The sequence below is a fragment of the Cyclopterus lumpus genome, chromosome 5 (assembly GCF_009769545.1).
Source record: "Cyclopterus lumpus isolate fCycLum1 chromosome 5, fCycLum1.pri, whole genome shotgun sequence".
In the NCBI taxonomy this organism is placed as follows: Eukaryota; Metazoa; Chordata; class Actinopteri; order Perciformes; family Cyclopteridae; genus Cyclopterus; species Cyclopterus lumpus.
The window spans coordinates 24,426,285-24,483,784 of record NC_046970.1 but is presented as its reverse complement, the minus strand read 5'-3'; the positions used below and the strand labels follow the sequence as shown (position 1 = coordinate 24,483,784).

Here is a 57,500-nt window from a genome sequence, read left to right as displayed (position 1 = left end):
AAATGTAAAAGTCACATTGCACGTAGATCAATGACAAAAACAATGTTGCACATGAAATGTAAAAGTCACATTGCACGTAGATCAATGACAAAAACAATGTTGCACATGAAATGTAAAAGTCACATTGCACGTAGATCAATGACAAAAACAATGTTGCACATGAAATGTAAAAGTCACATTGCACGTAGATCAATGACAAAAACAATGTTGCCTATGAAATGTAAAAGTCACATTGCACATAGATCAATGACAAAAACAATGTATGAAATGTAAAAGTCACATTGCACGTAGATCAATGACAAAAACAATGTTGCCTATGAAATGTAAAAGTCACATTGCACATAGATCAATGACAAAAACAATGTATGAAATGTAAAAGTCACATTGCACGTAGATCAATGACAAAAACAATGTTGCCCATGAAATGTATGTTAAAGATCCTTTACGACCGCCAACTGTTGCGCAACCGAGCTAACACGGTTCACAAGAACACAGAGCTAGAGGCGTTATGTAACACCCCCCCCCCCCCCTCCCCCCCCCCCCCCCCCCCCCCACACCTTCTGGCGCAGCATTGAATTGAGTGCACGAGGTCGAGTCCAGGCTCACATCCGCCCGCTCAGCATTTCAAAGCATGACGACAGGGAAACAAGAAGAGAAACAGTCCCCCAGAAAAAAGTGATAATTAGATTAAGTAGATTAGACTAAGGAGATTAAGTTCGATGCGTCTGCTGCTGCGTCTAAAAGAGTTTTTCTATAATGTCGTGCGTACAACTACATACAAAACACCGCGAATGATGTAACCCCCGCACCTGAACGGTGGAGCGACCCCCTCCTCGGATGTGTTCGCATCTCGACTCGTTTATTTTGTGATGTTTAAGCCACGAAACAGCTTTTGGTTTCAAGCGGGACACGAACGGAGGTCACCGGGGTGAAAGTCCTGTGTTTGTTTGACCCTGCAGCTCCTAATTAGAGTCCGTCTCTATGAGCGTCCGTAATAATAATAATAATAATAATAATGATAATTCTTATTATACTTATAATATTCTTATTATACTTGTAATAATAATAATTATTATTATTATTTTGTTTATTATTATAATAGTTATAATATTATTATTATACTTATAATTATAATTATAATTTTCTTTATTATTATTATACTTATAATAATAATAATTATTATTATTATTTTCTTTATTATTATTACTATTATTGTCATTGTTATTATTATTACTTCTTACATATGAGGGAGTGAGACCATGCTGTCATGAAATAAAAAAATAATAAATAATAATAAGATTGTTATTATTAGTAATAATTGTATTATTATTATATTATTATAAAATATATATTACATATTTTATTCATAAGCTTTTTTAATACTTTGAAACTTATAAAATACCAGAATACTTTTACAGAATACACACTTTAATCATTGTACAAAATAAAATGGGGAAGTACAGTTTGAACAATCTGTTCTTCCTCTGCATCATTTGTTACTAATTTTCATAATTGTATCACAATTATTCTTCAGACAAAGAAATAAATGACTTTTAGCTGAGTTTCTAATACAAAAGAGGAGATATAATACAGCGCCTTTTAATCTGACACCGTCCGGGTCATCAGAAGTACTACGATAAATACAGCTGCAATTAATCCTGCTAATTATAAAACTAAATCTACTAATAACGTAATCGACTGCACCTCTCAGAGCTTCTACCTCAACAGGCTAAACGTGTTCATCGTCCTTTTAACTGCTACACACACACACACACACACACGCACACACACACTCATTCCCCCGGCTGACCTTTGACCTCACAGGTCGAGCCCCCGCCTGTCAGCCAATAGAAATGAGCCCGGCCACCGCGCTGCCCGTGTCACGCCCGAACCCGACGCCGTCGCACGCCGAGCGTACATGAATTTGTAATGTGGGTCAAAGGTCAACAGCAGCAAAGAGGAGGTTTCCACTCCGGGAGAGAGATGGAAATAATTAATATCGCACGGCGGTTTTGTCAGATTGAGCTGAAAGACGACAAACAATTTAAAGAAGTTTCTTTTTAAAGTAATGGAATCGACGAGGGACAATGAATGGGGTGTCAAAACGTTTTGCTGATACGGCGGAAAAAAACATGCTTATTTTTACTATATATATTATATATATAATATAATAATAATAACAAGGGAAGTTCTGAACGCATCACAAGTGTTGATTTTATATTTATATATATATGTATATATATATATATACATATATATATATATAACAAATATATATATTTATATTTATATATATATATATATATATATATATAACAAATATATATAAATATATATATTTATATTTTTATATATATATATATATATATATTTATTTATTTATTTATTTGGGATTTTTATTGCAGTTCTGGATTCATCCAGGTAGCGTGGGAAATTTACTTAACTTAAAAAAAAGAAAGAAACGGAAGCAAGCTTCTGAAAGTTAAAAAACAACAACAAACTATACAAACACACAAACACGTGATCGACCCCCGGCTTTTCCCTTTCAAGAGAGAGAGAGAGAGAGAGAGAGAGAGAGAGAGAGAGAGGACAACACTGTCTCTGGGACCTGAGCCCAGCTATCAGGCCTGAGCCGGGCCGGAGGGAACCGGTTACCTGAATACAACGTCTCGCTGCTGATTAGTGATTGGCTGGCGGCCTATGACGCAGTGTTCTTTTCTGTCCAGCAGGGAACAACAGGTTCATGCATACAGCAAAGAGGACGATCCTCCCCTTCCTCCCTCCTCCTCCTCCTCCTCCTCCTCCCACCTCTTGTGGGACATCCCAGGGTATAAAAAGAACAAACCCTCCTCGCAGCAGATACAACTGACCAAGAAGGAGAAGCAGTCCTCAAAAAACGCTCCTGAAAACAGCCGATGAGGCCAAGCTGAAGACTCCCTGCTCCAACAAAACCACTGAAGGTAACCTGAAGCTCTGTTCTCTTGTGTGTGACGTGAGGAAGAGGATGAGTGAAGAGGGATCTGTTGCATCAGTCCGAGTCCGTCTGCACTTCTTTGACATTTTATGTAGTGTTTTGTGTGCAGAATAGTATAAATATAACAGCTTTAAAACAGTACTAAAGGAAACCTTCTTTAATTTAAAAAGGGAAAAAAAGAAAATTCAGTGCTAAACTTTCTTCTCCTTGTTCTCTCTTTTTACCCCTCCTTCATCCTTCATCCTTCATCCTTCATCCTTCATCGCTTTCCTCCCCCCCCCCCCCCCCTCCCCTCGATACCTTTTTTTTTCTCCTCACCCTTATGATGCAGTTCTCGTGGCCACACTCTCCTCGACTCCCTCTCGTCTCTCTCCGGACTCCCTCTCTCCGAAATCTCCGCCACTCCTCCGGCGCCATGCCTCCCCAGCTCCCGTCCCAGAACCAGAAAGGCCCCCGGGTCCTGCAGGGCGACCTCGGCGCCCTCAGCCCGGCCGTCAAGGAGTTTGTGGACGCCAACGTGAGCCTCTGCCAGCCCGACTTCCTCCACATCTGCGACGGCTCCGACGAGGAGAACAAGGCCGTCCTGACCCAGCTGGAGGAGCAAGGGGTGATCAAGAAGCTCAACAAATACGAGAACTGGTAGGTTTTGCAAACAGTTTGAAATGTAGGTGAGATGAAAGAAGTGTTTACTCCCGACAGCCTGATTCCCTATCTGGCTTGTGGAACCCTGATTTGCGGATCAGCTGTGTGTTTGTTTGTTTGTTTGTTAAACCGAGACAGTGGTAAACCAATCGGCACGTTGCCCCGTCGTTGCATCAGTATGTCGTCAGCAGCTGTTGAAATTAACAACACACAAAGTACAAAAGGTACAAAAGGTCCACATTCTGACAAACCAGTAAGTCCAGCTCGTTTAGTCCCGTGACGTCAAACTAGCAGCAGACGCCAAACAGACGTTGCGTAAGATCGATATATTTTTTGGACGTTCATCCTTCGGCGGAACACGCGGAATGTGTCCCTCTGTTTTTCTAAAATGTTATTAAAATTTTCGCGTCCCCTCCCTCCTCTTCCTGTTTCCTCCCCCACCTTCCTCCCCTTCCTTCCCCACCTCCTGCAGCTGGTTGGCCCGGACCGACCCGATGGACGTGGCCCGCGTGGAGAGCAAGACCGTGATCGTGACCCGGGACCAGAGGGACACGGTGCCCACGCCGCTGGAGGGTGGAGTCAGCCAGCTGGGCCGCTGGATGTCGCCGGAAGAGTTCGACAAATCGATGGCTCAGCGGTTCCCCGGCTGCATGAAAGGTACCCGCGGGAGAACAATGCCGGCCTTCGATTTCAAACCAAACCTTTCTGGATCGAAAGTCGCAGCAGTCTCAGCAATAATCCGTTATTATGTGGCATTATTCTATACATCTTATGTAAGCATTGAGTCCCGAGACGCCGTTATTTAAGGTTATATATATGTATATTTATTTTAGAAACTAAGTGAGAAGTAGTAGTAGTTTTCTCATGGACTTTTATACAATTCCTGCAACCAGAGGAGTCGCCCCCTGCTGGCCAGTAGGGAGAATGCAGGTTAAAGGCTGCACCCTGGTAATCCCTCTTATATTAACACATTAAATGTTGCTCTCCTCAGGTCGCACCATGTATGTGATTCCCTTCAGCATGGGCCCGGTCGGTTCCCCCCTCTCTAAGATCGGAGTGGAGCTGACGGACTCTCCCTACGTGGTGGCCAGTATGAGGGTGATGACCCGGATGGGGAAGGCCGTGCTGTCCGCTCTGGGCACGGGCGAGTTCGTCCGCTGTCTGCACTCCGTCGGCTGTCCCCTGCCGCTTAAAAGTACGTCAAAAAACATCGTCCGTAACCGATATTGCCGCGTAATAAATGAAAGCTACAACTACTGTTACTAATCCTGTAATAACTGCTCTCACCACTAAAGCCTCATACCAAAAAAAAACCTTCCTCTGTCCTCCAAACGTTCCACTGATTCCAATAATTTGTCTCCCAGAGCCGTTGGTGAACAACTGGCCGTGTAACCCCGAGCAGACGTTAATCGCCCACATCCCGGATCGCAGGCAGATCGTCTCGTTCGGTAGCGGCTACGGAGGAAACTCCCTGCTGGGCAAGAAGTGCTTCGCTCTGCGCATCGCTTCGCGTATCGCCAAGGAGGAGGGCTGGCTGGCGGAGCACATGCTGGTGAGGAATGAAAGGATATCGCGCGTGCAACATATGTAACATATAACATATATGCGATGTAGAGGGACTCCCCACGAGGATCTGACCTCAAAGCGGATTGTCTCTCCCGCTCAGATCCTGGGCGTCACCAACCCCGCCGGGGAGAAGAAGTACATGGCGGCGGCGTTCCCCAGCGCCTGCGGGAAGACCAACCTGGCCATGCTCAGCCCCACGCTGCCCGGCTGGAAGGTCGAGTGTGTGGGAGACGACATCGCCTGGATGAAGTTTGACGACCAAGGTGAGGGAATGAAGACTTTGAGGGAAGTTAAGATTACAACAATAATACAAATAGTAACAAAAACTAACTTTAACACATCCTTTCCCCCCTGGCTAGGCAACCTGCGAGCAATCAACCCCGAGAATGGCTTTTTCGGAGTCGCGCCCGGCACCTCCGCCAAAACCAACCCCAACGCCATGGAGACCATTGTCAAGAACACCGTCTTCACCAATGTTGCAGAGACCAGCGACGGCGGCGTGTACTGGGAGGGCATGGACCAGTCCCTGCCCGAGGGGGTCACCATCACGTCCTGGAAGAACCAGCCCTGGAGCGCAGAGGATGGTAAGAGTTGGCTTCAACGCCTGATGAATGGAGGATCACGATTCACCAGTAGAAGTGCCATCCGTGTCAACCAAAAGTCTAAGACTAGGTTTTCAGTCTGCGTTTTTTAACCTAGTCGTCCCTCGAGAGAAGGGATTCTTTTTGTTTGTCAATCGATACAGAAATGGAGCACTTTTACCGAATTGTAACTGTTAATTTGTCAACTTTTCAACAAGATATTGTGAAATAAAGTGTCCTGTCTCTTTCTCTCTCCAGGTGAACCCTGCGCTCACCCTAACTCTCGTTTCTGCACTCCGGCTGGGCAGTGTCCCATCATCGACCCGCTTTGGGAATCCCCAGAGGGAGTCCCCATCGAGGCCATCATCTTCGGAGGGCGCCGGCCAGAAGGTGAGCAGGAACTTGAGAGGGGAGGATAGAGATGCAGTGGGGGTCCAACAAGAGGAAAGCAGAGAAGAGCATGTTGGGGAAAAACAATGGGATGATACGAATCAAACTCATGACTTCATTTTGCAGGCGTACCGTTGGTATACGAGGCGTTCAACTGGCAGCACGGAGTGTTTGTCGGAGCGGCCATGAGGTCAGAGGCCACCGCTGCTGCCGAATACAAAGGTCAGTGTCTTATCTTTCTAATGACGTTTTTACTCTGACCCACCATTCCATGGATTTCAAAGAGTTCGCTCACTCTGAGGATAAGAAGAGGACATTGATTATCCCTCAAACCACACTATGATCCTCACATGTGTATTAGTCGATCTATGCGGTGTGTACATGCAAAGATAAAAGAGGTACTGACCCATTCTCTCCCTTCTTTGTCCCCCTTTTTCTTTACTCCAGGCAAGATGATCATGCACGACCCCTTCGCCATGCGCCCCTTCTTCGGCTACAACTTCGGCCAGTACCTCTCCCACTGGCTGAGCATGGCCGACCGCCCCGGCGCCAAGCTCCCCAAGATCTTTCACGTCAACTGGTTTCGCAAGAGCCCCGCCGCCGGATTCCTCTGGCCCGGCTTCGGCGACAACATCCGCGTGCTGGACTGGATGTTCCGGCGGGTGAGCGGCGAGGCCATCGCCGTGCCCTCCGCCGTGGGCTACCTGCCCTGCCACGAATCCCTGAACCTCCAGGGCCTGAAGGAGGACGTGGACCTCAACGAGCTGTTCTCCCTGGATCGGGAGTTCTGGCAGAAGGAGGTGGAGGAGGTGAGGAAGTACTTCACCACGCAGGTGAATGACGATCTGCCCAAAGAGGTGGCCCAGGAGCTGGACTTCCTGCAGCAGAGAGTGAAGCGCATGTAAAATGGAAGGAGCTTATTGCTAAATCTAGAACATCTTGTCTGTTTTGGTGATTCCAAAACACAATCTTTTAAAAAAAATTCTACTTTTTTAATTGGCTGGAAATCCCCCCATTCTTGTCAGATTATTAATCTGAAAATGTTTCCGTGAGAAATTGTGCTCGGGATGTTTCCGAGGAATTGTGTGAACGTGTAGAATTCGTTAAAGAGTTAACAAACATTCGTCGCTTGTAGTAAAAATGAAAGAGGAAATGTTTATCCTGTGATAACACTGATACGACATGCTGTCGTATCAGTGTTAGGTTTTCAACTGCTCCAATGTATTATCCTACTGAACGTCTGAATTCTACTATTTAATAGTAACTTATTATGAACACATCACACTGTCACTGCTGTAGCTCCAGTGTTGTTTGAGCCCCCTGAACACGGGGGAAATGTTTCTGTTCCTGTCTTTATTTAGTTGTCTTAATTTATTTTTATACGCTGTCTGTATCTCTTGGTTCTTGTTTTGATGAGAGAGAACAATAAAAGGTATTTTCATGGATCCGGTCTTGTTGTTGTTGTTTTATTAGTGTGGAACCAGGCGGCAACCTCTGGTTCTGAAAAGTGAAGCCAATGCTGAAGTGCCTTAAACCTGCATTCTCTCTACTGACCAGCAGGGGGCGACTCCTTTGGTTGTATAGAAGTCTATCCTTTATGTGTTAAAGCTGCATTCTCTCTACTGTCCACCAGGGGGCGACTCCTCTGGTTGTATAGAAGTCTATGCTTCATGTGTTAAAGCTGCATTCTCTCTCCTGACCACCAGGGGGCGACTCCTCTGGTTGTATAGAAGTCTATGCTTCATGTGTTAAAGCTGCATTCTCTCTCCTGACCACCAGGGAGTTTGGTTGGTTGGCGTTCGAGGACGTGGGTTGAGCAGTGTGCGTCCTCGTTCTGATTCATTCACTTAAACGGAGATGAATCGTGACCATTAACTAATAAACCACTAATAAGATAATTAAATAACACAATTTGTGAAGGGGCAATTAAAAATAAAGACTTTGAGCAAGTGGAGCAAGAGGAAAGAATAAAACTACGGGATCCATTGAATGTCATATCACGCTTGAGGTAACACACACTGCCATGTGGTTAAGGAACGACTGGTTAGGTTTATGCAACACAACTACTCGGCTATGGTTAGAAAAAAAAACATCATCAATAATAAAGTAATGACATAACAACGTAACATAAGTACCAAGAATAAATGACAAATAAGAAGACTTTCATAACGTAACAACAATAACAGCGTTAATAACCATAAAATATACTTTTTTGGGGGGTTATTCAGATTCACAGGCGCAACTCACTTCATATTTTTTTGGGGGCGTTGCGTTTTATGCTGATGACACTGCTGTAACACCGTAATTAGATAATGCTAACTTTTGATGAATTTAGGAGAACCATCTACAGATTAAAATAGACAAAGTAGTAAAATAAACATGTGTGTTCCCTGCAGCTGTGATGTAAGACGTGGAGATAATGAAGTTAATCATCTTGTGTTCGTAGTATACCGCGTACTAATACTACTCCCATGTGCCGTATGGCTGATGTGTTATTTTATTATTATCGGAGGCTTGTGAATAACACAAACATCACAGAGAGCTGATCTCAATTTAAAGTCATTAGAAAATCTTCGCTTACCCAATTTTTTGAGCCATCAACACATTGTTTTCTGTCAGATTGTGGAAATAAAGTTTTATTCAAATGCAGACAAATTGCATTTAGTGAAGCTGCAGCTTGATTTAACTGCACAGTTGTGTCTTCATGCGCCGCAAAATACCTAAGGTCGTTTTAGCCTAAAATGTCTTTCACATAATAATAATAATAATAATAATAATAATAATAATAATAATAATAATATTAATGCATTTAATTTATATAGTGCTTTTCGTGGTACTCAAAGACACTTTACAAAGAAAATAATCTGCTATTGTAGAAAGTATATTTCCATCTGTTTCTAGAAATAAAACATGTTGTCCCGGCAAGGTTTTATTATTTTTATTGTTATTATTATTACTATTATTATTATCTTTACTATTTTTATTATTTTTTATTATTTTTATTATTTTTATTACTTTAAACTAATTTAAGAAAACTCCAAGAATTTATTTCATATTGGATAAAAAATGTGTTGTTTAATCATGTTTAAAAAAAAGATTTCTCCAATAGAAGTCCCAGTGATGCTGCAGGAATCATGGGAAGTGAAGTCCTTAGAATGAAAACTCCTCTGTAAATATAGCATAGACAGATATAATATATATATATATATATATTTATTGTTTTGGTGAGCGAGAGGACGTCCTGTGCCCTGCGTGTTGACCTCGTCTGTCTGAACGCTGCAACTCTGTGGACGTAACTTCAACAGAGAAGAACTCCGACAGCTGATTGTGTCGATAGAAATTATTCTTCTTTCTGCAATGATTTACTCTCCGTGTCCTCGTTTCTGAGCGGCCGAGGCCGAGGAAATAATTACCCCGCGAGCACGCAGGGCCACGCTTTTACCGCGTGTCTCAAACTGCACATTTCTTATCTCGTTTTTTTTTTTTAACAGGTTATTTGTTCCTCCATAAAGACGCTACAGTGCTACACCTTATCCCCTTTATCTTCCTTTGTATTTTCCCAAGTGATTTTGATTTAGTTTTTACGACTCTGTTTTGTTCCACGCGAGGGATATTTGTGATATTTTTCATAAAAATGTGACGTGCGTTAATAAAACAAGCAAGATTACAACAACAAAAAAAGAAACATAACAGCTCAGTGTGCACGTGTCTGAGAGGCGTGGGCACTTTAGGGAAATGTCATAACTTTGCTGTAATCGAGCCCTTTGTTTCTAGATTAAAGCTGCATATTGAAATTTAAGCTGCAGGGAGCATTAATTTGGTAATTTGTGTACATGGACACAAAACACCAATAGGAAGTCACGTATGAGCCGTAAAGTGTGTATGTATTCATAGACTGATGCCTCGATGACCTTATCTTGAGTGTGGATGGACCAGCTACTACGTTAGCATTTAGCTTAGCACGGATCGGCCCAAACCCCATTGAGAAAACAAGCTGTTTGTTTGACGTCCTGCAAACAAACGAAGCATGAAGTCAAGTAAACAGAACAGAATCTCAATTAAATGAAGCATAATCTCTTTATTTGGGTTCATACCGCTGATATTATCGAACCATTTCGGTTTCCTCCATATTTGGGAACACAATAAGTAAAAAGCAGCAGAAGCGGTTATTTCCCGCCGTGGTCGATGTTGTTGTTGTTGTTGTTTACTTAGACGCGAGTCTCCGTGCTCTGTGATGCGAGCGATGCAACCGTAGCTGGTTATGAACAGGACGCCATCTTTGAACAAAGGATTGGCCTTCTCGCTCTGCAGGTCGTCCAACTTGTTCCTGGTTGTTTGTGTGTTCAGTCAATGCACAGAGGTCAAAACAACAACAACAACAACAACAACAACCACAACAACAACCACATTGTCTCACTTGTCTGACGTCTGTGCCGATGCCGGCTCCGGATTGTTCATCGGTTGTATTGATAAAGTGCCAATACGCTGATATCGGCTTATAGGTGTCACTTAAACAGTAAATAACTGAATAGATAACAAACGTTTTATTGTCTCCATTTACAGAAGAAAAGAAAGAGTTTAGTTTTTCCCATCTTATCTTTTCTCTTGTTTTTCTCTCATCCATCTACCTTTTCCTTTCTTCCTTCCTTGCCCCCCCGCTCCCTTCTACCCCCCCCCCCCCCCCCCCACAATCCCTTGCTTCCTTAATTGTTAATGAAGCCCGGCTCTGAACGACCTTTGGCTCCATCTCACTGTTCAGCCGTTCCACCGACATTCTTCCTTCACCTCAATCTTCATTTGAACTTTATTAGATCTTAAATCTTTGTAAGCTAGGTTTACGCCTTCACTAAGAACCAATGTGCTTGAAGAGCAACAGAAGGTTTGTGTACAGTCTTCTACTCAACTGGAAATGTCTCTTAGTGGAGTTTAAAAGTCCCTTTTGCCCTGAAATGCATCACATGGAAAAAAAAGAGTGAGCCAAAGAGATTACGAGCATGAAGAGAAGTTGTGCAACGGACGGGCAGTAGCATCAAGGTTGAGGGCTTATCAGCCTTGTGTGTGTGTGTGTGTGTGTTCTTGCATCGTGGACTACGCAACTGCGAGAGGTGGCACCCAGTGACATCACGAAGGGTTCCAGTCGCACGCTCACCCGTCATTTAACGTCAGCGGTGGTGCTGACCGGAGCCGGCCTGTGATTGGTCGGGAGCCCCGGGTGACGGACAGAGGAACGTCCTCCGTGTCTGACATCAGTCCTCACGTCACGTGTCGTCCCTCCACATTCTAACGTCTATTAGTGCCTTCAAAAAAAATGTCATGCACGCTAATTGACGATAATAAGTGTCTCGGTTTACGGTTCACTATGTCGAGCAAACTATTGGATGTTTAGTAATCGTGGCACCGTGATATAAATCACAGACTTTTCCAGCGATCAAAACAATCCGTCCACATTAAAAACCCTTTAAAGAAACACCTGAACATCTGTTTAGGTTTTTGGGGTTATAATCAAGTGCACCGACCGAGTTCAAGGAGACACCTGACAAACAACCTCCCTCCATGCCTGCTACTGAATATTCATAATTGCTGTGATATTCATGTAATGTGTTTATGTAACTCTGTAACGCTGTTCATCTGGTCACATGACATCTATTCATCCGTCCATCCGGGGAGAGGGATCCTCCTCTGTTGCTCTCCTGAAGGTTTCTTCCCTTTTTTCCCTGTCAAAGGTTATTTTTGGGGAGTTTTTCCTGATCCGATGTGAGGTCAAAGGTCAGGGATGTCGTATGTGTACAGATTGTAAAGCCCTCTGAGGATAATTTGTAATTTGTGATATCGGGCTATACAAAATAAACTGAATTGAATTGAATTAACTGTGGGGCAAGCTAGAAAGATAGTGGAGAGAGAGAGACAGGTAGATAGAAGAGAGAGAGACAGGTAGATAGAAGAGACAGAGACAGGTAGATAGAAGAGACAGAGACAGGTAGATAGAAGAGAGAGAGACAGGTAGATAGAAGAGAGAGAGACAGGTAGATAGAAGAGACAGAAAGAGAGAACCAGTCAGATCGAAAATAGAGAGAGAGATAGGTAGATAGTAGAAAGACAGATAGAGAGATATACAGGTAGATAGAAGAGAGAGATAGGTAGATAGTAGAAAGACAGATAGAGAGATATACAGGTAGATAGAAGAGAGAGATAGGTAGATAGTAGAAAGACAGATAGAGAGATATACAGGTAGATAGAAGAGAGAGATAGGTAGATAGTAGAAAGACAGAGAGAGAGATATACAGGTAGATAGTTGAGACAGAAAGAGAAAGAAAGAAACAGTCAGATCTATAATAGAGAGACAGACAGATAGTAGAAATAAGAGAGAAAGACAGGTAGTTAACGAATCTAATCAATCGCCCTGGATGGGAATCAATCGCCCTGGATGGGGATCAATCGCCCTGGATGGGAATCAATCGCCCTGGATGGGAATCAATCGTCCTGGATGGGAATCAATCGTCCTGTGATCAGAAGCCAGCTGACGCACGCTGACCCGCCGGTCACACCTGCAGCTCACCTGCTGAGAGCAGAGTTTAAGTCAAGTCCTCTGAGGTCCTTTTCAATGTCAAAGTGCAGGTGAAGTATCTGAGGCCAAGTCACAAGTCCTTAAAGAGAAGTTCAAGTTATTCTGAATCATGTTATTCGGCCTTCAGGAAACACAGACGTCATAATTACAGCTGCGATCTGGCTTCATCGCGTCGGACCGGTTTGTTCGGTGCAACTATTTGATTATCGTCCCCCATGAAGCAGAACGATGATGTCATAACGTCAAAATGTCATAACGTCAAAATGTGCAGAAAACAGCTGAAATTCAAGATTTTACAAGTACGTCCTATGCAAACAGTTTTATGTCATATTATTTATAATATATTTAACTTGTACATCTTACTTGTAACTGTAAATGTAAATGTACTTTGGTGCAGTAAAATAAATATAGAACCTAACTGGACATTTTAATGGTGATATCATGAAAAACCAACGAATTATGGGTAAAAAAAGAGACATCAAACAGGAAGTAGGAAAAAACACAGTTGTGAATTCAAAAAAATAGAATGATGGATGGATTTTATTCACCTTAAAAACAAATGTAAGTGAAGTGCGCCACCTGCTGGATGCTGGCTGAATACAGGTTGATCCTCAAGTATTCATGTACTCTAGTAAAAGTACTAATACCACACTGTTAACATACTCTGTTCCAAGTACAATAATGTACTCAAGGTGTTACTTAAGTTATTTATTCAGGACATAAAAGTACTCGATGCATAAAACAATGTCCCTTAAGACTGTATACTAGTATATATTATTACTACATTATATTAAACATGCATTGTTGTTGCAGATTCAGCCTTAAACTCTTATTTGCTGTCTCAACTCTTCTGGCTGAAGGGTGATTGAATATTATATATTTAATAATAATAATAATAATAATAACATATCAAAAGAACACGTTTCTGCTCGCTTCTTCTGGTTTTAGCTCTCCGGCTAAAACCAGAAGATAACTTTTTATTAAAATTATTGTTATAGCTTTTTATAGTTCAAGTCTGATGAGCAAATGTACGACTGCGTATTAAGAGAATTATTTGAGATTAAAAGGCAGAATTTAAATAGAAGAAATTGGATATTCTCTGAGATTCAATTTGCAACCAATTTGCGCAATTATGAAGTCATAAATGTACAAGAAAAAAACTTCCTTGAGACTAAAGTTTATCTTCTAGGAATATTATCCTTCCCCAGATCTGTAATTATAATTTATTTGACTTACAATGACCCTAAAACGCCGTCGTAATAAATGTGAGTTTTCTTTAATAACAAACAAAGTATTATTATTATTATTAAAAAATTAATACTTCTAATCACAGCTGGAAGAAGAAGAAAATGTGTTGAATTCAAGTTTCAAAAGTTAAACAATAAAACAAAAGGAAGTAAATGTAAAAATAAATAACCAGAGGAGACGTCGCCATATTTATAAAACTTTTTTATTCATTTTGTATTTATTATTTTAAATCGTATAGGCTAACCGAAATGTGTCCGTTTTGTACCGCGTTGCCGCGACGACAACGACAAACCGATCCAAAGTCTTCGGCTCGTAAAACAAAACGGGAGGAAAAATAACATTGCGACACGTAGACCATCCATTATAAATTAAAAACAAAGGTTTTTCTTTTTTTAATACACAAACAAGCAAATCGTTATTCATCATGGAGGATAAGTAGGCCTCTATATAAGTATGTGAGCCATGCGGTGAACAGAGAGAAGACCCTGAAACCCTGAAACATCTTCGGCTTCGTCTTCGTCGTCGAAGACGCCTCTGAAGACGAACTCGGGGGGGAAAAAAACCCACGTTTTATTACAAAGTCCCACATATATATTTCAGATGCGTGTGCAGGATAAAACTCAACAACAGGTGGAAGACTTCTACAACAGTCACCAGGAGGCTTGTTTTTTTTTTTTAAATATGCACACATACGTACTGCAACCAAGAGAGAGAAAGTCTGTCTGTCGGCCTTTTTTTATAATATTTATTTAAATGTCGTACATTGTTTTTCTTTAACATTGTCAGAGGAAAGGCGCCGACGAGGCCGAATGAGTACAAGTACGCGTTATTACTTCAGATACTTGTCTACGGGTCAACGGCAGAGTTACTGCGATAAGAAGAACAAAAATGGCATCGATTAAAAGCAAAAAAAAAAAAAAGGTTTTTAAAAATAAGAAAAGTTCAAGTCAGGCGCGACTCCAAAAAGAGTCTCGTTTCGGTGGATTTCTTCTTTGGAAATGATAAACGTGGACGGAATATCTGTTGTGTGTTTCTGTTTGTGTGTATTTGGAGGTCAGAGGGCTTCGTTTTCCTTTGTTTTTGTGTTTTTCAAGGCGGCCATCTTGTTCTGCCGTCTCTCATGAATGAAACTGGCTTTGATCACGCGATGCGTTCGAGCCCCTGGAGCAAAAGTGCGTAACTTTTAGCATCTTTTTTTAAATTTGTCATCATCATGTATGGAAGTCCATATTTGCCAGGAGAAGAAAAAAAAAAGTTACAAAATATGACTAGGCAAGATAATAAATAAACAACAGAAGTTTTTTATGAACAAGAACAACAATTCAAGAGTAAACCTTTTTTTAAATGTATATAACATATATTATGTATACATAATATAACATACATATAACATACATTAGTTATATACATACAAAAAAAGGTTTACTCTTGAATTGTTCTTATTTTTTAACAAGTTGTTGGTATTTATTTAATTTAAATAATGTAAATTTACATCTATGTATTGATTTGATTGAGTCATAAATTCGATCGAGAGAATCTTCCTTTTTAATCTTTTTTATTTTGTTCATTTCCCCTTTTCGCGGCGCCACTGGGCTTCCATACTCACGACCGCGTAATGAGAAGTATATTTTATTTGATGGGTTCCTCGGTCTTCAAGTGTCAAAAGGTCTAAAACGTGTCTCCGCCGAGCCCGGACCCCAGAAGGCACACATGTCGACGCTGGGCCGGGACCCGGAGCGCCACGACGACCGCGACGACCACGACGACCACGTCGACCACGTCGTCCGCGACGTCCACGACGACCACGACGACCACGACGACCACGACGACCACGTCGACCACGACGACCACCACGTTGTCCACTTGTAACTTAGATTTAATTAAATTTTTTTAATTCGTCGCTTTCATAATTCTGACAAAACATTTTTGCTCTTTGAACTTATAAACGGCACTTAGCTCTCAAAGTTGGTTTTACAAAAAAAAAAAAAAAAAAATGTGATTGATGGATTGAAGTAAAATTACATTTTGTTTTCAAGTGAATAAACAACAACAACACATTAAAAATAAAATAAAACATACATTTAGCACACTAAGTTAAAATAGGACTAATATTATCAAAAAGGCAAATAGTAGGTGTATTGCAACGCTCTCTGCGGCATCACTATCAAAAACATCAATCTTCATCATCATCATCATCATCATCCAATCATCTTCATCTGAGACAGTAAGGAGGCGTGGCCCGGGATGATTGACAGCCCGAACTAGCCACACTCACGTTTTGCCCGTCTCAGCGCAGGCAGGCACACTTGTATACGACATAGCAACAATAACAACAACAACAACAACAACAACAACAGCGGAGGGCCCGGTCTGAGAGGAGCTCTGTCATTGGACAAGCAGGCATCTCTAGGGAACAGGAAGAGCTCGTCCAGACAGGAAGAAGAGGAAGGGGGGGGGGGGGGGGTGAGCCAGGTATGTGTGTGTTAGATAAATGTTCTCACTATCTTGTGTGGTCCACAATAAGAACACACATGTACGTGGATGTATGAAAGTGCACCTGTGTGTGTGTGTGTGTGTGGAAGGTCTGGTTCTTAGGTTAGTTTGTTTAGTCTGCTCTGCGTGTGTGTGTGTTTAGCTTCTGTCTAGACGGCTGGAGTCTTTCCCAGGGCAAGTCAGTGTACACACACACACACACACACACACACATACACATACACACGCACACACACACACACTCTTTGCTCTGGGAGAAAGACATAGTCCGCTGACTTCACAAAAAGGGAAATGTGTGCCCAGTTCAACCAGTTGCAGATTATTTCTGACATTTTAGGAGACAGAAACCTGATTGGCTTCATAAAGTGAACGGAGCGGCTCTTAAAGGGACAGTTCACCCCAAAATATACGTGAAAGAAAAACATGTTTTTACAGCTTTAATATTTTTGGGGTGAACCGTCCCTTTAAGAGGTGTCTCAGTTGACGTGCTTTACCGCCACTTAAAGGAACAGAAAGCTGAAGGGATGTAAAGTGTGTGTGTGTGTGTGTGTGTGTGTGTGATGACTTCACCTGTGTGAGTAAATGTGTGATTTGTCCTCCTCCCTCTCTCTCTCTCTCTTTCTCTTCCTCCTGTCTTTTTTCTTTTGTCTAGTTTCTACTCTCTTAGTACCGTCAGCCAGCGCAGGTTCTTTTTTTTCGATTGACACACGTTTTTTTTCAAAAAACTATCAGAACTATGGTCTGTTTTCCCAACCGGCGCCGGTCCAGCCTTCTCGTACCCGCTGCGAACCCTCGAGAGGGAACCGAACCACTTTCATTAAACAAAACAAAAAATAAAATAAAAAAAGGGAGCAGCCCAGTTCACACACAAGTAAAGCACTGAAAAGAAAAAGGTTATAAGTTATAAGCTGTCTGAACGTGTGCTGTTACTGGGCTCACTTCAAGGTCAAAGGTCAAAGGTGATTCACGCTTTGATTGATTCACTCGTCTCTCCAGAAGCTGCTTTGGGGTCAAGAGATTGATTTCTTTATATCGTGATTTTGTATATATATATATATATATATATATATATATATATATATATATATATTTTGTGTGTGCTTGTCATTAAATACAATGGAAGCAAAAGGAGAAAGTGAACAGCGAGGAGGCGAATCACCAAGAAAACGACTGACTGATTATTTGTCATTTTCTCGTGTGTGTGAGAGAAGTTAAAGGATTTTAATCTGAGAGAAGTTCTGTGAGTTTGTTCCCACGTCCCTTAAAAAAAGTTTCTCTCTTAAGTTTTCTCTCTTAAGTTAAACAACTGAGAATGTTGGAGGGAAAAACGGCCGCACCTGTATTTTAAAGATATTTAATTTTTTTTTTTTTTTACAGAATCCTCAAAGGCGCCTCAATCCGGTCTGTTGCGCAATAGAAAGAAAAAAGACACCCGTTATCCACGGGGGCCGCGACACTCTTTGAGTTTAAAAAAAAAGAAAATGTAAGTAACTTCAAACCGTCTTTTTAAAGGGCCGCTCGGCTCGGTGACCCCGATGTGACAAGAAAAGGGACGTGAGGATTCACCGTGTTGTAGAACGTCTTTCTCTTTCTTTTTCCTTCTCTTTTCTCTCTTCTCCTCGGGTGGGGGGGGGGACAAAGTAAAAAACGACTCGGAGGGGGGGTTTTGGTTCGGCCCCTGTGGAGGGCGCTGTTGCATAAAGGCTGGACACTAGAGGGCGCCGTCGAGTCGACTGGAGAACCTCAGACCAGCCGGTTACCAGAGGTTCCCAAACACTTTTCACACAAAGAAGCAACAAAAAAGACAAAACATTTTTTTAAAAACTAGCTAATATTCTACGTTCGCGAGCTGAACTTTGACCTTCGGGTCTTCCAGAGACACGACAAAGAGGACGAGTTGCTGTCAACACTCGTGTCACTTTTCAACACTTCTGTGTGTCTTAACTTGCGACAACTCGCCTCGTAAGAGTTCTGCTCCAGAAGTCAAAAACATCCACCACAGAAGAAGAAGAAGAAGAAGAAGAAGAAGAAGAGTACAAATGAAACCTTTGATATGTTTCTGCTTTTGCCCATTTTTTTGGGGACTGTATATTAATTGAGCCAAAGTTCTGCTTCAATAAAGAACATTTAAAGCAATTTGAAAGACGAAGAAAAAAAAAAATGTCGGTAATAAAAAACACCAGCCGGTGATTCCAGGTGGTGGGTTATAATTAGCCCCCCCCCCCTCCCCACCCCCCACCCCCTTTGAAGGATGTTTAAAGTTTTGGAGCACAACTCTTGTTTTCTGTGCGGCCTCTGAAGGTTCTGTTCTGTTCTGGAATATTAAATAAAGGGTTCTGCCGCTGGCTGACGGAGGATTGTTGTCTCTTTCCTGGTGCAGTAAAGTGCTCAGAGATGCCTGCGACAGCGGTGAACTCACCAGAGGGCGTGTGTGTGTGTGTGTGTGTGTGTGTGTGTGTGTGTGTGTGTGTGTGTGTGTGTGTGTGCCAGACACAGCGGTGCACAGTCAGCATATCACTCATATAGGGGCCTCCCTCCTTCTGCAGAGCTCCACAAAGGGAGGATCTGTCTCTCTCTCTCTCTCTCTCTCTCTCTCTCTCTCTCTCTCTCGTCACCAGATGGAACCATAAAAAAATTTAAAAATAAATAAAAATCTGACGTTCAACACGACCCACTGCTCACGTCTCACGTTGTCGTGATTAGCTCGGACTTTTGTTTCGACGGGACAAAGTCCGATGGACTCGTGCGTGGAGGTGGTGACCGCCAGATTTTGGGATTGGCTCACGATTCGGGCCAATGGGACGAGAGAGAGAGAGAGAGAGAGAGAGAGAGAGAGAAGCAGAGTTTCTGATTGGGCCCCCCCCCCCCCCCGGGTGAGCCGCTGTGTTTTCTCGCTCTCTTTACGCGTCGACGGGACAGAGCTCCTTCACAATAAAAGTCTCTCCCACACGTTTCCATCTGCGCATACTAAAAAAATAGTGCAATTCTTTTCAGCAATTATATAAATAACTCGCAAATTCGTGCTTTTGAGTTTGCGTACGTGTGTGTGTGTGTGTGTGTGTGTGTGTGTGTGTGTGTGTGTACGCGTGTACTCAAAAAACTGTAACACACACCGACACGTAGGCAGCAAAAATGTTCAGCGTGAAAGTCGGCACCCCAACAGATTAATGATGTTTTTCTTCTTTCTCTAAAACTAGACTCAAACATATAAAAACAGAAGAAGAAGAAGAAGAAGAAGAAGAAAAAACAAGTACTAACTTTACTCTTACGAATCTATCGAGTTTAGAAAAATACCCCTTTACGTTCTGTTTCACTCTCTCGTCAATCATATTGCGGTCTTGAACTTTGTGCAAACCTTCTTCAGGAAACGACAAAATAAAATACAAAATAAAAGAAAGAAAAAGTTTCGGTCGTCGTGATCTGAAGACGCAGGCCGAAAGGATCATCGCTAGGAAAACTAAACCTGGAAGAGCCAAGAAGGTTGAAACGCTTCGCCGTTCGCACCCCGAAAAAAAGCGAAAGACGAAAAAACTACCGAAAAATGTTCTATAGGAACAAACAGAACGAGTAAATATTTATAACGCGTGAAGTTCGATCAGTCTGACGGAGGAGGAGACGAGGGGGAGAAGGATGCTTCTGGTATGCATCCTTCTCCCCTTCTTTATGCACCCTCTGCCCCTTCCTCCTTCGGACATCTTCGTCATCTTCGTCATCGTCATCGTCTGAAATGAGAAGCCGCGGAACGGGAAGTGTCAAGATTTTATCTCCCGTGTCCGTGCTCTGCAGGAGTGATCCGGTTTCCAGGAGTTCTGCTGCTTCCCGGTTTCCCAGGTTCCCAGTCCTGGTCCCGGGTCTCCAGTCCTGGTCCCGGTCCCCAGTCCTGGTCCCGGTCCCCAGTCCTGGTCCCGGTCCCCAGTCCTGGTCCCGGTCCCCAGTCCTGGTCCCGGGTCTCCAGTCCTGGTCCCGGTCCCCAGTCCTGGTCCCGGCGCGTTGGAGTGAGGAAACTGTGAAACTGACCTCAAGTCAGCTACGACGACAACTAACGCGAACCAGCTCTTAAACCATCTCACCATTCGACAAGGTAGTTTCCTCATTGGCTGCTGGACACAAAATCCTGCCCCCTGCCCCCCCCCCCACACACACACACACCTCCACCTCCTCCTCCCCCCTCCCTCCGTGGGCGAGGGAGGGGGGAAGCATTACTGTCACACCCGCTGGGGCTTCTGGGATTTCTCCTTCGCGTTCCTGGCGTTCCTGTTGTCCACGCTCCCCCGCTGCTGGGGCGGCGGTCGGAGCAGGCCGTGGATGAGCGAGGACGAGGACGGGGGCGGGGCCGAGACGGTCCGGTGGGCGGGGCTCAGGGACGCCGGGTGGTAGTAGTGGCCGATCACCTCGCTGTAGGTCGGGGGGGCGCCCTCTGCTCGAGGGCCCTGCTTCTGGTGCCGGGACAGGGCCTCCTGGGCTTCGAGCACGCTGACGCCCGAATGGACGCTCGGAGGCGGGGCCTGCAGACTGGAACAACAACAACAACAACGACAACAAAGGGGCCGTCAGTAAAAAACAGAGGAACAAGAGGACGACATAGAGAACAGTCGGGCTGAGGGAAAGGACGTAGGAACAACTGGACCAACAGTCGCTCCTACGTCCTTTTTCAGTCTCTGACGAGGCCCCATTTAGACCACAGGAACCTCATGTTTAGCCCCCGTTCCTTTACCTGGCCTGCAGACAGGAGCTGGACGGGTGGATGGGGTGCGAGTCGAACACGGTCCGGTTGGGCGGCGCTCTGACCGACTCGCGGTTCAGCTCCATCTGCTGCTCGGGGTCGCGGAGCTGCAGGGTGCAGGGCCCCTGGTAGGGGGGGGGCTCCTCCCCGTCCGAGAGGCAGATGGTGGGGGGGAGGTCGATGAGGCTCTGGGGCAGGTAGGGGTACGTCGGCTGGAAGCGACTCGGCGCGTACGTGTGCTGGAAGCGCTGGGACTGGAGCGGAGGCAGGGACTGGGACTGGGACTGGGACTGGGACTGGGACTGGGACTGGGACTGGGACTCGGACTGGACGTGCTGGGGCTCCCGCTGCAGGTAGGACGAGTGGGCGGCGCCGCGGTCCGGAGGCCGTGGGTTGTACACCTGGTGCTGTTGAGAGGCAAAGACACCGGATTGAAGCCGCGTCGACGCCGCGAAACGACCACTTCCTGTTCCGACGACGCTCGGCGCTACTTCACTCACCTCGTTTAGACCGCTGTTCGTCGCCGTGGCAACGGACGACCACAGACTCCCCTCCTGAGAGAGAGAGAGAGAGAGAGAGAGAGAGGGTTTCACTTTGATTTAAACCCATTTACCAAACAGTATATCACATGTGCATTTATTATCAGTTCATACCTGTTATCATTAGAGTGCTTTGGCAGCAAAATATTGTTTTTTATTTCACGTCAATAAAGCTGATTTATTTAAAACGGATAAAGTGAAACTCATGTGACAAAGTCGTGACACGTGTGTGTGCGTCTGTGTGTGCGTCTCTGTGTGTGTCTGTGTGCGTGCGTATCGTCTGCTTAACGTTTTGACCACTAGAGGGCTCCGCTGGTGCACGACAAACACTCAGTTCTCAAATGTCAAATGAGTCGTTTCTGTTTAATTCATCAGAGCGACTTTGTCACGACTTTGTCACGTCTTTGTCACGTCTTGGTCACGTCTTTGTCACGTCTTGGTCACGACTTGGTCACGACTTGGTCACGACTTTGTCACGACTTGGTCACGTCTTGGTCACGTCTTTGTCACGTCTTGGTCACGACTTGGTCACGACTTTGTCACGACTTGGTCACGTCTTGGTCACGACTTGGTCACGACTTTGTCACGACTTTGTCACGACTTTGTCACGTCTTTGTCACGACTTGGTCACGTCTTGGTCACGACTTGGTCACGACTTTGTCACGACTTTGTCACGACTTTGTCACGACTTTGTCACGACTTTGTCACGTCTTTGTCACGACTTGGTCACGTCTTGGTCACGTCTTGGTCACGACTTGGTCACGACTTTGTCACGTCTTGGTCACGTCTTGGTCACGTCTTTGTCACGACTTTGTCACGACTTTGTCACGACTTTGTCACGTCTTTGTCACGTCTTTGTCACGACTTGGTCACGTCTTGGTCACGTCTTTGTCACGTGTTTGTCACGTGTTTGTCACGTCTTTGTCACGTCTTTGTCACGTCTTTGTCACGTCTTTGTCACGTCTTGGTCACGTCTTGGTCACGTCTTGGTCACGTCTTGGTCACGTCTTTGTCACGACTTTGTCACGTCTTTGTCACGTCTTGGTCACGTCTTTGTCACGACTTGGTCACGTCTTTGTCACGTCTTGGTCACGTCTTGGTCACGTCTTTGTCACGACTTTGTCACGTCTTTGTCACGTCTTGGTCACGACTTTGTCACGTCTTGGTCACGTCTTGGTCACGTCTTGGTCACGTCTTGGTCACGTCTTTGTCACGACTTTGTCACGTCTTTGTCACGTCTTGGTCACGTCTTGGTCACGTCTTTGTCACGTCTTGGTCACGTCTTGGTCACGTCTTGGTCACGTCTTGGTCACGTCTTTGTCACGACTTGGTCACGTCTTGGTCACGACTTTGTCACGACTTTGTCACGACTTTGTCACGTCTTTGTCACGTCTTTGTCACGACTTGGTCACGACTTGGTCACGTCTTTGTCACGTCTTTGTCACGACTTTGTCACGTCTTTGTCACGACTTTGTCACGTCTTGGTCACGTCTTTGTCACGTCTTTGTCACGTCTTTGTCACGTCTTTGTCACGACTTTGTCACGTCTTTGTCACGACTTGGTCACGTCTTGGTCACGTCTTTGTCACGACTTGGTCACGTCTTGGTCACGACTTTGTCACGACTTTGTCACGTCTTTGTCACGTCTTTGTCACGACTTGGTCACGACTTGGTCACGTCTTTGTCACGTCTTTGTCACGTCTTTGTCACGTCTTGGTCACGTCTTGGTCACGTCTTTGTCACGACTTTGTCACGTCTTTGTCACGACTTTGTCACGTCTTGGTCACGTCTTTGTCACGTCTTTGTCACGTCTTTGTCACGTCTTTGTCACGACTTTGTCACGTCTTTGTCACGACTTTCTCCAAAAGTCTCAGAACGTCGCAGAAGCAGCTGGAAGCTTCTTTGCTTCTTTAAACACGTCTGGAGGGACCTTTTCAAAACTTCTTTTTACTTTTATTTTATTTGTTCTCCGGCTGTTTTTTTTTTTTTTTGCTGCCTGTCTGCATGTGTGTCAGTGTGTCTGTCTGCTAATCCAAAATTAACTGGGACAATGACTCCCCTGAGCTTATCCTGAGCGTGTGTGTGTGTGTGTGTGTGTGTGTGCAGGATTATGACTCATCCTTTACTCATGTCTTACTTGCAGACGGGAGCCACACACACATCAATGATTCAGCAGCAGGTGATTCAGGGAGCGCAAGTGAAGTCGTATGTTTGTAGAGGCCTCAGGTGTGTGTGTGTGTGTGTGTGTGTGTGTGTGTGTGTGTGTGTGTGTGTGTGGGTCTGTGCGTGTGTTTCCTGAAATAGTCGCTGTGGCCCCTTAAGCAAGAAATTAGTCAGTGTCAACGCTCGCCTACGGCGGCGTTTATTCACTCAAGGAAAAAACACCCCGAATACACAATCGTGGTGTTTATTTTTCACTTCTTTGTCTGTTTGCGTCAGTTGATTTCCACCCTGAAATCACCATGGTTACCGTTAGACGACGCCTTCGTTATAATAGTCTTAACGTCGGTACTTTTCCAACAGGAGGCGTTCATGCGAAGGCGTAAAAAAACGTTTTTTCCGACTTACGTTGGCCAATGGCAGGTGTCTCCTGCGGGCGGGGGCGTGTCTGGAGAGGAGGGAGCGTGCCGATAGGCGGTAGTGGTTCAGCAGACAGGTGATGACCACCACCATCACCATCATCACCACCACGATCACCAGGATCTGGACGAACTCCAGCTGGGCTGCAGGGGGGCGACACGGAGACACGGGGTTCGTTAGTTAGTCTGCGGGCTTCTGAGAGAAAAATGACCCCGGCGATGAGGTCACGGTGATGTCACGGTGATGTCACGGTGTTGTCACGGTGATGTTACGGTGACGTCATCGAGGGTCGAATCAACTACGGGTTCTTCTGGCTGGAACATGGTGAAAAGACTCTATGCTGTTGCATGATGGGAAGTGTAGGATGTAGTTTATTGACTAGAAGTCAGGAAGTCTTGTACAAAGCAAAACACTTTATTTAACCGCTCACTGCTTAATAGAAAAATAAATAAAAATAAATGGACGTAACTTTTCTTTCTTACCCCGAAGACAATAAACTTTACTTTTATTTTTACAGCATTATATATATATATATATATATATATATATATATATATATATATATATATATATATATATATATATATATATATAACACAATGCTTCATCCAACAGATTAGGAGGAAATAAAGAGAATACGTGAAGTAAAAGTCAAGAACATAATAGCAGAATAGTAAAAAAAAGAATAGTTAAAGAAAAAAATAAAGAAAACATGGACAATGTAAGAGTTTTAGAATGATAATTAATATATAAAGAAAAGGAAAAATGCAATCTGCAATTGCAGATAAATGAAAAATGTGTCCTATTCACTCAAAGATATTAAATTAAGACTCATACTAAACCAACAACAGCGATGGACCTTTATTTTATAGAATTATTTAAATTTATCCTTAAAAACCGACCCGACAACAAGGTGTGTGTGTTTCTGTGAAAAAAGGTTTTCAGACACAGTCCAGACAGAGATGTAGTCCTTATGTAGATGTCAGGGTGTCACACACACACACACACACACACACACACACACACACACACACACACACACACACACACACACACACACACACACACACACAGCCAGACCAGACCAGACAGACAGACAGGGCTAGCTTTGTTTAGAGGCAGCCTACTCCAAAACCCCCTCTTCCTGCATCCACCACCCCCACTTTCACACACACACACACACACACACACACACACACACACACACACACACACACACAAACGGGGCACTTTCTCACACAATTTTTTTCACTTTGAGCAGGCGGAGGTCAGGGCCGAAAAACATTAAGTAGCCTGTAGACACCACGCACACACATGCACACACACACACACACACACACACGCACACACGCACACACACACACACACACTGCAGACTGGTTTCCAGACGGTTCACACCAGTTGTGACAGTTCTTCTGATCAGCTGACTGTCACACAGCGGGCAGACAGTCTGTTTCCGACCCCTTGAGACCATTTCATGACCTCTGAGTGAATCCATTCACACGGTTGGATTCTCTCTGAAATCCCTAAAAAAAATAATAATCGCTTATAAAAACCAGATTGAGACTCCTGCAAAGCGTTTTTTTCGATCGATAAAAGATCGAGAGGCCCGAAACACGATCCACGAGTTCAACGACTCGAGCACCAAACAGTCGGCGACTGAAAACGTGACCTCTGACCCGGGGAGCAACTCGAGGGCTTCTACTTGCGGACGGTGGGGGAATCGAACCTCCGACCTCGCGGTTACCCGGCGTGAACGGCAGAAGCATTCAGGGGTTAAATCCTCAGGAACCTGCGGCGCTTTGCAGGCTTGACTCGTCGATCGGCCCCATTTTGATTAAAACAACTCACAGCTTCTGTCAATAAACTAATCGATGAATGAAACATCGTTTAAAAGAAGTCCCGTTTGACGAAACTCACCGCACAGCTGCGTCTGAACGCAGTCGTCATGGTTGTGGCGGCCCGACGACGGCTGCATAGTCCCTCCGCTCACACTTTGTATTCCTGGGCCGATTATAACCGGATTTAGCTGTTGTTGTTGTTGTTGTTGTTAAAATAAAAATAAACTTTTTTAAAAAAAAGGGCCAAACGTCGCCCCAGTTAAACTCCGAGCTACGTGTCCCCGACACGACGTGCGTCCTCGCCGGGTGACGCTCTCACTCTGAGGTCCGACCCGGCTTTGTCTGCTGCTTTTCTCTCACTGCACATTCCCACACTGTCCACACACACACACACACACACACATTGAGGAACCAGCTGACCGGACCCCCCCCCCGCCCCCCTACCACCACCCAATAGCTGTGAACAAAAGGGGTCAATGTGAGGGAGGAGGGGAGGAGGAGACAGGGAGAGAGGGGGAGTGGTGGGAGCGTCTGGGAGACACAGATGGGTCAGAGGGCCGGACGGAATAATGATGAGAGGGGGGGAGGGGGGGGTTAAGGAATTTAAAACTTTGTATTTAATAAATATTTAGGTTTCGATTACTTTTTTGATTTAAGGGCCAAAGATATTTGTAGTCGTATTTATTTTGATGTAATATTTAATTTCACACTTGCAGACGCGTTTCGTCCCCTCGTCCTTAAATATAAAAACTTTTATTTAAAATGAAATCGAGAGAGCGTCTCGCTTTAAAACAAAAGTTTGCTGGCAAAATAAAATTCAAGCACCTAAAATAAGTTTTGTCTTAAAAAACACACACACACACACACACACACACCAAAAGGATGCACTGAAGGAAGCAAGGGAAGACGCTGAGCGACAGGAGAGACAGTGAAAAATAACACACACACACACACACACACACACACGCATACAGACGCACACACACACACACACAAGGGAACATAAACAGACAAAAATAATGAAACATAAACAGATCACATTCCTCTGCTTGTTATAGAGAAGTGTTATTGTAAAAGGCGAAAGGGAACAGACACTTAAACACACCGTGGTGCCAGCCTCGCCATCTGTGTGTGTGTGTGTGTGTGTGTGCGTGTGTGTGTGTGTGTGTGTGTGTGTGTGTGTGTGTGTGTGTGGGCACACTGCCTGCTGACAGCTTGTCCGTCTCTCTGTTCCGTCAGCTGGTGCTGAAGTTCGTCTTTCAGCCAAAACACTCCGACAACTCCTTTCCTTTCCATCTGCCACTCCTCTGGTTGTATAGAAGTCTATGCTTCATGTGTTGAAGCTGCATTCTCTCTCCTGACCACCAGGGGGCGACTCCTCTGGTTGTATAGAAGTCTATGCTTCATGTGTTGAAGCTGCATTCTCTCTCCTGACCACCAGGGGGCGACTCCTCTGGTTGTATAGAAGTCTATGCTTCATGTGTTAAAGCTGCATTCTCTCTCCTGACCACCAGGGGGCGACTCCTCTGGTTGTATAGAAGTCTATGCTTCATGTGTTAAAGCTGCATTCTCTCTCCTGACCGCCAGGGGGCGACTCCTCTGGTTGTATAGAAGTCTATGCTTCATGTGTTAAAGATGCATTCTCTCTCACCCCCCCCCTTCCTATTTTTCATGCTCTCCCTTTTCCCTCTACTGCTTCTTCCTTCTTTCATTTCCTACGTCCTCCCCTTCCTCCCTTACCTCACTCCTTCCATGCTGCACCCTAGCAGACATCGTCTTTACGTTCACGTCCAGATGTTCCTCCATTTTTTTTAAATAACGCTTCTTTCGTGACTGCAGAGGTTACGAGGTCTTTTATTTGAACGGATTCTTTTTATTTGTTCTGCAAACATTGTATTAATGTAAAAACAGCTGCGTGTTCCAGAGTCTCTCTACTTGAAGGCCAAAACATTATGTTGTTTAACCCTTTTTTCAATTGAGATTTTGGGTTTAAAACTATAAAAAGTAATAATAGAACTGTGTTGCCAGGCAACGACTTGGTCAATGTTCACCCATCGGCTGTTTTGAAGCTTCGAGTTCGTCATTTTGTCCGTCGCCATCTTGGATTTTCTTTGCAACAGTAAACAGGAAGTGACCGTACGGCTCTGGTAGCGACCTGTCAATCACCTCGTAGCCCCGCCCTAAAGCATCCCCTGCTTTATGGTCTGTTTGACTCTAAATGACCATAATTTACTAAATGAACATCACGCTGTATTGAAGAAGACTTGAAACTAGAGATTGAGACCAACAACTAATGTTTACAATGTTTACTGAGGGAATAAATCAAGAGAAGTAGAGTCATTTATATAGACTTCTATACAACCAGAGGAGTCGCCCCCTGGTGGTCAGGAGAGAGAATGCAGCTTTAACACATGAAGCATAGACTTCTATACAACCAGAGGAGTCACCCCTGGTGGTCAGTAGAGAGAATGCAGCTTTATCACATGAAGCATAGACTTCTATACAACCAGAGGAGTCGCCCCCTGGTGGTCAGTAGAGAGAATGCAGCTTTATCACATGAAGCATAGACTTCTATACAACCAGAGGAGTCGCCCCCTGGTGGTCAGGAGAGAGAATGCAGCTTTAACACATGAAGCAAAGACTTCTATACAACCAGAGCAGTCGCCCCCTGGTGGTCAGGAGAGAGAATGCAGCTTTAACACATGAAGCATAGACTTCTATACAACCAGAGGAGTCGCCCCCTGGTGTTCAGGAGAGAGAATGCAGCTTTAACACATGAAGCATAGACTTCTATACAACCAGAGGAGTCACCCCCTGGTGGTCAGGAGAGAGAATGCAGCTTTAACACATGAAGCATGGACTTCTATACAACCAGAGGAGTCGCCCCCTGGTGGTCAGGAGAGAGAATGCAGCTTTAACACATGAAGCATAGACTTCTATACAACCAGAGGAGTCTGTATAAAACAAAGTTACTAACAGGTGTTGTGGACTTGAAGAAAACCCCTGAATGTTGCATTATGGGAAGTGCGGGAGTTTTGGAGCTTGATAGGAACTAACGGTCAGGATATCTCGGCCTGTTTTTCTCCAAAGTCTGCTCCTGCTGTGGGTGAGTTACTGACCTCATCTGACATGATTTACAGTGGTTTTCACTTTGCCCAGTGAAACTTAAAAGCAGACCAAACTGTATTATTATTATTATTATTATTATTTTAAAACGTTCAAAACGTTTTCACTTCTCGGCCATGTTGCACGAGAGAGACTTCAGGTCCGCTCCCTCCCTCTGTGGCGGCGTCTAGACAGGACGAGGCTGGCGAGCAGGCAGACTCTCCACGGTTAATCTGAAGCAATTAGCTCATTTGTCATCCGCCGCAGCCTTCTCTCCTCCTCCTCCTCCTCCGCATCCTCGTCGTCCTCCTCGTCCTCCTCCTCCATTCAGCTAAAGGTCACCGGCGGTCATTGCCGAGTCAGATGGCTCGGAGAGAGCAGACAGACAGAGAGAGAGAGTGAGGGGGGTGGGGTGGGTTGGCAGGAGGCAGGAGGCAGGAGGCAGGAGTGGAAAGGAGGCGAGGGTAGGAGAGAGGGAGAAAGGAACGAGTGGAGGGAGAGGAATGGAAAGAAGTAAGGGAGGATGCGTGCGTAGGAAGGAGTGGAAGGAGGGATGCTGGAAGTCAATCAGAATTAGGGGTGCTGAGAGAGTCGAGTGTGTATAATCGGGCTAAATGCCTCAAGGCGGTCATGTTTTTTTATGTTTTTTTTTTTTTTAGCCATTAATTTTTAATCCGGCTCATCGCACAGAAGTTTATAACGACGATGACTCGAGACGAACCTCTCGTTGCCGGGTTCTGCGTGACCGGATACCCGTAGACCCTGTTTCAGTACGGCGTGGCTGATTACGGTCCAATCACAGAGCTCTCCACAGGAGTCTTGTCTGTCTTTGGGGTATTTTTTATTCTTCTTTATTCACTCCAACGTGTCCGCGAGCTGAAGTAAAAGAACGTTTTCCTCACATGACATCTCGCGACCTCCGATCGAGTTTGCCGCGTACTTCACCATCACGCAAGGATTTGGATGTGTATGAATTATATCCAGCGAGAGCCTTCATGTTGATGATTAACAGACAGGAAATCTGAGTAAATACTTTTTAAATTGGCCTTTTTTATCATGCCTGGTTTTAAAGAGGGGGGGGGCTCTCATCCCTCCTTCTTCCTGCACCAAATGGAAGGAGAGGATGAAGGAAACGAAGAGAGAAAATAAAAAGTTCTCGAAGGACGGATGCAAAGACGAGAGAAACGATACGGGGGAGGCTGCAAGAGAGGAGAGGAAACGAGGGGGGAGGCTGCAAGAGAGGAGAGGAAACGAGGGGGGAGGCTGCAAGAGAGTGAGGAAAAGAGGGGGGAGGCTGCAAGAGAGGAGAGGAAAAGAGGGGGGAGGCTGCAAGAGAGGAGAGGAAAAGAAAGAGAGGAGAGGAAAAGAGGGGGGAGGCTGCAAGAGAGAGAGGAAAAGAGGGGGGAGGCTGCAAGAGAGGAGAGGAAAAGAGGGGGGAGGCTGCAAGAGAGAGAGGAAAAGAGAGGGGGAGGCTGCAAGAGAGAGAGGAAAAGAGGGGGGAGGCTGCAAGAGAGAGAGGAAAAGAGGGGGGAGGCTGCAAGAGAGAGAGGAAAAGAGGGGGGAGGCTGCAAGAGAGGAGAGGAAAAGAGGGGGGAGGCTGCAAGAGAGGAGAGGAAAAGAGGGGGGAGGCTGCAAGAGAGAGAGGAAAAGAGGGGGGAGGCTGCAAGAGAGGAGAGGAAAAGAGGGGGGAGGCTGCAAGAGAGAGAGGAAAAGAGGGGGGAGGCTGCAAGAGAGAGAGGAAAAGAGGGGGGAGGCTGCAAGAGAGGAGAGGAAAAGAGGGGGGAGGCTGCAAGAGAGGAGAGGAAAAGAGGGGGGAGGCTGCAAGAGAGGAGAGGAAAAGAGGGGGGAGGCTGCAAGAGAGGAGAGGAAAAGAGGGGGGAGGCTGCAAGAGAGGAGAGGAAAAGAGGGGGGAGGCTGCAAGAGAGAGAGGAAAAGAGGGGGGAGGCTGCAAGAGAGAGAGGAAAAGAGGGGGGAGGCTGCAAGAGAGGAGGAAAGAGGGGGAGGCTGCAAGAGAGAGAGGAAAGAGGGGGGAGGCTGCAAGAGAGAGAGGAAAAGAGGGGGGAGGCTGCAAGAGAGGAGAGGAAAAGAGGGGGGAGGCTGCAAGAGAGAGAGGAAAAGAGGGGGGAGGCTGCAAGAGAGGAGAGGAAAAGAGGGGGGAGGCTGCAAGAGAGAGAGGAAAAGAGGGGGGAGGCTGCAAGAGAGAGAGGAAAAGAGGGGGGAGGCTGCAAGAGAGGAGAGGAAAAGAGGGGGGAGGCTGCAAGAGAGAGAGGAAAAGAGGGGGGAGGCTGCAAGAGAGGAGAGGAAAAGAGGGGGGAGGCTGCAAGAGAGAGAGGAAAAGAGGGGGAGGCTGCAAGAGAGGAGAGGAAAAGAGGGGGGAGGCTGCAAGAGAGAGAGGAAAAGAGGGGGGAGGCTGCAAGAGAGGAGAGGAAAAGAGGGGGGAGGCTGCAAGAGAGGAGGAAAAGAGGGGGGAGGCTGCAAGAGAGAGAGGAAAAGAGGGGGGAGGCTGCAAGAGAGGAGAGGAAAAGAGGGGGGAGGCTGCAAGAGAGAGAGGAAAAAGGAGGCTGCAAGAGAGAGAGGAAAAGAGGGGGGAGGCTGCAAGAGAGGAGAGGAAAAGAGGGGGGAGGCTGCAAGAGAGAGAGGAAAAGAGGGGGGAGGCTGCAAGAGAGGAGAGGAAAAGAGGGGGGAGGCTGCAAGAGAGAGAGGAAAAGAGGGGGGAGGCTGCAAGAGAGGAGAGGAAAAGAGGGGGGAGGCTGCAAGAGAGGAGAGGAAAAGAGGGGGGAGGCTGCAAGAGAGAGAGGAAAAGAGGGGGGAGGCTGCAAGAGAGGAGAGGAAAAGAGGGGGGAGGCTGCAAGAGAGAGAGGAAAAAGGAGGCTGCAAGAGAGAGAGGAAAAGAGGGGGGAGGCTGCAAGAGAGAGAGGAAAAGAGAGGGGGAGGCTGCAAGAGAGAGAGGAAAAGAGGGGGGAGGCTGCAAGAGAGAGAGGAAAAGAGGGGGGAGGCTGCAAGAGAGAGAGGAAAAGAGGGGGGAGGCTGCAAGAGAGGAGAGGAAAAGAGGGGGGAGGCTGCAAGAGAGGAGAGGAAAAGAGGGGGGAGGCTGCAAGAGAGAGAGGAAAAGAGGGGGGAGGCTGCAAGAGAGGAGAGGAAAAGAGGGGGGGGGCTGCAAGAGGGGAGAGGAAAAGAGGGGGGAGGCTGCAAGAGAGAGAGGAAAAGAGGGGGGAGGCTGCAAGAGAGGAGAGGAAAAGAGGGGGGAGGCTGCAAGAGAGGAGAGGAAAAGAGGGGGGAGGCTGCAAGAGAGGAGAGGAAAAGAGGGGGGAGGCTGCAAGAGAGAGAGGAAAAGAGGGGGGAGGCTGCAAGAGAGGAGAGGAAAAGAGGGGGGAGGCTGCAAGAGAGAGAGGAAAAGAGGGGGGAGGCTGCAAGAGAGAGAGGAAAAGAGGGGGGAGGCTGCAAGAGAGGAGAGGAAAAGAGGGGGGAGGCTGCAAGAGAGAGAGGAAAAGAGGGGGGAGGCTGCAAGAGAGGAGAGGAAAAGAGGGGGGAGGCTGCAAGAGAGAGAGGAAAAGAGGGGGGAGGCTGCAAGAGAGGAGAGGAAAAGAGGGGGGAGGCTGCAAGAGAGAGAGGAAAAGAGGGGGGGAGGCTGCAAGAGAGAGAGGAAAAGAGGGGGGAGGCTGCAAGAGAGGAGAGGAAAAGAGGGGGAGGCTGCAGAGAGAGAGGAAAAGAGGGGGGAGGCTGCAAGAGAGGAGGAAAAGAGGGGGGAGGCTGCAAGAGAGAGAGGAAAAGAGGGGGGAGGCTGCAAGAGAGGAGAGGAAAAGAGGGGGGAGGCTGCAAGAGAGAGAGGAAAAAGGGAGGCTGCAAGAGAGAGAGGAAAAGAGGGGGGAGGCTGCAAGAGAGGAGAGGAAAAGAGGGGGGAGGCTGCAAGAGAGGAGAGGAAAAGAGGGGGGAGGCTGCAAGAGAGGAGAGGAAAAGAGGGGGGAGGCTGCAAGAGAGAGAGGAAAAGAGGGGGGAGGCTGCAAGAGAGGAGAGGAAAAGAGGGGGGAGGCTGCAAGAGAGGAGAGGAAAAGAGGGGGGAGGCTGCAAGAGAGAGAGGAAAAGAGGGGGAGGCTGCAAGAGAGGAGAGGAAAAGAGGGGGGAGGCTGCAAGAGAGAGAGGAAAAAGGAGGCTGCAAGAGAGAGAGGAAAAGAGGGGGGAGGCTGCAAGAGAGGAGAGGAAAAGAGGGGGGGAGAGAAAGGGTTGAAAAAATGAATGACGGGGAGCGAAGGAAGAGAGGAAAGGGAAAGAGAGAAGAGGGCAGGAAGGGAGAGAGAAGCTTGCTAATTCCTCCCCCTCTTCCCCCCTCCACCTCCACCCTCCCCTCCTTTTTCTGCTTTCTCAGTCCTGGGATGACTCGACAGTCTGGGTAGTCAGAAATAGCACAGACAGCTGTGTGTGTGTGCGTGTGTGTGTGTGTGTGTGTGTGTGTGTGTGTGTGTGTGTGTGTGTGTGTGTGTGTGTGTGTGAGAGAGAGAGTTATAGGTCATAGGTGCACACAATTTGCTTGCTTGCCAATTTCCATGAGAAAGGCTATAGGGGGTGGAAGACGGGGGGGGCACACACAAACACAAACACACACACACACACACACACACACACACACACACCATTGACTTTGGAAGCCACGGTCATGGTGCAGCCAACAAGTGTGGGAACTTTGGTCCACAAAACTCCCACTATTGGTTTCAACAGTGGGAAAACGGAGATGGAGGCATGTGTGTGTGTGTGCGCACGTGTGTGTGTGTGTGTGTGTGTGTGTGTGTGCGTGTGTGTGTGTAGTTGTGTGTGATTTATCATCCCTTCCTCATGTTTCTATCCCGTCTCTTTCATGTCAGTATGTGACATATTAATGTGCCATATCACAGATTTTTTTAAAACATTGTACATGTACTACATGTAGTACAGCAGAGTACTACAGCAGAGTAGTACATGGAAGTATTCGAGGCGCAGTAACAGAGTACTGGGTGAGTAGAGTCGAAGGGAAGAGGCTGGATTGCATTGGTCTAAATTTAGCATGCTAATCCAGGGAACTCCCATGGTAAACGCTCTGAGAGGAACTTCAGTTCCCCCCCCGTTAAGCGCACTGCGCCTCGTGCTTTTATTGTGAAAGGTTATTTAAAAAAAAAAAAAAAAAACAGGAAGTGAGCTCCGCTCTGTTACTCTCACGCCACAACTCGTGGATTCGTCCCGACCGCTCTGCTCCGTGTCTCTCCCCCTCTCTCGTCCATCCGAACATTTTATTTTTCCTTCGGCGCAATGCATGATGGGAGATGGAGTTCGGCACGCCGGCCATCAGTTGTACATATAAACCGCTTTTGAAAAACACGTTTTTTTTTTTAAAGCTCAAACTTCAGCGTCATCACAGGGTGGTTGTTTTGAGCCATCGTCGGAAATGTAGGATGCTAACTAGCGACGCGTTAGCTTAAGTTAGCTCAAGAGCTACGCTGTTAGCATCACAAACAAAAATTACAAATGCCTAAATGTGTGGCCAAGTAACGGTTCTATCCGGCCCAAATTTCAGATAAATGACAAGAGGGCATTATGGGACTAATTATATTCATAGTAAGCTTTGTTTTCTACACAAGTTCCACATGTCTGCGTTTAAAGTATCACACTTTTTGAAAAGACGTGCATATCCGAAAAATGAAATAGAACATTAAAAAAAAGTAAAAAACAACAACATCAAATGCATAAAACAGACACAAAGAAACCGGTGAGAGAACGTTTGAATGTTTTTTTTGAAGTCACACGACAATGAGATGGAAGTGCGGTCGTGTTGACTCCACAAACACCGGTAACGTGGAGACACAACACACACACACAGTCATTAATGTTTACAATGGAAAGAGTGAGAGTGTGTAAAGTCCAACACACACACACACACACACACACACACACACACTGATCCTCTGTGTACGAGCTGACCTGCAGAGCATTCTGTCTGAAACATATGAAAATCAAACCTCATTATCAGGTGCTTGTCTGGCTCGCTCTATGTGTGTGTGTGTGTGTGTGTGTGTGTGTGTCTGTGTGTGTGTGCGTGTGTCTGTGTGTGTGTGATGCTCATTAGAATTCTAGCCAGAAGGAGCTAGACTACCCCTGTCGTCTCGCACCCCCGCACACACACACACCGACACACACACATACACACACACGGTCCTCCGCACACACACACACACCGACACACACACACAGACGCACACTGTTCATTTGAATGTGAAAGAAAAGAAGGAAGCCAGTCGTGCAGGGCAAGTCACATGCAGACAGTTTACTAGACAAAACAATAATCATTAACTATCTGCAGTGGTGGGTGTCTAGCACATCAGAGAAGTAATTTGGTTGAATCCCCGCATCAATAGTGCCAAATACTGCCAAAGTGCCCTTGAGCCAAAGCGTTTAAATCTAAAAAAATCCATATAAAAATATACATCGATATTTTTTACATTCATCTCGATAACACAAAAAAAAAATTAAATTGTATTTAATCTGCTTATTATTTTTAATCCAATTATCTAAGAAAAAAGCAGCACGTTCTCCTTCCTGGAGTAGTTTTAGTTTTAGTTGAAGACTCTGGACTTTGACTGACCTGTTGTACCTAAACTCAGTTAAAATATTAATATACTTATACTTAATATAGTTAAGTCAAAAACCATCCTCCCGAAAGCTTCACAGAAAGCAGAGAGAGACGTTCTCTAAACGTTGGTGAAAACCTTCTTGCATTTTTGTTTTATGTTCTCCGGGGAGCTTTTAAAGGAGCTTCAGTGGTTACGACCGCTGAGATGACAAGAATCAGAAAAACATGTTCAAGGACAAATCTGTCTGTTAAATAGAGTGTGAGATCAAGCCTGCAGGGGAAGGGAATGTGTGTGTGTGTGTGTGTGTGTGTGTGTGTGTGTGTGTGTGTGTGTCAGACATGATGTTCCTGTCCAAATAAGAGTTTTTTCTAGAAAACCAAAACCGGCTCTGCCGGTCCTTACACACACAAACACACGCAAACACACGCAAACACACGCAAACACACGCACACACACGCACACACACACACACACACACACACACACACACACACACACACCTGGCTAGACCCAACAATGTCTGAATGCTTTGAATGTCTGACCCTGTGTGTGTGTGTGTGTGTTTGGGGGGGGTCGTGTGTGTCTGGGAAAGTCAATTCCACATTAATAAACAATGGTAATGAATTGAAAGCATGTCTCACTGTGGTTACAGTTTACGTGAATGTGTGTGTGCGGAAAAACTGAATAATGCTAATGGATGTGTTTGTGTGTGTGTGCGTGTGTGTGTCTCGGGCTGTGGTCTCAGAGCTCTTATCAACCACCTCGTATCGAGCTGCAGTCGGTCCGCCGGCTCCGATGAACCCCTCAGCGAGACGTCGAGTGAGAGCTCGTGTAAAATAAAATATAAAAAAGTAGTGACCGAATTATTTAATTAAAGGTTATTCCGGGAGGTCTCTTTCCCATGCAAGTCTATAGGAAAACTTCTCTTTTTGGCGTCTTCGGGAACCTACGGGTGATGTCACCGCGACCACGTCCACGCCTTACACAGTCTACGGGTGTCACAAGTGGACATCGCTTCACTTTAAAAGGACACAAGGCCAATTTAAATGATTTAATTTGTCCATTGGACTCTCCGTCCGCCACCGCTTCCTCCGCTTCAACTGTCCGGTATGCCGTTGAGCAAGGCACCTCCGGGAGCTTCACCGGCATCTCACCAGGAGCGTCCGACAGTGGAAACACCTGGTACCTGAATAGAGCTTCCCTTTCACGCGTGAATCAACTTGCCCTCTCTTGTGTGTGTGTGTGTGTGTGTGTGTGTGTGTGTGTGTGTGTGTGTGTGTGTGTGTGTGTGAGAAAGATAACCACAGCTTCAGACGAAACAAAAAATGTCTGCAGACCTCTAAACGAGATCACTGTGACAAAGCCGCTGAAAACAAAGTGTAGCGAGGAGAGTTTCTAAAAAAAAAAGGGTAAAAAGACTGAGAGAAAGTTGGGGAGGGGGGGGTGGGCTAAAACACATTTAACCGTCTGGGTATTTCTTGTCGGAATTTTTCGGCGGTTTTGACAGAATTCCTGCTGGCCAACAAAAAAACAACAAAAAAACCCGAAAAGGCCTCTGGAGTCGACGTTTATCACATGTGACGTCTGGCAGGGGAGGAAAAAAACACACACACACACACACAAAAAACACACAACGCACACCTGGAAAAGTCTGTTTCTCGGCCGCGGACGACATTACCACGAACTCGACTTCACGGCTGACGGCGACTTGAAGTCGTCTACGTTTCTTTCCAGCGTCGGTGTCAGAGATGTTTACCGTGAGCGGATCCGCCGGTTGAGTAATGAAGGCGTAATGGACGGACGGTAAACAAGCTAGGAAACCGGCTCCGGGCCCTCAAAAACTATACGGGCCTCATATATACATATATACGAGTGTGTGTGTGTGTCTGTGTGTGTGTGCCAGCTGGCAGGGCCTAGCCGCTCTCCACTGGACGAGGTGTGGGAGGCGTTGAGGGCAGCGATCCGTCGGCTCAGGTGTGAAGAGAAGTTTTATCGTTTATTTATTCATTCAACTCGTTGGCTCACAGTTCACTTCCTGTAGAGGAGGAGGAAGAGGAGGAGGAGGAGGAGAAGGAGGAGGAGGAGGAGGAGGAGGAGAAGAAGGAGGAGGAGGAGAAGAAGAAGAAGGAGGAGGAGGAGGAGGAGGAGAAGAAGAAGAGAAGGAGAAGAAGAAGAAGAAGAAGAAGAAGAAGAAGAAGAAGAAGAAGAAGGAGGAGGAGGAGGAGGAGGAGGAGGAGAAGAAGAAGAGAAAGAGAAGAAGAAGAAAGAAGAAGAAGGAGGAGGAGGAGGAGAAGAGAAGGAGAAGAAGAAGAAGAAGAAGAAGAAGAAGAAAGAAGAAGAAGAAGAAGGAGGAGTAGGAGGAGGAGGAGGAGAAGAAAGAAGAAGAAGGAGAAGAAGAAGAAGAACTCAACCCTTTAAGAAGTGCGTTAAACTCTAGAAGGTGAAACTAAATGTTTCCTTCGTCTCTTAAGACTCAAAGAAAAGAAGACCTCTTTGAGGTTGTGCGGTTGAATCGCTTTGAAAGCTAATTTGTTAGGAGGCGGAGCCTAACCCGATGATGACGCAACAGGAGCGCTCTTCAAGGTGCGGACCTTGATCCCACACCTGAATGAATCACGTCTACAATCCTCATACATCTTCGCTCTTTTTTTGGCCGATCATCATCATCATCATCATCATCATCATCATCATCTTCATCATCTTCATCATCCGTTCTCACGTTGAAGGTCATCTCAAAGACTTTAATAGAGTCAGACACAGATGCTCAAAGCTCCATTATTATTGATTTATTTTCTCTCTCCGATACATATTTATTCTCCTTTTAGTTCTGTTTGGGCCTCGCCCTTCTATTTTATCAAGGACCCCTTTAGTCCGACACGAAGAGTGAGAAAGAGTGAGAAAGAGTGAGAAAGAGTTCGCCGTGGTCGTGCGATCTTGGCCGCGGCTCAAGAAACGAGAACAATCGGAACAACGAAACCATTAAACGGAGCCGACTGCTGTGTTTGTTTGTTGCTCTAGACCTCTGCTCTGTCTAGACACACTACGTTGTGTGTGTGTGTGTGTGTGTGTGTGTGTGTGTGTGTGTGTGTGTGTTTGTTGACGTGAGGTGGAGCTTGGTTTGCGTCGGACTGTTTGTTCACGATAAGAACTGCGTGTGTGTTTCAATGAATGTAAAATGATGGGTTTTTTTTGTAATATAAACAGAGAGGCGGGGCCAGAGTGTCGTCTGTGTGTGTGTGTGTGTTTGTGCGTGTGCGTGTGCGTGTGTTTATGTGTGTGTGTGTGTGCGAGTGTGCATGTTTTGTAGATGCAAATGTTGTGGTCCCAGCTGTTTCCTGCGGGCCAGAGGGCAAAGTGAGGCAGACGCAGTCCTTACAAGTCTGTGTGTGTGTGTGTGTGTGTGTGTGTGTGTGTGTGTGTGTGTGTGTGTGTGTGTCAGGGAGGGGGGGGGGTCAAGCCCACGGTCATGAACGAGTGTGTCATGTGTTGGGGGGGTCTGAAGTGTCTCTTGTCTAGACTCGGCCTCTCAGTCGGGACCAGCTGACTCGAGTGACGTGGTCTTGTGATGTGAAGCGTTTTATTAACAGAACAATACGTGCACGTCGCAGCGTGAGGAACGTGCACGTCGCAGCGTGAGGAACGTGCACGGCGCAGCGTGAGGAACGTGCACGGCGCCGCCTGAGGAACGTGCACGTGACTCCAGCTCGTCCGCACACTCAAAAGAAAATCATATTTTTTCGGGACACTCTTCAATAGGTAACACTCCTGGTACGATAACGCAGATGTGAGATTAATAATTTCATGCAGACATTTTATTTAAATAAAATGTTACATTGTAAATAAATCAGGAACATTCTCATTAAATTTAGACAATATTTTATTCAAGAATATATATTTACTACCGGTGCTAATTTTTTTAATTAGGTTTAAATTCTGGAAACTAAGGTAAAATAATAAATAATAAATAATAAAATGTATTTAGTTGTTTCAACAAACTAAACCGTGAAGATGAGGCTCATCGAAGTCAAATGTAGCAAAATATTAGCAAACAATGCAGATACACAGACTCCAACATTCAGCCCCTCCCCCCCACCCTCTCTGCCTTCTCCTGACCTGACCCTTGACCTTTGCCCTCCCAGACATGCCTCACTCCTCCACCTCCTCCTCCCCCGTTTTCTCGCCGCAGATGCTACTGGCAACGTTGGTTTCATATGCAAACTAAACAACTAAAAGCTTGCATAAACACAACAAGCATTTGCATACATACATCCGAATACCTAAATTAGTATCATCGCAAATGACATGCGATGAATATGAGGGTTCTTTTTTCTCGTCATACAGGATGTCGTCATCAGGCCGGCGAATACAAACACACACATATATATATATATATTTAATAAATAATAATACATATATGTATATATATATATTTAATAAATAATAATAAATACATTTATATATATAAAAATATATATAATAAATAATAATAAATACATATATATATATATATATATATATATTTATACATATATATATATATATATATATATAAATATATATATATTGAATAAATAATAATAAATATATATATATTGATTTATATGAAAACGCACTGCAGCACAGTCTTGGTCTGATTAATTAATTTCTCAGGAACGGTTCATGGTCACTTTCTTTGGCGCTCTGATCTGAAACCTTTCGGCTCAACGGCGACAAAAAGCAACAAGAAAAAAAGAAATGCATTTATATTTTTTAGTCGGGTATAAAACCAAGGTTGCTAAAGCTGAAAATAGGTGAATATGTTTGCTTGAGAAAATAAAAAATTTAAATAAATACATTCTTTTTTTCCAAAGAAAGTGAAACACAGTGGACGTGAACACGAAGGCCTCGCAGGGTAAACTAGAGTAATCAACAAAAATCAGATGTTAATGTGAACATTTGGAAACCAGACCATCCTACAGCAACTCCCTACCCCCCCACCCCACCCACCCCACCCCGGGGCCAGACTCATTAATGAAAGACAAGATTGTTTAGGTTGTTTTGGACGACACAAATAGACAACAATTGAAGTATTTAGAAGAACCAGACGCAGACCAATTAATGAAAAACAAGAGACGGTCTTTTCCACGTTGTCGCCTGACACTCTGTGTGCGTAGAGCAGGCAGACAGTCGTCGCCTTTATTTATAGCGGCAGCCTCCCGGTCCTGTGGCTCCGTGTGAATTTATTCACATCGCTCACTTCAGACTAATTAATGGGACAATATGGGTTCAACAGTCTACAAGGGCCTCAGCTGAACACTGTCTTGTATGCAGATTATATGCAGAGAGCACACACACACACACACACACACACACACACACACACACAACAACCCCCAAAGTGACGGTGACCTTGACCCGCAGACGCACACACACACACACACACACACACACTCTGCTGCTCGCATCTACATATATGCATATGCCGGGAGGGTGACGTCTATGTTCTTCAGGTTTCTGTGTGCGTCTAGACCGAGAAACAATGAACAGCTGAGAGGTTGAATGTGAAGCGTGGAGGAAGCCAAAAAAAAGAGGGACAAGGAAAGGGAGAAAGGAAGGAAGGAAGGAGATCAGCGAGCAGCTTAAAAAAGAAGAAGGTAAAAAGACATTAGAGGCAGTAGAAACGTAAGTATACGGTTGCAAATACGGATTCCCCATCTAAAATGTATATTTTAATACATTCCGCATTTATTAGCGTAGAAATATGTTATAATTCTCCGTCATCTTGGCATTGTTGGCGGTTCTGAATGACGAGAATACCCGTGAGCCTTCAAAAGAACCAAAACAAACCACCGCAGTCGCTGAATTAATTCTTCAGTGGGCCAAAGAATTGTGACCACGAGAAACCGCGTAATGCTGTGGTGGTTCTGGCGGTCCCTGTGGACAGAAGCGGTAGTGTTTTCCGAACGCCGGAGTGTCTGACGGGTCTGGCCCCGCTTAGTCCTGGTCCTGGTTCTGGTTGTGAACTCTAACAACTGGTCGACTGCTCCTCTCCTCCGCACCAACAGCCGCTGCCGACGTGCTCTTGAGCAAACTGCCTTCCACTGAGCGACCAATGAAACCAATGAAACTAAGGAGGAAATATCTTCTGGGACAAAATGAATGTCTGTTCAACTCACACGGGGATTAAAAGCGCTTCTGGCTCTCTGGGACGATGGCAGCTGTCAATCAAAAAAATAAAAAATAAATAAAATAAAATAAAAAGAAGCACAAAAGGCCGAGTTTGGGCTTTTTTTCTTTCTTTTCGTAAACACACATTTTTTATCTTCCGCTCTTCTTTACTTCAAGAAAAAAGGCAAAAGTAGAACAGAATTTTTTGTAATTATTAATTTATTTATATATACTGTATATATATATAATTTTACAAATCCTCAACTGACGTACGTGCATACGTACGTGCATACGTACGTGCGCGGATGCACCGAGGCAGCCAGACAGAGAAGGGGTTTACATAATAAGTCTAGGAGGGCCGCCAGAACAGACTCATTTAATTTCCATGATTCACTGAGTGAGCGAGAGGAAGCGAGGACGGGGAGGAGGGGAAATAAAGAAAGGAAACCAAATCAACGAGAAACCCAAAAGAAGACGAGTGGCGAGAAGTGAGCAAGAAGATGAGTGATGATGTCATCACGATGTGTTCAAATGTCATCTAGTAAAATAGAGGAAGTTGTGACCTTCATAACACCAGCTCTAAGCAGCTTACAACACATAATTAAAACTATTAATGTCAATATCCTTTTACTAATCTTTTTTCTATTTGCCAATCCTTTTGAATTATGTGTATTAACACATGTATATATATATATATAGTATATATATATACATATACACGCTGACATGGTATTGTATTGTTTTCCGCTGCACCGTGACCACGTTGCGTCACTGACATTCATCCATCGATGGACCCCAAACATGTTACCAAAATAAAGTGACAACAATGACACCACAAAAAGAACCTTTCACTCCACTTCCACCGCTGTTCCGCTGGAGCGCTCGTGTGCCTCCTCGACTCTTTTGGGTTTTCCTTCGTCGCCCCGGCGTGAAGACGTTCTGGTGAGCGATCAGAAGACAAAGTTGCACGCCGGTTGCCTCAGGATGTCGCGCATATATATATATCTATATATATATATAGATATATATATATATAAAAAGGGGATGCTGTTCTTGTCACACGGGAGCTCGAGCAGGAAGTGAACGGTGATGTTTGTGACGCACGACGGTGACACGGCGACACGTCAGGTGGGAGAGGGACTTTACACTTTAGGTGTCACCTATTTACTTTATTATTCAAGCTAACAATAAAGTAAATAGCGTTGACGGTCGACTGCTTTAAAAGACATTTGGCCCTATTTAACGTCAACTAAAGGGTGAACCGTTGTGACCGTTAGCTAGAAACTCCTAATGTGTTCAGAAAGTGATCGAACTCAAGCGTGTGTGGTTTCCGTTGGCTGTGGTTTTGGGTTGATGAAACACAGCAACCGATTGTTCCCTAAGCCCCGCCCATTCCCTAAGCCCCGCCCATCAAGCGTTCAGAGACACTAACTGCACTCGTTGATTCAATATTATCTGCAATTGTTTGGGAGAGAGAGAAGCGGACAGAGAAAGTCGAACAATGTGCGTTCGAAGGGATTCGGAAAAACTATCAAACCCAAGAAGAGGTTCTGTGTCTTGCTCATGGGCACACGGGTTGTTGCAGAAATCAAACTACAGGAATGTGCGCTAACCAGAAAAAAGAGCCCAAGCACAGCGCGTCCTCCCTGTGCCCGACGCCGCAGTCACCTCTAACCCCCCCAACACACATACACAGACACACACACACACACACACACAATTCAGGAACACTATAACTCTTTTCCTCGAATTCAATTATCAAAATAAATACCGCTACCCTCCAGCTGAACTCACACACTCACACACGCACACACACACACTCACACACGCACTCAGACAACATTTATGTTGGCTACAGAGACAGACTGCGGAGGTGCCGGTGACTGCCAGACATGTAGCAACAAATTTACAGGGAAACCAAGCTGCTGGTAGGAAATGATTCTTATGAACTGATACCGATGACCTCACTGCACACACACACACACACACACATGGCCCGGCCGTGAGTAATGCTGATGTCATATGCTTTGACTAGCAATGTCTGCCGCTCAGAAGAACAGATGTGTTTTTGCATATGTGTGTGTTGCTCTCTTTCATGCCAGGGTGTAACAGGTACGTGTCCACCTGCGTCACGGGGTCCAGGTGAGGGGCGACGTGCGAGACAGACTGGCGCGACGCCGAGACTCTCGGCCGTCTGAGTACTCTGAAGTATTTATTACATGCTTTTCAATCCGGCTGTTGCAGGTGCAAGGGATGGGATTTTTATTTTATTTATTTATTTTATTTATTTATTTTATTTATTTATTTTATTTATTTATTTTATTTATTTTATTTTATTTATTTTATTTATTTTATTTTATTTATTTTATTTATTTTATTTATTTTATTTATTTTATTTATTTTATTTATTTTATTTATTTTATTTATTTTATTTATTTTATTTATTTATTTATTTTATTTATTTTATTTATTTTATTTATTTTATTTATTTATTTATTTATTTATTTATTTTATTTATTTATTTTATTTTATTTATTTTATTTATTTTATTTATTTTATTTATTTTATTTATTTTATTTATTTTATTTATTTTATTTATTTTATTTAATATTTGTATCCTATATCTTTTTCAATGATATATGAGATTATACTGGGACAACATTCCAAGAAAAAGAAACATGTAGTTTAATTTGACCAAACATGCATATTTGATTTCCAACAGTTTTGTTGTCTAAAAAACAAAGATCCCAAAGATAAATAAAGATAAATAAAGAGTGCTCTGACCTTTGACCTCGCCGTGTTGCTATCGTGTTCGAGCTAAGTGCCAAATGTGTAACTATTTAGCTTTCCGTGTTTTTCCAGATTAGAAATGCTGATTGCAGATAATTCTTATTTGCCACATCTTTGTTCCTTCGTGTTTGTTGTTCCTTGAGTTTTCATCTCATATCAGATGTCTGGTACCCCCCCCCCTCCCCCCGTCACGTCCACCTCTCGAGTGCACGACGTGGATTATCCCGTGTTGTACTTTCCGCCGTGTCTTTCATCTTCTCCGTCACACTCCGCTGCATAACGCCCCGCACGGCCTCAAAAACATAATCCTGCTTTTCATACGTACATAAACATCAGTCTCAGCCTTCCAGCCCCCGTCTTCCTGCTTTTTTATTTTGTCCGTCTGTTTTTTTTTTATATATATTTTGGCCGACATCTTGTTTCCTTTTCTTTTCTTTTTTCTTTTTTTTTTTTTTCTCTCCTTCCTAAGTTTCGACATGTTCTTTTTTTTTCCTCCCTTCTCCGTATTCCACAGTCCTTTCGCCCTCCGCTCCCCTCCTTCGGTTGATCTGTTTCCCTCCCTCTGTCTTCCAGACTAAACACCATGTCTGCTCTCAGACAGAGGAATTGTGTGTGTGTGTGTGTGTGTGTGTGTGTGTGTGTGTGTGTGTGTGTGTGTGCGCTGCCTGCATTCTTATCTCGTTCCACCTGTTTAGATTCATGCTGGACACACTAAAGGGTACATTTGGTCACTCTGCTGGCCTGCAGGTCTGAGCGAGCATCTCCAGTATAGCTGCATGGTCAATAAATGACTGATGACACCGGCATGAACCCTTCGCACACACACACACACACACACACACACACACACACACGGTCGAGGGGAACACATTAGTCACCGTGTTCTCAGCGATCATTTCCTTCCAAATCTTAAAAAACTGGAAAATCCCAACGAGCCTCCTTTAAACCATCCAAGATAAATAAATCTCTGTTTTTTTTTTTTTTAAACATAAAAATGTAGTCACGCTTCTCGTTTAGAGGTCTGTAACAATGAGACAACGTCATCATAACATTTGTAATATTGTGTGTCGGTTGTGGGTTGATAGCTCAACTCTGAACGCACACAGAGTCGTGTGGGCTTTGTGAGGCTAAACGCTCGCTTCTGATCCACTGAAGGTACTTAATGACGGCAATAACATCTTTATTGCTTTATGGATGCGTCGATCAATGGGCTCGGGACATATTATGGTATATGTAAAAGGTCGGATTGGGACTTAACGCTCCAAAACCTGAACGTTTTCAGTGGAGGCCGACGAAGGTTATGGTTCATTAATGATTAGCGACTATTATGACGAGTAACCCTGCGGGCTGCGGGCACACAGCGTTTGAATTCAACACATTGAACTGGGAGGACTGGGAGATATGACTACACACAGACACACACACACACACACACACACACACACACACACACACACACAGCTTTCATCCATGACCTTTCAGCATTAGGACTGTATACCTTCCAGCATGGGTGTCCCCAGTGGGACTAGCACCCCTGGCCGCTCACCCAAAAAAAAAAAAAAGCACACACACATATACGTATATATATATATATATATATATATATATATATATATATATATATATATATATATATATATATATATATATATATATGTATGTATATATATATATATACACATGTATATATACATATATATATACATGTGTATATACATGTTTATATACATATATGTATATATATATATGTCTATAAATGCATATACATATTTGTATATGCATTTATATACAAACATACTGCGCACACACACACACATAAACACAGGGTTTTCCCGAATACGACCACACACATGAACGACGCGCGCGCGCGGGCACACACGCGCGCGCGCACACGCGCACGCAGACGGCTAGACAGACGTCTGGCTTTGCTTTTGCTCGAATGACGAAGCGGCGACAAAACTTCCAGCTTCCCACCCGAGAGGAGCCCTCCTCCTCCTCGGCTCTCCGGCTCCCGTAACGTCCTCCGCGGGCAACTTCCTGGTAGTTGTAATACATTTAGAGGTTGTGTATTTTATTTTATATATATATATATATATAGATATATTGTTACCGTTGAAACCCCGTCAAACTAAAAGGCTTTTTTTTCCTTCCCCTAAATGTAGCGAGCCAGACGTAAAGATCAAAAGCGGACGCCGCCAACGTTCCCAAAAGAAGCCCAAATCCCTCTCGAGTGTGTCAAACTTCTCTTTTCACAACTGTTTTTTAAATAAAAAAAGATCTTATGAACGATGTGAATGGAACACACCCGGAGGTGTATCGCCCCCCCCCCACACACACACACACACCCCTCCTCCCCCGGCTCTGCGGAAGAGACGGGACGCTCTGCGGTTTTGGTTCAAGTTCAAAATCCAGCCTGAATAATCACAGAGAAAAATCCAACCCTTATGGAGGATTAAGGAATAGATTTTTTTTAACGGGGTTTCCTCGGGAGGAGAAGAAGAACCTATAATGTCTTCTTTTTTTTTAAATCAAGCTGACGTTTGCATTCAGCGAACTTGACATTATAGTTTAGGGGGGAGGGAAGAGAAAAGCTCAAAACTTAACACACATGGAGTAATAATTAAAATATATATATATATATATATATATATATATATATTTTTTTTTTTTAAAAGCCAGACAGCGAGAACATTAAAGACAAAAATAAAAAAAAGTAATGTAATTAGAGTTACTTACTGATTTCCATGCTCTGGAGGGACGTGATGCGCTTGCAGTTACAAGTACAGGAGACATTGGCGGAGGTGGAGTTTAAAACACCCATCAAGTTCAACATTTAAAGCCTCCTAGAACCAGACATTAATACTCCAGACGAGGAAGACTGTGGGGGGGGTGGTGGGAGGGGGGGGGGGGGGGGGGGGGGGGGGGGGGGGGGGGAGGCTGGAGAAGAGAAAGCGATCGGAAGAAGGAGAGGAGCACACATACGTACGTTCGCACCAAACTCCCCCCCCCCCCCCCCCCCCCCCCCCTCACACACAAAAAAAAAAGAAAATCCTCCCTTTTTTTTTCTCCTCCGCTTTTCTCCCCAGCCTCCTCTGCTTCCCCTCCGAGCCGTCCGTCCTCCTTCCCGTGTCTCGGTTCTCCTCCTCCTCCTCCTCCTCCTCCTCTCACCGGCTTCTTCTCCCCCTCCGATACGTGTCTGTCTGCCTGTCTGCCGGCTTCCCCGTTTAAAGTGTCCCAACTGTACTTTAAATGTCCGGTGTCGTCCCTCAGAAGCGAGGTCGTGCTTTCAGCCGAGTAACCGGCGACTGAACTGCAAACCGAGAGGTCTGTCTGGTCCTCCCTCTCTTCCTCCCTCTCTCTCTCTCTCTCTCTCTCTCTCTCTCTCTCTCTCTCTCTCTCTCTCTCTCTCTCCCCGTGACTGTCTGTCTCTCTCACAGAAGAGGAAACGGATGACGGTGCTAATGGCGAGATGACAAATTAGTTACAGTGTTTGCATGTATTCATTAAAGAAAGAAGAAGAAAAATATATCTTATAATATACTATACTATATAGTGCTGCTGAGAGCTCTGTGTACACCATATATTGGTTTGTTTGCTTTGTTAGTTAATTAAATAGTATTTTATTCTACTTTTGTATGTATTGTGCATTTTTCTTCTTACTATATTCTATTTTTTTAATATATATTGTGCATTTTTCTTCTTATATTATTTTTTTAATATATTGTGCATTTTTCTTATTAATATATTATATTCTTGGGATATATTGTGCATTTTTCTTATTATTCTATTCTATTTCTTTGTATATATTGTGCATTGTTCTTATTATATTATATTTTTTTAATATATTGTGTATTTTTATTATTATTATATTATATTTTTTTGTATATATTGTGCATTTTTATATATTTTTTCTTGCATACCTGTATCTATAAATGTAGTGGAAATAAAGTCCCCTTGCAGGATTAATAAAATAACTATCTATCTATCTATCTATACTAATTTGCATTACCCAGCATGTGGCATATAAATAATTTATGCATGAATACATAAATTGTGCACTAAAAAAAAATAATGTGATAATGCGGTCTTGAATTAACAAATTCATGCTCACAGGCTTTTACAGGCAAATTACTAATTTGTGCCCACAATTTATTAAATTGTAGCCTAGATATATTTCTAATTCATGCTCTCTACCTGAATCAATACATTTTAAACGCAAATAGTGACTACAAATCACGAATTAACACACGCTAATTACTTTAGTTGCGCTTTCAAATCGAACAAAACATAATGTTAAACAGTCAAGATTTCAACATTTGTTTATGACGCACAATTTTGCCCCAAAATTAAATTTCACCGGAGCTCATGGTCCACTCACTCGCTCTTTTTTCCAGAGCTTTCAACCGAGCCGAAGACCATCCTGAAAGAGATCAACAGGGGTAACAATCAAGCCCCTTGTGGCAGCGCTGTGAAGGGATTCTGGTGTAGTGGACACACTTGGTATTGCAACGGGATCGTCACGTGACGCATTGTGGCCCAAAAATCATTAGTCTGAAAATCTGATCCTCACTGCAATGGCATTTATTTGTATTAACTTTGAATCCGTTCATGTGTGTTGGGATCCAAAAATGAAGGCTCTCAGCAAATATGCTCTCGGTTCCCGACACCTAGTCCCGCCCTAACTGAGCTGTGATTGGTCAGTTCTCGTTGCATCGACTGTTTGGCTAATTTTATGTCACCAGTGAAGCACGAAATCATGGTGGAATTAGTAAGCTAGCTAATTTTTGGGCCACAAGATAACTAGCCAGCATTAAGTCACTCATTTAGCAGCTGGCTAGCTAACTAGCCAGCTACTAAATGTATAGGAAAACATATTTCTGTCGCCACATGTTCGGCTCCATTTTCTGTAACCAGTGTAGCATGAAATCATGGTGGAATTAGTAAGCTAGCTGATTTTTGGGCCACAAGATAACTAGCCAGCATTAAGTCACTCATTTAGTAGCTGGCTAGCTAACTAGCCAGCTACTAAATGTATAGGAAAGCACATTTCTGTCGCCACATGTTCGGCTCCATTTTCTGTAACCAGTGTAGCATGAAATCATGGTGGAATTAGTAAGCTAGCTAGCTAGCCAGCCGCTAGATGAGTGAATTTAACAACTTGGTTCACACCAAAGACTCTTGTCCATGCTCTTGTTGTAGGAACTCATATCTAATGCCAGATAATCTGCCAATTACAGGACACTGGTACTAACCAATCACAGCACAGTAGGCAGGGACTAAGTGGATCAGGTCAAAAAAATAAGGCTTTTCAACAAAAAAGTAATACAAAATAAAAGTAATACATATACAGTATGTAAAAAGTATATATAAAGCAATGTTTAACTAAATCATTTTAACTCTGTGTCCACTTATAGCTTTTTGTCAGCAGCATCTCATGGTCTTCATCATCAAACACCCTTTAATTAAATTTCCTACCACAACAAAAACTTGACATTAATTTGCGTGGGCAGCTAATTGGTTTATAAAGGCTATTAAAGTTTGCACAAAATCCTTAATTAAAACAACAGAAGTTTATTAAAGTAATGTGATATCGTCCCAAAAGGATTACGCCGCACTGCAGCTGTTTCAGAGTCAGCTGGATATGAAAGTTGGCCCAAACTAAGTCGATTAAGACAACTTTTTAAGAAGCTATGAGTTGACCTTCAGCGGCAAAAAATAAATAAATATCCAAACGCTCGGCAGCAGCTTCACAACGAAAGTTTTCCGTCGGGGTCTGGTTGCTTTGTTCGCCCGTATTTTGTGGCCGTCGCTGATGAAAAGGCCCAAATATGGGTGCAATGAACTTCAGTATAGCTTCAAGTGGGACAAAACAAGAAACACAGCAATATCATATCGTTAATATGTTGCCAAAATATAAGCCCCCCTATCCATTTCACTTAAACATGCTTACATGCAGGCAAAACAACATTAAAGGTGTGACTTCTGTCACGCTGCAGCTGCTAAACCGTCTGCAATGTAGTCGCTCCTCGCCGTCAATGTAGCCCCCTAAAAAGTGCTTGTTTTCGTCTCTGGGCTCATATTGTGTCTGACGGCATTATGGAAAGAACCCGACGGAGAAACACGACTCTTCTCTTCACCTTTTCCGCTTCCCGTTGGTTAGTTGAGTGAACGGTGGAACCGGAAGACAACGTGGGGAAACGAGAGTGAGAGTTGGGATCCTCGGGTTCTTTCCACAATGTCGTCAGAGACTTGTAATAACAGTCCGAACGTGCACTTTTAGGGTGAGGAGTTGCCCCGAGCGACTCCATTGCAGCCCCGTTAAGTGGCTGCTGCCGTCTGCAGCTTTCTCCTTCAACACTGCACCAGTTTCAGGTTAAAACAAATATATCAAAGTTACCCTTCATGAACTAAGTCGAAAAACATTTTACTACGGTGTATTCGGATGTAGAACCTTAAGCAAATATTGGAAAAAACCCAGAGGTGCTATAAAAGCTGACTCCAAATATTGAATTTTAGTGGTGTGCGTGTCTGTGCGTACGTGTGTGTGTGTGTGTGTGTACGTGTGTGTGTGTGCGTGTGTGTGAGTGTGTGTGTACGTGTGTGTGTATGTGTGTAAGCTCTCGTCTAAGTTTTGTTGCGCAGGGGATCGAAAGAGCCAGACGCCATTACGTCACCTCCGTGATTGACAGGCTCCGGGGACCAATGGGGCGAGACTGTAACAGCATGTCTCATCTGAGTCAACTTTCTAATTAGGTCTGCTGGAGTTTTATAGTTGCATGTTAAAAAGGTTTTATTGGCCAGCCGGACACCAAAAGCCCTGAGCGTGTAGAGAGGGAAGAAAATATATATGTGCAACCCAAAAGCATTGCTCAGTACAGAGAATAAAACTATATAAAACTATATATATATATATAGTTTTCATAGTCTGTTTTCCATCTATTCATGCCATGTTATTCACTCCTCTAGTTTTGAACTGAGACTTTTGTTGGTAGATGTAATTATGACTTATAACTTATTAAAGGGCAAAAATAATGTCTGTTTTCAGTATTTTGTCCCCAAAAAAAAAAACAGGGCACTTCTCGGAAAGAAAGCTGATCATATCGAATGTGGGAAAAATATATTTGAAAATGTGTGAAAAATGAAAAAATTACATGTAAACATATTATTCTTGTCTTTAATCCGCAGCAATAAAATCTAATAACTTTTCATAACTTGAGCCTTTAGCAGTTTATTTCAGAGTTGCATGAATACAAATTGAATTGTCCAACGACGTCGGTGAGCGGCTACTGGGCCAAACTTAAAAACAAGAAGGTACGGTTCAAATCCCATCCGCCTTTGAGCCTGATTGCCATTCATTCCAATGGGATTGCAGGACAGCACTCTATCTCCCCTCACAGATAAGAATGAAGTGTAAAACGGTGTGTTTGGCCCTCTGGCGCCCCCTGCTGGACCGCAGCAGCACCGACCTCCAGTGTGACCACCAGGCCTGAGCAAAGATAATGGTTCCACTTCTCCTGAAGAGAGACACTTATCGTCCTCCAGGAAGTGGAGGTTGAACATCTCCTCTTCGGAGCGCGTCTGATTTCCAGCCGGCGGCGTTCACCTCGGTCGCCATCTTTGTTTTTAGCGCGTCGTCATGCTAACGTAAAGCTATCAAAACGAAACGTCTGCACTAAACTATAGTTTTTTATTTTTTTATTTGTGCTATATGTCGGCTCGCATGTTTCCTCGTTAATATTTTGTTGGCGTACTTAAAACTGAGCCTGGGAAACAAATATTAGCCTGTTTTAAAACAGTATTAGCATGCAAAAAGAACCAATTCTTACGCACGTCCCGTTTGGAAAAGTCGATTATTAATTCATACTGGGATAGCTTTTGCTTTTGGGGATTCATACGGCGATAAAAAAAAACACACATTTATGAGCGTGAACAAATAATAATAATAGCCTTTTTTTATTTATTTAAATTAGTTCGATGCCATGCAAATAGAAAAAGTCCCAGAGGCTACAAAGAAAACTTTCCTCTCCCTCTTGACCCTCGCTTGTAAAAACACAAACTGGCTCCGGCGGTTCAAACACATATTATTTGTTTAAGGCCTTTTCTCTTTTCTCTTTTTTGTATGTAGTAAAAAGCCTGAGCTCCTCTTGTTTGTCTGCGTTGCCGTGGCACCGGCGGCAGCAGGCGGAGACCGATAGTCGATCTGGCAACGAGTCAGTTCACCGTCCAAAAAAAAGGCTGAGTCACCAAAAAAAACAACGGACACCCAGGTGGGGTCAGTCGCCCGTCTCTTTTCGTTCTCTCGTTGGTTGAAGAAGGACGCCGGTGAATCACCGCGTCCTCTCGCTCAGAATGAGTGTATCCATTTATCATTGTCTTTTTTTTTGGGGGCCGCTCGGACTGAAAATGGCATTGGTCTTAAAAGAAGGGGAAGGAGGGTGAAGGGGGGGGGGGGGGGTCTGGAAGCGGTGGGAAGATGAAATACAATCCAGGAAAGCCCGTCTGAGTAATAGATCCCTGAGTTTGGAGGCTTATCAGACGCCACACAGCTGTTTCCAGCGCCGTGACACGTGGTTTTACAACATTTATTATGGCGGCGATCGCTTTTTTTTTTTTTTCCTACACCGAGATAAGACAAAGTTGTCCACCAGGAAGGTGCACTGTATTATTCATATAGTAATACATTTAAAATTATAAATACAGCTGAAGCGCCGTCGCCATCTTGTTTGAAAACACAACGGGGAAGGCTTAAAATTGTAAGACGAGGGGGCGACTCCTCTGGTTGTATAGAAGTCTATGCTTCATGTTTTTTATGGCTGCATTCTCTCTCCTGACCACCAGGGGGCGACTCCTCTGGTTGTATAGAAGTCTATGCTTCATGTGTTACGGCTGCATTCTCTCTCCTGACCACCAGGGGGCGACTCCTCTGGTTGTATAGAAGTCTATGCTTCATGTGTTAAAGCTGCATTCTCTCTCCTGACCACCAGGGGGCGACTCCTCTGGTTGTATAGAAGTCTATGCTTCATGTTTTTTATGGCTGCATTCTCTCTCCTGACCACCAGGGGGCGACTCCTCTGGTTGTATAGAAGTCTATGCTTCATGTGTTACGGCTGCATTCTCTCTCCTGACCACCAGGGGGCGACTCCTCTGGTTGTATAGAAGTCTATGCTTCATGTGTTAAAGCTGCATTCTCTCTCCTGACCACCAGGGGGCGACTCCTCTGGTTGTATAGAAGTCTATGCTTCATGTGTTAAAGCTGCATTCTCTCTCCTGACCACCAGGGGGCGACTCCTCTGGTTGTATAGAAGTCTATGCTTCATGTGTTAAAGCTGCATTCTCTCTCCTGACCACCAGGGGGCGACTCCTCTGGTTGTATAGAAGTCTATGCTTCATGTGTTATGGCTACATTCTCTCTCCTGACCACCAGGGGGCGACTCCTCTGGTTGTATAGAAGTCTATGCTTCATGTGTTAAAGCTGCATTCTCTCTCCTGACCACCAGGGGGCGACTCCTCTGGTTGTATAGAAGTCTATGCTTCATGTGTTATGGCTGCATTCTCTCTCCTGACCACCAGGGGGCGACTCCTCTGGTTGTATAGAAGTCTATGCTTCATGTGTTAAAGCTGCATTCTCTCTCCTGACCACCAGGGGGCGACTCCTCTGGTTGTATAGAAGTCTATGCTTCATGTGTTATGGCTGCATTCTCTCTCCTGACCACCAGGGAGCGACTCCTCTGGTTGTATAGAAGTATATGCTTCATGTGTTAAAGCTGCATTCTCTCTACTCACCACCAGGGAGCGACTCCTCTGGTTGTATAGAAGTCTATGCTTCATGTGTTAAAGCTGCATTCTCTCTCCTGACCACCAGGGGGCGACTCCTCTGGTTGTATAGAAGTCTATATAAATGACTCTACTTCTCTTGATGTATTCCCTCAGTAAACATTGTAAACATTAGTTTTTGGTCTCAATCTCTAGTTTCAAGTCTTCTTCAATACATCGTGATGTTCATGAAAGCAGGGTGTGATTTAGGGCGGGGCTACAAGGTGATTGACAGGTCTCTGCCGCTACCAGAGACGTATACGACGCCTTCACTCCTCCGCTTATCCAATACGGAGTCCACATCGGTCCACAGACCAACGGGGATGGAAATACGCGTTTATTCTCATTTTTCTTTATACTTCAGCTTCATTGTGGGAGGAAACTTGTGTTCCGGTGAGCCAGAAAGCGGAAAAACGCAAAACCAAGACCCCTGAAATTCAGCCATCTTTCGCTTTTGATATCAGCACCTGCTCTCAAAATGTCAAAATGTCCTCTGTGAAAAAAGTCTGAGTCTTTTTTTCTTTTTTCTTTTCTTCCTCTATAACATTTTCTCTCCTCTTTGTCGTTTTATCTTCCAATGCGCACGTTTTTCCACGTGGTTTTTTTTTCCTACGTCCTCCTCCGTGTTTTTCACATGTTTTTTCATTCTGCGCTTGTTGTTTTTTTTCACTCGCTCTCCTTTCACTTGGTCTCCCTCCATCTTTTTCTTTTTTTATCCTTTTAATTCCCTCACTCCCTGCGTCTTTTTTCCCCATCTTCTCCCACTTATCCTCCCTCTTCTCTCCTTTGCTTTTTCAATTCAATTCAATTCGACGCGCATCATTAGCGAGCGGGACGAAAACCCAGAATTCCCAAAACAAAAGCTCTCTCTCTCTCTCTTTCTCTCTCTCTCTCTCGGCCCAGGTGTGTGGTAGTCGGTGTCTGATGCCGGGATTCTGGGTAATAGCCGTCAGAGTCTTAGGCTGTGGCCAATCCCGTCGCAGGTGGGATTAAACAGGGATTAAGCGTGTTTCTCCATGAAAGCAGACAGACGACGAGCACTAATCTGACTTTAGCCCTGTACCGAAAAAATGGCAGGCTTGAGCAATCCTTCTCCTCCGTGACTGCATTGTGTGTACGGTAATGCGTGTGTGTGTGTGCATGTGTGTGTGTGTGTGTGTGTGTGTCTGCCTTTATGTGAACCAAATGTCCTCGGAAGTACAGATCGAAGGAAGAGCGATTCTCTCGTCGTCGTCGTCGTCTTCATCGGCAGCCGACTCTCAAACGACGGTTTTCTACAAACGCAACCAGTTCTTTTTTATAAACGTCGCCTGTCGGAAAAACCGGCCAAACGTTACGCCGAATAAAAAAAAAAAATACAGCGATTCGTTAAATGTCATTTCAGCGCTCTTCAAGATAATTTCATTTGCAGGCTTTCTGATTCTTTTTTTGTGCCGTCCTGGAAGTCCCAGAAACAGCGAATAGTTGAACGGTTTTACAGTTTCCAAGAGGGGAGTAAATCAAATCCTCGGCTCCTTTTGATTGGCCGGCTAAAAAAGTGGGCGGGCTCCAAGAGTAGCTACAGGGGATTGTCTTCCCGAAAGTCTTGCTTGTCTGTAGTTTAGCCTTCTTTTTTTTTTACTGCGTCTAGCCTAAACAACGCCTCAAACATTTAGAGTCTCGGTAGCTCGTTGGTCAGATAAGAGAACCTGAACGCATCCTCGGTTAGCCCGGACTGATCCTAGCCCCCCTTTGAATGCCACGCGGGGCTTTCCAAGCAAAGCAGAGCAAACTGCAACAGTCATTAAAGAAACTATGGTTACCATTATTGGGACCAAGCAACCGCTTCCGCACTACTTCCTGTTGATGACACGATAACAACAACAACAACAAAGTGCCCCACTTCCTGCGTGGCACTGCGACCCCTTCGGTGCACGTTAAATGTACATTTTTCACCCAAAAATAAACCCTGCTTGAACTTTGACCCACTGCGCTTGCCGTACAAAGAAGGGACAGACCGAAGGAAATGGTTGAGGTTAGTCAGACTTAGAGCAACATGAAGCGACAGAAATAAACAACGCTACAAATAAATTAGAGTTGATACGAGAGGAGGAAACACACTCTGATGAAAAGCTTTTGACATTTGACTCAAATGTGTGCGCTTCGGGATATTATGAGCAGGTTTACGCCTGGCTGCACACGCACACACACGCACACACACGCACACGCACACACACGCACACACACGCACACACACACTGTCACCTTCTCCTCTCACTGCAGCAGCTGTGTGAGGTAATGTCTGTCTGTCTGCGTCTGTGCAACACCCTGCAAGAATAACAAATCCACCTCTCTCTCTCTCTCTCATCCTTTTTCTATCTCATTATCTCCCCCTCTGTCTGTCGGCCCCTCTCCCACCTTTACCTCCCTCTCCCTCTCTCTCTCCTCCGTCTACACTCGAGTTTGCCTCGCTCGCCCCCCCCCCCCCCCCCCCCCCCTTTACTCCCCCGCTGCCGTTTGAGGGTAGACGCAGTAGACTATTACAAATGTCCTCTGTCGAGAAGAGATTGTGTTGTAAACAAAGAGAGAAAGAGAGGATGAGGGAGGGAGGGAGGGGAAAAGAGGAGGAAGACAAACAAAAGGACGATCAAACAAAAACATTTTCATATTATTCTTATTATTTTAACCTGAATAGCTGGAACATGCGTCTCAGGACAACGTCGATCGGAGACATTCGTGTCTGTTTGAAGCGTTTTTTTATTATTAATATTTTTGTGTGTGTGATTAATTTGCGCTTTAATAAAAAAAATGTGCAGCAACGGAGTGGCTGCCTTAAACCCCAAAAGAAATGAAGGACAAGCCCGTCTGTCTGCCTGTCTGTCTGTCTGTGTGTGTGTGTCTGTCTGTCTGTCTGTGTGTGTGTCTGTCT

The 57,500-nt window shown here is 44.6% G+C and overlaps 2 protein-coding genes across 2 annotated transcripts; one reads left to right on the top strand and one right to left on the bottom strand.

Moving 5' to 3' along the window:
- Positions 1–2,737: 2,737 nt before the first annotated feature.
- On the top strand, positions 2,738–7,598 carry pck1 (phosphoenolpyruvate carboxykinase 1 (soluble)). The gene is made up of 10 exons (XM_034533896.1): positions 2,738–2,960; positions 3,306–3,613; positions 4,089–4,273; positions 4,608–4,811; positions 4,981–5,168; positions 5,283–5,445; positions 5,542–5,766; positions 6,022–6,153; positions 6,280–6,375; positions 6,601–7,598. The coding sequence occupies exons 2-10, from the start codon at positions 3,390–3,392 to the stop codon at positions 7,056–7,058; spliced, it is 1,875 nt and encodes a 624-aa protein (XP_034389787.1). The 5' UTR covers positions 2,738–2,960; positions 3,306–3,389; the 3' UTR covers positions 7,059–7,598.
- An 11,110-nt stretch (positions 7,599–18,708) lies between these two features.
- Positions 18,709–47,654, bottom strand: pmepa1 (prostate transmembrane protein, androgen induced 1). Its single transcript, XM_034533362.1, has 5 exons — positions 47,516–47,654; positions 24,289–24,443; positions 21,683–21,736; positions 21,174–21,589; positions 18,709–20,971 (listed from the first exon to the last, which is right to left on the bottom strand). The coding sequence occupies exons 1-5, from the start codon at positions 47,610–47,612 to the stop codon at positions 20,665–20,667; spliced, it is 1,029 nt and encodes a 342-aa protein (XP_034389253.1). The 5' UTR covers positions 47,613–47,654; the 3' UTR covers positions 18,709–20,664.
- Positions 47,655–57,500: the final 9,846 nt, after the last annotated feature.

Coding starts and splice junctions, on each gene's coding strand:
- pmepa1 (XM_034533362.1), bottom strand. CDS start 47,612: ATGTTGAACTTGATGGGTGTTTTAAACTCCACCTCCGCCAATGTCTCC. Junction 21,737..24,288: donor GACACCTGCCATTGGCCAAC/GTAAGTCGGAAA, acceptor TCTCTCTCTCAG/GAGGGGAGTCTGTGGTCGTC. Junction 21,590..21,682: donor CGAACAGCGGTCTAAACGAG/GTGAGTGAAGTA, acceptor GCCTCTCAACAG/CACCAGGTGTACAACCCACG.
- pck1 (XM_034533896.1), top strand. CDS start 3,390: ATGCCTCCCCAGCTCCCGTCCCAGAACCAGAAAGGCCCCCGGGTCCTG. Junction 5,169..5,282: donor GGCTGGCGGAGCACATGCTG/GTGAGGAATGAA, acceptor TCTCCCGCTCAG/ATCCTGGGCGTCACCAACCC. Junction 5,767..6,021: donor GCCCTGGAGCGCAGAGGATG/GTAAGAGTTGGC, acceptor TTCTCTCTCCAG/GTGAACCCTGCGCTCACCCT.